General features: G+C 48.9%; 1 protein-coding gene across 1 annotated transcript; it reads right to left on the bottom strand.

Moving 5' to 3' along the window:
- Positions 1–22,438: 22,438 nt before the first annotated feature.
- Positions 22,439–44,998, bottom strand: LOC134911050 (WAP four-disulfide core domain protein 5-like). Its single transcript, XM_063919444.1, has 4 exons — positions 44,891–44,998; positions 33,756–33,902; positions 28,193–28,339; positions 22,439–22,648 (listed from the first exon to the last, which is right to left on the bottom strand). The coding sequence occupies exons 1-4, from the start codon at positions 44,943–44,945 to the stop codon at positions 22,638–22,640; spliced, it is 360 nt and encodes a 119-aa protein (XP_063775514.1). The 5' UTR covers positions 44,946–44,998; the 3' UTR covers positions 22,439–22,637.
- Positions 44,999–72,089: the final 27,091 nt, after the last annotated feature.

Here is a 72,089-nt window from a genome sequence, read left to right as displayed (position 1 = left end):
ATTCTAAATGATACTAGTTGGTAACCCTAAATGATACTACAGTAGTTGGTAATCCTAAATGATACTAGTTGGTAATCCTAAATGATACTACAATAGTTGATAATCCTAAATGATACTAATTGGTAACTGTAAATGATATTAGTTGGTAATCCTAGATGATACTTGTTGGAATGGTAACCCTAAATGAAACTAGTTGGTAATCCTAAATGATACTACAATAGTTGAAAATCCTAAATTATACTAATTGGTAACCCTAAATGATACTAGTTGATAATCCTAAATAATACTTGTTGGAATGGTAACCCTAAATTATACTAATTAGAACCCCTAAATGATAGTACAGTAGTTGGTAATCCTAAATGATACTAGTTGATTACCCTAAATAATACTACAGTAGTTGGTAATTGTTGCCATATAGACCATTACATAACAATATAATTTAGTAGGTACCAAAGTTAGAACAAATTATGTAAATTAAATAATATGATTTATTACCCAATGTGATTTTAACCAGTTAAGAGTGTGTGTATATATATATTATTGTAAGGTATAACTTAAATAGGTTTGAATGTATTAGTCTTATGTTTTGAGAATTTAGTAGCATGTATTTCTGTGTGTTTTACTGCAAGATTATGGGTCATTATGTAAGAGACAGGTTTTCCCTGTGTAAGCCATATAGCCAGAATACACAATACATTGAGCATTACACAAATTCATCCCTTCCATGCCATTATTCATATCTGAATTAATGAAAGGATTAACGTCTGATCTGCGCTATACCAAGTACAATTAAATCAAAGTTTACATGATATGTAGATATATGTATACTGTATACTTGATTCACACACAGCAAATAAATAATCATAACTTGGTGGATAAAGTCAATAGGTCACCTAGCTCAGGTCTCATAATATGCAAACAGTTACTGGTATGAACAGGGTACATTGGAATTCACAATCAAAGATCTTCATACCTTTAGAGAGTACATCAACCAGCTGGCCTATTGTCCAGTTATACTGCTGGCCAGAGGCAATGATAATATAGGATCAAACGCACTATAAACAGGTCACAATCATTTATGCTAACACCCTAGGGCCTAGGCGAAATAGATCGTTTACACATCCATACAAAGGTAGATCTCTGATGGATAAAGGAATACCAAACTTTATGATCCCAAAATTCTCTACATGCTCACCACCGTGGGACGGAGTTAGCAGAGAACGTTTTATTACACTTTGGAATCTGTCAAAACCTATAATTATGTACTCCATTGGAAACTGTGGGCATATACTAGTTTTGAATTGGTAGAATATAGGATATAAGGGGCAGTCTGATAGATAGAGAGTTAGAAGGAGAGGAGGAAGGAACAAAGTCCAGAGGGAGTCAGGATCCTAAGACGGTAGCTATGAATTATGCCCTCACATATTCTTGCAAGTGTATAGTATGTGTATTAATTGTTTAAGTTTGTAAAACTGTTTGTGTTTTATGTATGTACCATGGTTAAGGAAGTTTAGATAAATTATAAGATTTATTATCATTGTGTTATCTTATCTTGTAATTTGTATCACCTATAATAAATGTACTAGACAAAATAGAGCTGGTATTCCAAGTCTTGAACTCATTTTCGGAATCACTAAAGTTATACATGAAATCTGCATATATTATATAAGGCTCTGCAAGTTGGGACAACTGACTTGTAGTCAAAGTATAGTACTTATATGTTCAATGAGCCAGGATTATATATCTCTGTAAAGTATATTTAGGCTTTGCCTGGAAATATTTCCTGGACAGTAGAGATATAGCTCCTTTAATCTGAGCCAATCACAGGTATGAAAATAGGAACGTCCACGCATTACATATTGTGTGATTGGACCAGTACTAAACATCACCCCTTTTGTTATGAGCCCACCTATTTGTAAGCCTATTATAATATATTTGCAGATATAAAATACATAAACCATTATATCAATATATGATATAATAAATATATGTTATATAAGATTCCATAAATCAACAGTAATCCTAAATGAGACTAGTTGGTAACCCTAAATTATATTAGTTTGTAACCCTAAATGATACTACAGTAGTTCGTAACCCCAAATGATACTGGTTGGTAACTCTTAATGGTTCTTGTTAGAATGGGAATCCTAAATTATACTAGTTGGTAACCCTAAATGATACTACAGTAGTTTGTAATCCTAAATTATACTAGTTGGAACCCCTAAATGATACTACAGTAGTTGGTAATCCTAAATGATACTAGTTGGTAACCCTAAATGATACGGCAGTAGTTCGTAACCCTATATGATGCTAGTTGGTAACTCTAAATTATACTTGTTGGAAAGGTAATCCTAAATGATACTAGTTAGTAAACCTAATGATACTACAGTAGTTGGTAACCCTAAATGATACTAGTTGGTAACTCCTAAATGATACTAGTTGGAATTGTAGCCCTAAATGATACTAGTTGGTAATCTTAAATGATACTACAGTAGTTGGTAATCCTAAATGATACTAGTTGGTAATCCTAAATGATACTAGTTGGTAACCCTAAATGATACTAGTTGGTAACCCTAAATGATTCTACAGTAGTTGATAACCCTAAATGATACTAGTTGGTAATTCTAAATGATACTTGTTGGAATGGTAACACTTAATATTACTAGTTGGTAACCCTAAAAGATACTACAGTAGTTGGTAACCCTTAATGATACTAGTTGTTAATCCTAAATGATACTTGTTGGAATGGTAACCCTTAATATTACTAGTTGGTAACCCTAAATGATACTACAGTAGTTGGTAATCCTAAATGATACTAGTTGGCAACCCTAAATGATACTAGTTAGTAATCCTAAATGATACTAGTTGGTAACCCTAAATTATACTACAGTAGTTGCTAACCCTAAATGATACTAGTTGGTAACTCTAAATGATTCTTGTTGCAATGGTAATCCTTAATATTACTAGTTGGTAACCCTAAATGATACTACAGTAGTTAGTAATCCTAAATGATACTAGTTGGTAACCCTAAATGATACTAGAGTAGTTGGTAATCTGTCCTTCTGTTCTCCCTGTACACCTCTTCCCTGGGTGCGCTCATTAACTCATTTGGCCTTCAATACCACCTCTATGCTGATGACACACAACTCTACCTCTCCTCTCCTGATCTGTCCTCTCTCAGGTTTCCAGCTGCCTCTCTGCAATCTCCTCCTGGATGTCTGAACGCTCTCTGAAGCTCAACATGGACAAAACTGAACTCATCATCTTCCCCCCATCCAGAGCAACACCCCCGACCAATATCTCCATCATTGTTGACAACCCCACCATCTCCCCCGTTCCCCAACTCCGCTGCTTGGGCATCACTCTTGACTCCTCCCTCTCCTTTGCACCCCACATCCAAGCTCTGGCACAATCCTGTCATTTCCAGCTATGCAACATTGCTCGTATCAGGCCATACCTCTCCCAGAGTGCAACTAAACTCATCATCCACTCACCGGTCATCTCACGACTTGATTACTGCAATGTTCTCCTCACTGGCCTCGCTTGCTCCCATCTCGCTCCCCTCCAATGGGTCCTGAACGCCGCAGCTATTCTTATCTTCCTCTCCCGCCGCACCACATCTGCCACTCCCCTTCAACAAAATCTAAACTTACTCCCTTTCCCCTACAGAATCCTCTTCACACTCCTCACCCTCACATACAAGGCCATCTCTAATTCCACTGCTCCCTACATCTCCAACCTCCTTTCCCTTAATACTCCCTCCCGCCCCCTACGGTCGACCAATGACCCCGCTCCATTAGACTCTCCCGGACCTTGCAAAGCTTCAAACGGGCACTAAAAACCCACCTATTCATCAAAGCGTACCCTTCCGATGCATAACCCAGAGCTGAAGCAGCGCCTCCACCCCCTGCCTCATGCCGTGAACATCTCCGCTTTGCTTGCATACTGCCATCAGGCTACCTCACACTTGCCTGCACCTCTTGTCATCTGTCTGTCACCCCTCCCCACTAGATTGTTAGCTCTTCAGAGCAGGGCCCTCTTTCCTCTTGTCATCTAAGCCCTCGTCTCGACACATTTCATTTGCAGCTCTCCCCTACTCAACGACCATCTTTATCCTGCTAGTAAAGGCTCATCTTCATCTATGGCCACCAGCCTCTAGTAGTACGATGATCACTCCATCAATACTTACATTTTAGCTGTATTATGTCTTTAGAACGTGTGGTGCTCTGTTACCTGTATTTCTGTTATTTATTTACTGTAATGCAATGTTTTGTCTCCCTGTACTGTCCTTTGTACGGCGCTGCGAAACACATGTGGCGCCTTATAAATAAAATGTAATAATAATAATAATAATAATAATCCTAAATGATATTAATTGGTAACCCGAAATGATACTTGTTGGAGTGGTAATCCTAAATATTACAAGTTGATAACCCTAAATGATATTACAGTAGTTGGTAATCCTAAATGATACTTGTTGGTAATCCTAAATGATACTAGTTAGTAACTCTAAATGATTCTTGTTGGTAATCCTAAATGATACTTGTTGGAATGATAATCCTAAATAATACTAGTTGGTAATCCTAAATGATGCTAGTTGTTAATCCTAAATGATACTAGTTGGAATTGTAGTCCTCAATGATACTAGTTGGTAACCCTAAATTATCAAAATTATTTCAAGAGTAAATCTGAGTATTGTAAAAGAAAAAGTGAGAACTTGGCAGCAAGTTAATGAATGTTAATGAAAGAGAATATAAATGTTTTAAATGTTAAAAAAGGTTTTTTGTAATGGTATAAAATATACAAGTTCATAAAGATAATCAGCCTTCTGACGCTCTACACACTGACACATATTAATGTGCAAATTGTAAGAAGTAAAGAAAATAATGATAAATCACAGAGTAAAAAATACTTTTGGAAAAAAGTTGTTGTAGAATTTTTGTGTCACAGACTGTAGGGAAATACTGCAATGCATGCTTCTTGTCATACGGCCAAAAATGTCATTTGTACATATCGGCATAAGAATATGTGTTCAACATTTGCTAATTAGATTAGTTAATTAAAAAAACAAATTAAAGCGCATCCAGCAATTTGGATTTTATGAATGTCTCAATTGTATTTTTTATGGATCATGGTTACATCTAGAGATGTGCGGCTGGCACTTTTCGTGTTTTATGTTTGGGTTCTAATTCCATTTTCGTGTTTCGGTTTTGGATTGGTTTTGCCAACACCACACTTTTGTGTTTTTGGTTTTGGTTCTGGATAATTTTGGGGGGGAAAACATAAAAACAGCTAAAATCACAAAATGTGGGGGTAATTTTTCTCCTACGGTATTATTAACCTCAATAACATTAATTTCCACTCATTTCCAGTCTATTCTGAACACCTCAAACCTCACAATATTGTTTTTAGGCCTAAAAGTTGCACCAAGGTGGCTGTATGACTAAGCTAAGCGACACAAGTGTGCGGCACAAACACCTGGCCCATCTAGGAGTGGCACTGCAGTGTCAGACAGGATGGCACTAATCAAAACTAGTCCCCAAACAGCACATGATGCAAAGAAGAAAAAGAGGTGCAAGATGGAATTGTCCTTGGGCCCTCCCACCCGCCCTTATGTTCTATAAACAGGACATGCACACTTTAACAAACCAATCATTTCAGCGACAGGGTCTGCCACATGACTGTGACTGAAATGACTGGTTTGTTTGGGCCCCCACCAAAAAAGAAGCAATCAATCTCTCCTTGCACAAACTGGCTCTATAGAGGCAAGATATCCACCTCCTCCTCATCGTCCGATTCCTCACCCATTGCAATGTGTACATCCCCCTCCTCACTGATTATTAATTCGTCCCCACTGGAATCCACCATCTCAGGTCCCTGTGTACTTTCTGGAGGCAATTGCTGGTAAATGTCTCCATGGAGGAATTTATAATTCATTTTGATGAACATCATCTTCTCCACATTTTCTGGAAGTAACCTCGTACGCCGATGGCTGACAAGGTGAGCGGCGGCACTAAACACTCTTTCGGAGTACACACTGGAGGGAGGGCAACTCAGGTAGAATAAAGCCAGTTTCTGCAAGGGCCACCAAATTGCCTCTTTTTCCTGCCAGTATACGTACGGACTGTCTGACGTGCCTACTTGGATGCGGTCACTCATATAATCCTCACCATTCTTTCAATGGTGACAGAATCAAATGCAGTGACAGTAGACGACATGTCAGTAATCGTTAACAGGTCCTTCAGTCCGGACCAGATGTCAGCACTCGCTCCAGACTGCCCTGCATCACCGCCAGCGGGTGGGCTAGGAAATGTTATCCTTTTCCTTGCAGCCCCAGTGGTGGGAGAAATTGAAGGAGGAGCTGTTGACGGGTCACGTTCCACTTGAGTTGACAATTCACACAGCAGAAGGTCTTTGCACGTCTAAACCTAGGATTGAGGACACAGAGGTCACACACACCCCAGCAATATGAAGCTTTTGGGCGTATAAGTAGAGCTACTCAGCTGAGATTCTTTGACCCTAGGCTATGAAGTAATGTTCTGTCAGGAGTTTGTGGTGGGAATTGTCGTGTGGAATTGGATCACAGAAGTGTGCTGAGCTGTTTATAACCCATTCTGTTCAATAAACCACTAATGGTTTTTCATCCACCACCATGACTGAGTGATTTGGAACCCAGTATCTTCACAGTAAGTATTTTTGGTTCTACAGGCCTCTGTTCCTGCTAGTTTTCCTCCCCGCAGGTTCAGCCTCCTCGCACAAGCAGGTTACACGGCTGGATCACAATACGGGTTATCACAAAAAGCAAAAACACTTGGTGCGTGCAATACACGTTTATGGCAGAATGTACTACCTACGAATAACAACCATATCAAACTAATAAGGGCAATTGGAATAATAAGGACATATAAGTTGTATCACTATGGGGGACTACATACCGGTGTATGGGGGTCATTCCAACCCAATCACTGCTGTGAGTTTTTGCCGACTGACTATGTCGCTAACATCCTGTTATGCACACCAGTGCCTGCAGGAAAGTACTGGTGTCAGAACTGTTATGCACTCCAGTGTCTGCAGGAATGTACTGGTGTTTGAACTGTTATGCAAAACAAATGGACTCACAGACAAACTGGGGAATATGACATAACGTACACAGAAGGTGATAGGGTAACAAAATACACACAAAGTGAACAGAGAAGCCCAGAGGCTAAGGAACTGGGTATCTCCCTTGTATTAGAACTGCACAGAAGGAAAAAGCAAGATGTTGTGTTTTAATACGTAGAGAACCCGAAATGCTGTTGCTAAGGGCAACAGCAAAACCCTAAAGGGTTACCAACGGGCGTGGCAGTAAACTCCTTGGTCAGAGATGGAATGATAGACACAAGGAGAGTCTCCACAATCCTGATTCTCACTTGCAGTGCACAGGTTTTAGCTTACTGCCACTAAACTGACCCCTGACACCTAGCACAGTGAGACAGGATTAGACAGGCAAGTCTTAGAATACAGTCGCAAACTTGCTAAGTTCACAGAGTAGTACAGAACCCCAGCAAGCTAAACGACTGACTCCAGTCTTACTGCTAGGTCTGGATTGGCAGAGTGTAATACCAAATCCCCAGGCCTATTTGCAGTAAGCAACAAACAAATACAAAGCTACACAGTACTGGCTAACTTTCATGAACTGACTCACCAACAAAGATTCAGCAGCATCTGCTTACCCTGAAAAGAGGCCTTATAAAGCAGGTGCTGTCCACGCCCCACTCAGACCTCACAGACTGTGAGCACAAAAACCAGCACCGGATCCCCTGCCGTGCACAGAGCCTATAACCACTGCACAGCAAAAGACCCGAACCGGAGTATCAGCTGCGCTCAGGTTACTCCACTAGCACTTGTCCCCCGGTTGCCATGATGACGTGGCAGCACAGGGCAGGAGACCCTAACAGTACCCCTCCTCTGACGAGGGGTCAAAGAACCCCTACCACCGGGTTTATCGGGGAACTGCGAGAAGAAAGAGCGTATCAGTCTGGGGGCATGAAGATCACAACTGCGCACCCACGACCGCTCCTCCAGGCCATACCCCTTCCAGTGCACCAAAAATGACAGCCGACCCCGAACCACCTTGGAGTCAAGAATCCTTTCAACAACAAACTCCCTCTGGCCACGTATCAGAAGAGGGGAAGGTCTTCCACTGGAAGAAGAATTACTAATCGCCCGTTTTAAAAGGGAACAATGAAATGTTTTATTGATACCCAAAGAACGGAGCAGATCTAACTGAAATGCCACCGGATTGATAACCCTGGTGATCTTATAAGGGCCGATGAACCGGGGCCCTAACTTATGAGATGGCTGTCTCAACTTCAAATTCTTGGTAGACAACCAGACGAAGTCTCCTAATTTGAAGCTGCAGGGTCTTTTCCGCTTATCAAAAACCCTTTTGGTCACTAATGACACAGACACAAGGGCTTTCTTCACTTTCCGCCAAATACCTCTAAGGACCGAAACCACAGAGGAACCACCAGGCGTGGAGTCCAGGGGGTCAAAAGAATTGGCCTTAGGATGATGCCCATACACACAAAGGAAGGGAGAGATCCCTGTAGCAGAGTGAGCCGCGTTGTTATAGGCAAACTCCGCCATGGACAGATGAGCAACCCAGTCAGTCTGACACTTGGAGACATAACACCTGAGGAACTGCTCCAAGGACTGGTTCACCCTTTCAGTCTGCCCATTAGACTGCGGATGGTAGCCTGACGACAAGCTGACAGAAATCTGGAGATCGGAACAAAATGCCCTGCAGAATTTGGCCACAAACTGGGATCCGCGGTCAGAGACCACATCAAGTGGCAACCCGTGGAGACGCACAACATGCAGCATAAATAATTCAGACAGGCGTCTGGCTGATGGCAGCCCAACCAGTGGAACGAAGTGCGCCATCTTCGAAAACCTGTCAACGACAACCCAGATGGCTGTCATCCCCGAGGATTTGGGCAAGTCCACCACAAAATCCATTGAAATGTGGGTCCATGGCTTAGATGGGATAGAGAGTGGATGTAATGGGCCAACAGGAACCCCTCTAGGAGTCTTATTTCGGGCACAGATGTCACATGCCCGAACCCACTGATCCACATCCTTAGCCACCGAGGGCCACCACACCGCCCTAGATAGCAACTCCCGAGTTCTGGCAATACCCGGGTGACCTGCCGACTTCTTGGCATGGAATTCCAGGAACACTCGCTGTCTTAACCTAGGAGGCAAAAACAAAAGACCTACCGGAAGGTCTGGAGGAGCCTGCTCCTGTGCTCTAAGGACTAATGATAAGAGGTCCTGGGTAATGCCCACTTTAATACATGATGGGGAAACAATGGGCAACGGCTCCTCGGTGGTCTCCTGGATTGGAGCAAAACTCCGCGAGAGCGCATCAGCCTTGATGTTTTTTGACCCAGGGCGATATGTTATCAAAAAATTAAAGCGAGCAAAAAACAAAGCCCATCGTGCCTGCCTGGCATTGAGACGCTTCGCTGACTCTAAATATGCCAGATTCTTATGGTCAGTGAGAATTGAGACCACAAACTTAGCCCCCTCAAGCCAGTGTCTCCACTCCTCGAGTGTATCCTTAATAGCCAACAATTCCCGGTTACCCACGTCATAATTCATCTCGGCAGGCGAAAATTTACGGGAAAAGTAAGCACAGGGATGAAGGCGATTATCAGACACTCCCATCTGAGAAAGCACTGCCCCAATACCCATCTCAGAGGCATCCACCTCCACCACAAAAGGACGCTCTGGATCTGGGTGTCGCAGCACCTTGGCCGAAACAAATGCCCTTTTGAGACGGGCAAAAGCCGCTTTAGCCTCACAAGACCAGTGAGCAACATCCGCCCCTTTCTTAGTGAGTGCCACCAAGGGCGCCACTATAGACGAAAATCCAGCGATAAATCGTCTATAAAAATTCGCAAAGCCCAGGAAACGCTGAAACGCCTTCAAACTAGTGGGCTGCACCCAATCCAGGACTGCCTGTACCTTGGAACCCTCCATTTGGAAACCTTCTGGGGAGATAATATATCCTAGAAATGCGATTTGCTGAACTTCAAATTCGCACTTCTCCAGCTTCGCCCCAAGCCGGTGGTCTCTGAGTTTCTGGAGGACTAAGCGTACATGCTTCCGATGTTCCTCCAGGGAATGGGAGAAGATTAGGATGTCATCTAAGTATACAACTAAGAATCTATCCAAATATTCCCTGAGCACATCATTCATGAAATCCTGGAAGACTGCCGGGGCATTACAGAGCCCAAAAGGCATCACCAAATATTCATAATGCCCTGAGTGGGTATTAAAGGCAGTCTTCCATTCATCCCCCTCTCTTATTCGGATTAGATTGTACGCACCGCGTAGGTCAATCTTAGAAAAAATGGTGGCAGTACGAAGCTGGTCAAACAAGACCGAAATGAGAGGCAGTGGGTATGAGTTTTTAATCGTGATACGGTTCAATTCCCTGAAGTCGATGCAGGGTCGCAACGAACCGTCCTTTTTACCCACGAAGAAGAACCCCGACCCAACTGGAGACTGTGAAGGTCTGATAAATCCCTTAGCCAAGTTCTCCTGAATGTACTCTGCCATAGCCTGAGTCTCAGGACGTGACAGGGAGTACAACCTGCTCTTGGGAAGCTTAGCATTTGGCAACAAATCAATGGCACAGTCATAGGGGCGATGGGGAGGTAGTACCTCTGCAACTTTTTTGGAGAACACGTCCGCAAAATCTGCATAACACCCTGGCAATCCTGGCAAACTTAGCTGCGAGAGCCTGACTGGAAGGCTCAAGCAACTCCTGAAACAATCAGTACCCCAACTAAGAATCTCCCCAGAGACCCAGTCAAATTGAGGATTGTGGGCCCTTAACCAGGGTAACCCCAACACCAATGGGGCAAAAGTACAGACAGTCACATAAAAGGACAATTTTTCAGAGTGTGTGGCTCCAATAAACAAAGAAATCTGGCTAGTGCAAGAGGTAATTTTACCTTGGGATAATGGTTCCCCGTTTAACCCACAAATCTCAATTTCCGATGCCAAGGGTACTAAGGGAACAGAGTGTTTCAGGGCGAATTGGCGGTCCATAAAAACCCCGTCGGCCCCACTGTCCACAAAGGCCTCAGTCTTGACAGTTTGACCGAGGATCTTCAAGGTCACCGGAATGATAAAAGTCTTCTTGGGAAATTCTGAATTCTGGCCTGACAGGATATTTCCCATCACCCTCAGGCCCTGAAGTTTTCCGGCTTTTCTGGGCATGATACTACCACATGACCTTTATTCCCACAGTACAAACACAACCCCTGCTGTCTCCTCCGCGTCTTCTCACGCGAGGAGAGGCGGGTAGCCCCAATCTGCATAGGCTCCTCAGAAAATTCCTCAGAGTCTGAGGTTCCCTTGGGAAGGAAGGAAATCTCAGTCTCCCTTTCAAGCCTACGCTCTCTCAGCCGTCTATCCACCCGGATGGATTACTGCATGAGCTGATCCAAGCTATCAGGCAAGGGATATTGTACCAGTTGGTCCTTTATCTGGTTAGAATGACCTCTTCGGTACTGGTGTCTCAGGGCTGGGTCATTCCACTGGGTATCATGGGCCAACCTCCGAAACTCCGTACAGTAAACCTCAACTGGCCTTCGCCCTTGCTTAAGGATCGAAATCTGAGTCTCGGCTGAGGCCGTCTTGTCAGGGTCATCATACAACATGCCCAGTGCCGTAAAAAAAGCATCAACACTTTTAAGCGACGGACAGTCAGGCTGCAACCCATATGCCCAGACCTGTGGGTCTCCTTGTAGCAAGGAAATCACTATGCCCACCCGCTGAATCTCCGACCCAGAAGACTGAGGCCTAAGCCGGAAGTATAGCTTGCAGCTCTCCTTGAAACAAAAGAACTGCGAGCGATCTCCAGAAAAACGATCCGGGAGATTTACTTTCGGCTCCTTAACCCCTGCAGGTGCTGCTGCTGCGGGAGCTCCGCCAGCAGCCTGGGAGGTGTGCATTTTAATGGACAAATCATTAAATTGTCGAGTCAGGACCTGCACCTGATCGACCACCTGTTGCAACGTATTTTGAGGGGTATGCTCCATATTCCCACAAAATTTCAACAGGAGTATTAGGCTGCTGAATATGTTATGCACACCAGTGCCTGCAGGAAAGTACTGGTGTCAGAACTGTTATGCACTCCAGTGTCTGCAGGAATGTACTGGTGTTTGAACTGTTATGCAAAACAAATGGACTCACAGACAAACTGGGGAATATGACATAACGTACACAGAAGGTGATAGGGTAACAAAATACACACAAAGTGAACAGAGAAGCCCAGAGGCTAAGGAACTGGGTATCTCCCTTGTATTAGAACTGCTCAGATGGAAAAAGCAAGATGTTGTGTTTTAATACGTAGAGAACCCGAAATGCTGTTGCTAAGGGCAACAGCAAAACCCTAAAGGGTTACCAACGGGTGTGGCAGTAAACTCCTTGGTCAGAGATGGAATGATAGACACAAGGAGAGTCTCCACAATCCTAATTCTCACTTGCAGTGCACAGGTTTTAGCTTACTGCCACTAAACTGACCCCTGACACCTAGCACAGTGAGACAGGATTAGACAGGCAAGTCTTAGAATACAGCCGCAAACTTGCTAAGTTCACAGAGTAGTAACAGAACCCCAGCAAGCTAAACGACTGACTCCAGTCTTACTGCTAGGTCTGGATTGGCAGAGTGTAATACCAAATCCCCAGGCCTATTTGCAGTAAGCAACAAACAAATACAAAGCTACACAGTACTGGCTAACTTTCATGAACACACTAACCAACAAAGATTCAGCAGCATCTGCTTACCCTGAAAAGAGGCCTTATAAAGCAGGTGCTGTCCACGCCCCACTCAGACCTCACAGACTGTGAGCACAAAAACCAGCACCGGATCCCCTGCCGTGCACAGAGCCTATAACCACTGCACAGCAAAAGACCCGAACCGGAGTATCAGCTGCGCTCAGGTTACTCCACTAGCACTTGTCTCCCGGTTGCCATGACGACATGGCAGCACAGGGCAGGAGACCCTAACAGTACTTTATTTAATGGACTCAGTACCAGCTGGCTCATGAGGAGTACTTTATGTAACAGACTCAGTCCCAGCTGGCTCATGAGGAGCACTTTATGTAACGGACTAAGTCCCAGCTGGCTCATGAGGAGTACTTTATGTAACGGACTCAGTACCAGCTGGCTCATGAGGAGCACTTTATGTAATGGACTCAGTCCCAGCTGGCTCATGAGGAGTACTTTATGTAACGGACTCAGTCCCAGCTGGCTCATGAGGAGTACTTCATGTAATGGACTCATTCCCAGCTGGCTCATGAGGAGTACTTTATGTAACGGACTAAGTCCCAGCTGGCTCAAGAGGAGTACTTTATGTAACGGACTCAGTACCAGCTGGCTCATGAGGAGAACTTTATGTAACGGACTCAGTCCCAGCTGGCTCATGAGGAGCACTTTATGTAATGGACTTAGTCCCAGCTGGCTCATGAGGAGTACTTTATGTAACGGACTCAGTCCCAGCTGGCTCATGAGGAGTACTTTATGTAATGGACTCAGTCCCAGCTGGCTCATGAGGAGTACTTTATGTAATGGACTCAGTCCCAGCTGGCTCATGAGGAGTACTTTATGTAACGGACTCAGTCCCTGCTTGCTCGTGAGGAGTACTTTATGTAATGGACTCAGTCCCAGCTGGCTCATGATGAGTACTTTATGTAATGGACTCAGTCCCAGCTGGCTCATGAGGAGTACTTTATGTAACGGACTCAGTCCCAGCTGGCTCATGAGGAGCACTTTATGTAATGGACTCAGTCCCAGCTGGCTCATGAGAAGTACTTTATGTAACGGACTCAGTCCCAGCTGGCTCATGAGGAGTACTTTATGTAATGGACTCAGTCCCTGCTGGCTCATGAGGAGTACTTTATGTAATGGACTCAGTCCCAGCTGGCTCACGAGGAGTACTTTATGTAACGGACTCAGTCCCAGCTGGCTCATGAGGGGTACTTTATGTAACGGACTCAGTCCCAGCTGGCTCATGAGGAGTACTTTATGCAATGGACTCAGTCCCAGCGGGCTCATGAGGAGTACTTTATGTAATGGACTCAGTCCCAGCTGGCTCATGAGGAGTACTTTATGTAATGGACTCAGTCCCTGCTGGCTCATGAGGAGTACTTTATGTAATGGACTCAGTCCCAGCTGGCTCATGAGGAGTACTTTATGTAATGGACTCAGTGCCAGCTGGCTCATGAGGAGTACTTTATGTAATGGACTCAGTCCCAGCTGGCTCATGAGGAGTACTTTATGTAATGGACTCAGTCCCAGCTGGCTCATGAGGAGTACTTTATGTAATGGACACAGTCCCAGCTGGCTCATGAGGAGTACTTTATGTAATGGACACAGTCCCAGATGGCTCATGAGGAGTACTTTATGTAATGGACTCAGTCCCAGCTGGCTCATGAGGAGTACTTTATGTAACGGACTCAGTCCCAGCTGGCTTATGAGGAGTACTGTATGTAACGGACTCAGTCCCTGCTGGCTCATGAGGAGTACTTTATGTAACGGGCTCAGTCCCAGCTGGCTCATGAAGAGTACTTTATGTAACGGGCTCAGTCCCAGCGGGCTCATGAGGAGTACTTTATGTAACGGACTCAGTCCCAGCTGGCTCATGAAGAGTACTTTATGTAACGGACTCAGTCCCAGCTGGCTCATGAGGAGTACTTTATGTAACAGACTCAGTCCCTGCTGGCTCATGAGGAGTACTTTATGTAACAGACTCAGTCACAGTTGGCTCATGAGGAGTACTTTATGTAACGGACTCAGTCCCAGCGCCCTCATGAGGAGTACGTTATGTAACAGACTCAGTCCCAGCAGGCTCATGAGGAGTACTTTATGTAACGGACTCAGTCCCAGCGGGCTCATGAAGAGTATGTTATGTAACGGACTCAGTCCCAGCTGGATCATGAGGAGTACTTTATGTAACAGATTCAGGCCCTGCTGGCTCATAAGGAGTTCTTTAGGTAACGGACTCAGTTCCAGCTGGCTCATGAGGAGTACTTTATGTAATGGGCTCAGTCCCAGTTGGCTCATTAGGAGTAATTTATGTAACGGACTCAGTCCCAGCTGGCTCATGAGGAGTACTTTATGTAATGGGCTCAGTCCCAGTTGGCTCATTAGGAGTAATTTATGTAATGGACTCAGTCCCAGCTGGCTCATGAGAACCTAATGTAACTGACTCAGAATCCTGCTGGCTCATGAGGAGTACTTTATGTAACGGACTTAGTCCCAGCTGGCTCATGAGGAGTACTTTATGTAACATACTTTGTCCCAGCTGGCTCATGAGTAGGGATGTGCACCTGAAATTTTTCGGGTTTTGTGTTTTGGTTTTGGGTTCGGTTCCGTGGCCGTGTTTTGGGTTCGAACGCGTTTTGGCAAAACCTCACCAAATTTTTTTTGTCCGATTCGGGTGTGTTTTGGATTCGGGTGTTTTTTTAAAAAAAACCTAAAAAACAGCTTAAATCATAGATTTTGGGGGTCATTTTGATCCCATAGTATTATTAACCTCAATAACCATAATTTACACTCATTTTCAGTCTATTCTGAATACCTCACACCTCACAATATTATTTTTAGTCCTAAAATTTGCACCGAGGTCGCTGGATGGCTAAGCTAAGCGACACAAGTGGCCGACACAAACACCTGGCCCATCTAGGAGTGGCACTGCAGTGTCAGGCAGGATGGCCCTTCCAAAAAATACTCCCCAAACAGCACATGACACAAAGAAAAAAAGAGGCGCAATGAGGTAGCTGTGTGAGTAAGCTAAGCGACCCTAGTGGCCGACACAAACACCTGGCCCATCTAGGAGCGGCACTGCAGTGTCAGGCAGGATGGCCCTTCCAAAAACTACTCCCCAAACAGCACATGACGCAAAGAAGAAAAAAAAGAGGCGCAATGAGGTAGCTGTGTGAGTAAGATAAGCGACCCAAGTGGCCGACACAAACATCTGGCCCAGCTAGGAGTGGCACTGCAGTGTCAGGCAGGATGGCCCTTCCAAAAACTACTCCCCAAACAGCACATGACGCAAAAAAGAAAAAAAAGAGGCGCAATGAGGTAGCTGTGTGAATAAGATAAGCGACCCAAGTGGCCGACACAAACACCTGGCCCATCTAGGAGTGGCACTGCAGTGTCAGGCAGAATGGCCCTTCCAAAAAATACTCCCCAAACAGCACATGACGCAAAGAAGAAAAAAAAGAGGCGCAATGAGGTAGCTGTGTGAGTAAGATAAGCGGCCCAAGTGGCCGACACAAACACCTGGCCCATCTAGGAGTGGCACTGCAGTGTCAGGCAGGATGGCCCTTCTAAAAAATACTCCCCAAACAGCACATGACGCAAAGAAACATGAAAGAAAAAAGAGGTGCAAGATGGAATTGTCCTTGGGCCCTCCCACCCACCCTTATGTTGTATAAACAGGACATGCACACTTTAACCAACCCATCATTTCAGCGACAGGGTCTGCCACACGACTGTGACTGAAATGACTGGTTGGTTTGGGCCCCCACCAAAGAAGAAGCAATCAATCTCTCCTTGCACAAACTGGCTCTACAGAGGCAAGATGTCCACCTCATCATCATCCTCCGATTCATCACCCCTTACACTGTGTACATCCCCCTCCTCACAGATTATTAATTCGTCCCCATTGGAATCCACCATCTCAGATCCCCATGTACTTTCTGGAGGCAATTGCTGGTGAATGTCTCCATGGAGTAATTGATTATAATTCATTTTAATGAACATCATCTTCTCCACATTTTCTGGAAGTAACCTCGTACGCCGATTGCTGACAAGGTGAGCGGCGGCACTAAACACTCTTTCGGAGTACACACTGGAGGGAGGGCAACTTAGTTAGAATAAAGCCAGTTTGTGCAAGGGCCTCCAAATTGCCTCTTTTCCCTGCCAGTATACGTACGGACTGTCTGACGTGCCTACTTGGATGCGGTCACTCATATAATCCTCCACCATTCTTTCAATGGTGAGAGAATCATATGCAGTGACAGTAGACGACATGTCAGTAATCGTTGGCAGGTCCTTCAGTCCGGACCAGATGTCAGCATCAGCAGTCGCTCCAGACTGCCCTGCATCACCGCCAGCGGGTGGGCTCGGAATTCTTAGCCTTTTCCTCACACCCCCAGTTGCGGGAGAATGTGAAGGAGGAGATGTTGACGGGTCGCGTTCCGCTTGACTTGACAATTTTCTCACCAGCAGTTCTTTGAACCCCTGCAAACTTGTGTCTGCCGGAAAGAGAGATCCAATGTAGGTTTTAAATCTAGGATTGAGCACGGTGGCCAAAATGTAGTGCTCTGATTTCAACAGATTGACCACACGTGAATCCTGGTTAAGCGAACTAAGGGCTCCATCCACAAGTCCCACATGCCTAGCGGAATCGCTCTGTTTTAGCTCCTCCTTCAATGCCTCTAGCTTCTTCTGCAAAAGCCTGATGAGGGGAATGACCTGACTCAGACTGGCAGTGTCTGAACTGACTTCACGTGTGGCAAGTTCAAAGGGCAGCAGAACCTTGCACAACGTTGAAATCATTCTCCACTGCGCTTGAGACAGGTGCATTCCACCTCCTTTGCCTATATCGTGGGCAGATGTATAGGCTTGAATGGCCTTTTGCTGCTCCTCCATCCTCTGAAGCATATAGAGGGTTGAATTCCACCTCGTTACCACCTCTTGCTTCAGATGATGGCAGGGCAGGTTCAGTTTTTTTCGGTGGTGCTCCAGTCTTCTGTACGCGGTGCCTGCACGCCAAAAGTGGCCCGCAATTCTTCTGGCCACCGACAGCATCTCCTGCACGCCCCTGTCGTTTTTTAAATAATTCTGCACCACCAAATTCAAGGTATGTGCAAAACATGGGACGTGCTGGAATTTGCCCAGATGTAATGCGCGCACAATATTGCTGGCGTTGTCCGATATCACAAATCCCCAGGAGAGTCCAATTGGGGTAAGCCATTCTGCGATGATCTTCCTCAGTTGCCGTAAGAGGTTTTCAGCTGTGTGCGTATTCTGGAAAGCGGTGATACAAAGCGTAGCCTGCCTAGGAACGAGTTGGCGTTTGCGAGATCCTGCTACTGGTGCCGCCGCTGCTGTTCTTGCAGCGGGAGGCAATACATCTACCCAGTGGGCTGTCACAGTCATGTAGTCCTGAGTCTGCCCTGCTCCACTTGTGCACATGTCCGAGGTTAAGTGGACATTGGGTACAACTGCATTTTTTAGGACACTGGTGAGTCTTTTTCTGACGTCCGTGTACATTCTCGGTATCGCCTGCCTAGAGAAGTGGAACCTAGATGGTATTTGGTAACGGGGGCACACTGCCTCAATAAATTGTCTAGTTCCCTGTGAACTAACGGCGGATACCGGACGCACGTCTAACACCAACATAGTTGTCAAGACCTCAGTTATCCGCTTTGCAGCATGATGACTGCTGTGATATTTAATCTTCCTCGCAAAGGACTGTTGGACAGTCAGTTGCTTACTGGAAGTAGTACAAGTGGTCTTCCGACTTCCCCTCTGGGATGACGATCGACTCCCAGCAGCAACAACAGCAGCGCCAGCAGCAGTAGGCATTACACTCAAGTATGCATCGGAGGAATCCCAGTTAGGAGAGGACTCGTCAGACTTTCCAGTGACATGGCCTGCAGGACTATTGGCTTTCCTGGGTAAGGAGGAAATTGACACTGAGGGAGTTGGTGGGGTGGTTTGCGTGAGCTTGGTTACAAGAGGAAGGGATTTACTGGTCAGTGGACTGCTTCCGCTGTCGCCCAAAGTTTTTGAACTTGTCACTGACTTATTATGAATGCGCTGCAGGTGACGTATAAGGGAGGATGTTCTGAGGTGGTTAACGTCCTTACCCCTACTTATTACAGCTTGACAAAGGCAACACACGGCTTGACACCTGTTGTCCGCATTTCTGTTGAAATACTTCCACACTGAAGAGCTGATTTTTTTGGTATTTTCACCAGGCATTTCAATGGCCATATTCCTCCCACGGACAACAGGTGTCTCCCCGGGTGCCTGACTTAAACAAACCACCTCACCATCAGAATCCTCCTTGTCAATTTCCTCCCCAGCCCAAACAACACCCATATCCTCATCCTGGTGTACTTCAACACTGACATCTTCAATTTCACTATCAGAAACTGGACTGCGGGTGCTCCTTTCAACACTTGCAGGGGGCGTGCAAAATGCTGGGAGGCGCAAGCTCTTCCCGTCCAGTGTTGGGAAGGTCAGGCATCGCAACCGACACAATTGGACTCTCCTTTGGGATTTGTGATTTCGAAGAACGCACAGTTCTTTGCTGTGCTTTTGCCGCAAGTCTTTTCTTTTTTCTAGCGAGAGGATGAGTGCTTCCATCCTCATGTGAAGCTGAACCACTAGCCATGAACATAGGCCAGGGCCTCAGCCGTTCCTTGCCACTCCGTGTCGTAAATGGCATATTGGCAAGTTTACGCTTCTCCTCAGACGCTTTTAATTTTGATTTTTGGGTCATTTTTTTACTGATCTTTTGTGTTTTGGATTTTACATGCTCTGTACTATGACATTGAGCATCGGCCTTGGCAGACGACGTTGATGGCATTCCATCGTCTTGGCCATGACTAGTGGCAGCAGCTTCAGCACGAGGTGGAAGTGGATCTTGATCTTTCCCTATTTTTTTAACCTCCACATTTTTGTTCTCCATATTTTGTGCACAACTAAAAGCCACCACAGGTATACAATGTAGATGGATGGATAGTATAGTATTACTTATAATTATGGACGACGACTGATGACACAGAGGTAGGTACAGCCGCGGCCTACCGTACTGCTGCTTAGTGCTTATATATATGATATACTGTATAACGGACCTGGTGGACACTGTCAGCAGACTGCTAAACTAGTATGAAGAAAGAAAAAAAAAACACCACAGGTATACAATGTAGATGGATGGATAGTATAGTATTACTTATACTTATGGACGACGAGTGATGACACAGAGGTAGGTAAAGCTGTGGCCTACCGTACTGCTGCTTAGTGCTTATATATATGATATTATACTGTATAACGGACCTGGTAGACAGTGTCAGCAGACTGCTAAACTAGTATAAAGAAAGAAAAAAAACACACCACAGGTATACAATGTAGATGGATGGATAGTACAGTATTACTTATACTTATGGACGACGAGTGATGACATAGAGGTAGGTACAGCCGTGGCCTACTGTTCTGCTGTTTAGTGCTTATATATATATATATGATATACTGTATAACGGACCTGGTGGACACTGTCAGCAGACTGCTAAACTAGTATGAAGAAAGAAAAAAAAACACCACAGGTATAATGTAGATGGATGGATAGTATTACTTATACGTATGGACGACGAGTGACGAGTCGACACAGAGGTAGGTACAGCCATGGCCTACCGTACTGCTGCTTAGTGCTTAATTATATATATAATATACTGTATAACGGACCTGGTGGACACTGTCAGCAGACTGCTAAACAAACTAGTATGAAGAAAGAAAAAAAAAACAACACAGGTATACAATGTAGATGGATGGATAGTATTACTTATACTTATGGACGACGAGTGACGACACAGAGGTAGGTAGTAGGTACAGCCGTGGCCTACCGTACTGGTGCTTAGTGCTTAATTATATATATAATATACTGTATAACGGACCTGGTGGACACTGTCAGCAGACTGCTAAACAAACTAGCATGAAGAAAGAAAAAAAAAAACACCACAGTGTTTTTCAGGCAGACAAACGTACACTGGACTGGTGGTCACTGTCAGCAAAACTGTGCACTGTACTCCTGCTATAACTGCTCCCCAGTCCCCACAATTAGGCAGTGTGAGCAGTGCACTCAGCACAGATATATCATGCAGCAGTGCAGCACACCGAGTGAGCACAGATATGGTGGAGCGTTTTTTTTTAGGCAGAGAAACAACGGATTAATTAAACTCAAAACCCTGCACTGTACTCCCTAACAGCTGCTCCCCATCCCCAATCCTCCCCACAATTTATAACTAACTAAGTTCTACTATAGTTCTACTATAACGGAGAGGACGCCAGCCACGTCCTCTCCCTATCAATGGATAGGTAATTTTTTAGCAGCTGGTCAAAATACATGGTTTTGCCCAACTGCAGGTGGGGCAGATATAACGTGCAGAGAGAGTTAGATTTGGGAGTGGTGTGTTCAATCTGCAATCTAAATTGCAGTGTAAAAATAAAGCAGACAGTATTTACACTATACAGAAACAATATAACCCACCCAAATCTAACTCTCTCTGCACATGTTATATCTGCCCCCCCCCCCCCCCCCCCCTGCAGTGCACATGGTTTTGCCCAACTGCTAAAAAATTTCCTGCTGCAATCAGCTTGGAATTACCCCCATTGTGTAACAGCAGGAGATTGCAGGGATCTGTAATTCTAAACTACTGTGGGGACTTAGTAAGTAAGATATCATCCTGGCTTGTCATTGGTAATGTTATTGTGTACTATGTGTGTATATTTACAATAAACGGCATTGGCCACTTTACTAAACTGTTTACCTGAGTGATCAGAGAATCCGTATCCTCTCAGTGTCGACCTAATTACTGTCGACCTAGAGGCCGGAACACAGTCTAAGGGCCTTACACCAAACTACTCTTCCTCCATTCCGCGGTGTCATCATCCAGCTAATCCCAGAAAATGCTATTATTCATATTGGGGGTCATTCCGAGTTGATCGTAGCTGTGCTAAATTTAACACAGCTCCGATCAATCACAATGACATTCGAGGGAACGCCCAGAACAGGGCTATCTCGCCCTTTTGCACTTCAAGAGTAGCTCCCGGCCAGCGCAGCTTTAGCGTGCTGTCCAGGAGCTACTCATCGCTTCCCGGCCTGCAGCGGCTGTGTGTGACGTCACGCAGCCGCTGCAGCCCGCCCACCGTTCTATCCGCCAGGTCTGCGTTGCCCGCACTGCTCCCACGAAATGGTGGCCAAACGCAGCCGTTCCGCCCCTCCCACCCAGCGACCGCCTCTGCCTGTCAATCAGAAAGAGGTGATCGCATCCCTGCTACGGCCTTCGGACGTCTGGCATGCGCCGGCGCTGTAGTGCTCAGTAGGGACCCGTTCGCTCGGTTGCAACAAAAAGCAGCGAGCGAACAGGTCAGAATGACCCCCTTTGTGTGTTGTATAAAGGTGTATTCCTTATAGAAAGTGTTGTGGCTTCACCCGTGTGCATGCAGCCAGACCCGGAGACAGCGGAACAAAATAAGGGCCATTGGATAGATAAGTGTCTGCCAACCCCAGGAGGGTATGAGGACGGGCACTGCCAGCGCTGAGCGATAGGGGAATAAGTGCCAACCAACAAATACAGAGGTGTGCGATCTCATAGTTTATTATATGTGTATGACAGTGATACAATGTATCTCCATTCATAGGAGACAGGACAAAGAAACGTTCTTCTGCATGAAGTGAATGATCCTGTAATTGCTGTGAGAAAGGTAGGTAGGAGGTTCTGCAGCAGCTCTGCCGTCACAGTGGGGTCATGCTGCGGCCTCTTCTGTCCCTTGCTGAGAGATCAGGACTTAGCTGTATATGAGAGACATTGTACATGCAGCGTTACTCTCTGTATAGCACCATCAGCATATATGTATTGTGTATATGTGTATATGTATAGTGTATATGTATATGTATTGTGTATATGTATAGTGTATATGGGAGACATTGTACATGCAGCGTTACTCTCTGTATAGCACCATCAGCATATATGTATTGTGTATATGTATAGTGTATATGGGAGACATTGTACATGCAGCGTTACTCTCTGTATAGCACCATCAGCATATATGTATTGTGTATATGTATGTGTATATGTATAGTGTATATGTATAGTGTATATGTATTGTGTATATGTATTGTGTATATGTATGTGTATATGTATAGTGTATATGTATGTGTATATGTATGTGTATATGTATGTGTATATGTATAGTGTATATGTATTGTGTATATGTATGTGTATATGTATAGTGTATATGTATTGTGTATATGTATTGTGTATATGAGAGACATTGTACATGCAGCGTTACTCTCTGTATAGCACCATCAGCATATATGTATTGTGTATATGTATAGTGTATATGAGAGACATTGTACATGCAGCATTACTCTCTGTATAGCACCATCAGCATATATATATTGTGTATATGTATTGTGTATATGTATAGTGTATATTTATATATTGTGTATATGAGAGACATTGTACATGCAGCGTTACTCTCTCTATAGCACCATCAGCATATATATATTGTGTATATGTATTGTGTATATGTATAGTGTATATGTATATATTGTGTATATGAGAGACATTGTACATGCAGCGTTACTCTCTGTATAGCACCATCAGCATATATGTATTGTGTATATGTATTGTGTATATGTATAGTGTATGTGTATATGTATTGTGTATATGAGAGACATTGTACATGCAGCGTTACTCTCTGTATAGCACCATCACCATATATGTATTGCGTATATGTATTGTGTATGTGTATATGTATTGTGTATATGTATTGTGTATAGTATTGTGTATATATATTGTGTATATGTATAGTGTATAGTATTGTGTATATGTATAGTGTATATGAGAGACATTGTACATGCAGCGTTACTCTCTGTATAGCACCATCAGCATATATGTATTGTGTATATGTATTGTGTATGTGTATATGTATTGTGTATATGTATAATGTATATATATTGTGTATATGTATAGTGTATATGTATTATGTATATGTATTGTGTATATATATATTGTGTATATGTATTGTGTATGTGTATATGTATTATGTATATGTATTGTGTATATGTATTGTGTATATGAAAGACATTGTACATGCAACGTTACTCACTGTATAGCACCATCAGCATATATGTATTGTGTATATGTATTGTGTATGTGTATATGTATTGTGTATATGTATATATGTATTGTGTATATGTATTGTGTATAGTATTGTGTATATGTATATATATATATATATATATAGTGTATATGAGAGACAATGTACATGCAGCGTTACTCTCTGTATAGCACCATCAGCATATATGTATTGTGTATATGTATTGTGTATATGTATAGTGTATATGTATTGTTTATATGTATAGTGTATATGTATAGTGTATATGTATAGTGTATATGTATAGTGTATATGAGAGACATTGTACATGCAGCGTTACTCTGTATAGCACCATCAGCATATATGTATTGTGTAAATGTATTTTGTATGTGTATATGTATTGTGTATATGTATTGTGTATGTATATATGTATTGTGTATAGTATTGTGTATATGTATAGTGTGTATATATATATATATATATATATATATATATATATATATATATTGTGTATATGAGAGACATTGTACATGCAGCGTTACTCTCCGTATAGCACCTTCAGCATATATGTATTGTGTATATGTATTGTGTATGTGTATAGTGTATATGTATTATGTATATGTATTGTGTATATGTATAGTGTATATGTATAGTGTATATGTATAGTGTATATGTATTGTGTATATGTATAGTGTATATGTATTGTGTATATCAGAGACATTGTACATGCAGCGTTACTCTCTGTATAGCACCATCAACATATATGTATTGTGTATATGTATTGTGTATATGTATAGTGTATATGTATTGTGTATATGAGAGACATTGTACACGCAGCATTACTCTCTGTATAGCACCATCAGCATATATATATTGTGTATATGTATTGTGTATGTGTATATGTATTGTGTATATGTATAGTGTATATGAGAGACATTGTACATGCAGCATTACTCTCTGCATAGCACCATCAGCATATATGCATTGTGTATATGTATTGTGTATGTGTATATGTATTGTGTATATGTATAGTGTACATGAGAGACATTGTACATGCATCGTTACTCTCTGTATAGCACCATCAGCATATATGTATTGTGTATATGTATAATGTATATGTATAGTGTATATGTATTATGTATATGTATTGTGTATATATATATATTGTGTATATGTATTGTGTATATGTATAGTGTATATGTATTGTGTATATGAAAGACATTGTACATGCAGCGTTACTCTCTGTATAGCACCATCAGCATATATGTATTGTGTATATGTATTGTGTATAGTATTGTGTATATGTATAGTGTGTGTATATATATATATATATATATATTGTGTATATGAGAGACATTGTACATGCAGTGTTACCCCTCTGTATAGCACCATCAGCATATACCTGTATGTATTGTGTACATGTATTGTGTATGTGTATGTGTATTGTGTATAGTGTATTAGTGTATATGAGAGATATTGTACATGCAGCGTTACTCTCTGTATAGTACCATCAGCATATATGTATTGTGTATATTTATATATATTGTGTATATGTATTGTGTATATGAGAGACATTGTACATGCAGCGTTACTCTCTGTATAGAACCATCAGCATATATGTATTGTGTATATGTATTGTGTACAGTATTGTGTATATGTATAGTGTATATATATTGTGTATATGAGAGACATTGTACATGCAGCGTTACTCTCTGTATAGCACCATCAGCATATATGTATTGTGTATATGTATTGTGTATATGAGAGACATTGTACATGCAGCATTACTCTCTGTATAGCACCATCAGCATATATGTATTCTGTATATGTATATATATTGTGTATATGTATTGTGTATATGAGAGACTTTGTACATGCAGCGTTACTCTCTGTATTGCACCATCAGCATATATGTATTGTGTATATGTATTGTGTATAGTATAGTGTATATATACCATCAGCATATACGTATTGTGTATATGAGATACATTGTACAAGCAGTGTTAGTCTCTATATAGCACCATCAGCATATATGTATTGTGTATATGTATATGTATTGTGTATATGTATATGTACTGTGTATATGTATAGTGTATATGTATTGTGTATATGAATAGTGTGTGTATATATAATAGTGTATATGTATAGTGTATATGAAAGACCTTGTACATGCAGCGTTAGTCTATGTATAGCACCATCAGCATATATGTATTGTGTATATGTATATGTACTGTGTATATGAATAGTGTATATGTATATGTATAGTGTATACACACACATATATATATTGTATATGTATTGTGTATATGTACAGTGTGTGTGTGTGTGTGTGTGTGTGTGTATATATTATGTATATGTATAGTGTATATTTATATGTATAGTGTATATGTATTGTGTTTTGTGTATATGTATAGTGTATATATATTGGCCCTCATTCCGAGTTGTTCGCTCGGAGTTTTTCATCGCATCGCAGTGAGAATTCTCTTAGTGCGCATGCGCAATGTTCGCACTGCGACTGCGCCAAGTAACTTTACTATGAAGAAAGTAAGTTTACTCACTGCTTTTTCATCGCTCCGACGTTCGCATTGTGATTGACAGGAAATGGGTGTTACTGGGCGGAAACACGGCGTTTTAGGGGCGTGTGGCTGAAAACGCTACCGTTTCCGGGAAAAACGCAGGAGTGGCCGGGGAAACGGTGGGAGTGCCTGGGCGAACGCTGGGTGTGTTTATGACGTCAACCAGGACCGAAAAGCACTGAACTGATCGCACAGGCAGAGTAAGTCTGAAGCTACTCAGAAACTGCTAACTCGTTTGTGATCGCAATAATGCGCATACATCGGTCGCACATTTAAGAAGCTAAGATTCACTCCCAGTAGGCGGCGGCTTAGCGTGTGTAACTCTGCTACATTCGCCTTGCGAGCGAACAACTCGGAATGAGGGCCATTATGTATATATTTTGTGTATATGAGAGACATTGAACATGCAGCGTTAGTCTCTGTATAGCACCATCATCATATATGTATTGTGTATATGTACAGTGTGTGTGTGTGTGTGTGTGTGTGTGTGTATATATATATATATATATATATATATGTATAGTGTATATTTATATGTATAGTGTATATATAGTGTATATGTATTGTGTATACAGTATGTATTGTGTATATGTATATATATTGTGTATATGTGTTGTATATTTTGTATGTATAGTGTATATGTATTGTGTATATGTAGTATATATTGTGTATACAGTATATATTGTGTATATGTATTGTGTATATGTGTATATATATACATTGTGTATATGTATTGTGTATTTTGTATGTATAGTGTATATGTATTGTGTATATGTAGTATATATATTGTGTATACAGTATGTATTGTGTATATGTATTGTATATATGTATTGTATATATGTATATATATTGTGTATGTGTATGTGTTTATAAACCGCACATGTTACTCTGCACTGTACGCCGGGGCTCCGGATTGCTGCTGGTGTGCACAGTTGCTTTATCACTGTCTCTGGGAGTGCCCAGTGATCCAGGGCTCTGGAGGTGGGTAAGACGGGACGCTGAGACCCACCGGGTCACCTTTGTGCCTTTTACCCCCGAGTGGGCCGTTCTGAGCATCTTTACGCTGGGGGCAGAGACTTAATCCGGGCAGTAGGAAATGATTGCTTGGTGTAAGTGCTGCAGCAAAAGACCCTCCTACAGGAATGTATACACCCAACCCCGATTCATTTCCAATGACAGTATATAGGGGGGGAATTCAGCAGCAGTCACATTTCCTCACATTCCCATGCAGTGGCTGAGGAGATGCCATCGCATCTCAGTTATGTGAACGCCTCTGTCTGATGGACAGGCAGAGGCGTTCGTGGGGGCGGCAACGCGGCGTTGCGGGGATGGTGACACGGTATTGGGTGGGCGTGGCATGGGAAACGGAGGTTGGGTTCGGGGGTCGGCCATGTGTCGTCACAAAAGAGTGTTTTTTTGCCAATCTGTGCATGTGCAAACTATCAAAGTGCGATCGCATTCCTGACGGCGGCTGTTGAGGGGTGCGTCCATGCGGTGTTGCGGAGGCGTGTCTGGATGGTTGACTGGGTCAGCTGCGTGACGTCACACCCCGGCAGTAGTGTGTAACGCTTGTGTGTGTTATTTATTGTGTAGTTTAATACAATGATTCCCCGGCTCACCCTCCTGTCTGTGTCACCCGGACGCTGAGCTCCACTTACCGACAGGATCCGCGCATTGTATGTGGCAGCCGGTGTCACAGCACTTCTGGCTGCCGCCACACGCCCAGTCGCTGGTACAGTCCGTTATAGTGCTATCTCCACACGGTGCAAACGTATTGACCACCAGACACTCGCCTGGTTTCTTCCCTGTAGAGAGAGACACGTCACTGGCTGGTATATACAGAGGAAGCAGGGACTGTCACATCTATATACTCATTATATATAATATACAGTACTGAGCGTCAGCCTTTCTGCCAACATGAATGGGGCAGTAATAATAATAATCTGGTTACAGGTGTGTAATCACTGCTGGCCCGTGCTTGTAGCACCCTGCAGCCACTATCGCCATGGCAGTGCCCCCGGATGCTCCGGTAGTTAGGGGGTGGGGCCGCTACAGGGCGCTGCGGAGCATCTTATGCCGCTCAGTGGTTATATTGAACAGGGACATTGGGGAAAGGACAGAGGTGACAGGGACATGACATTGGGGACAGGACAGAGGTGACAGGACATTGGGGACAGGTTAGAGGTGACAGGACATTGGGGACAGGTTAGAGGTGACAGGACATTGGGGACAGGTTAGAGGTGACAGGACATTGGGGACAGGTTAGAGGTGACAGAACATTGGGGACAGGTTAGAGGTGACAGGACATTGGGGACAGGACAGAGGTGACAGGGACAGGACAGAGGTGACAGGGACAGGACAGAGGTGACAGGGACAGGTTAGAGGTGACAGGGACAGGACAGAGGTGACAGGGACAGGACAGAGGTGACAGGGACAGGTTAGAGGTGACAGGGACAGGACAGAGGTGACAGGGACAGGACAGAGGTGAAGGGATAATGGTGGCAGGGACAGGACAGAACAGAGAACCGTTAATTTACAGGGAACTAGAGACTTGATTAAGGTACTGTGTCCCCGGTACCAAATACCATCTAGGTTCCATTTCTCTAGGCAGGCGATACCGAGAATGTACACAGACCTCAGAAAAAGACTCACCAGTGTCCTAAAAAATGCAGTTGTACCCAATGTCCACTTAACCACGGACATGTGGACAAGTGGAGCAGGGCAGACTCAGGACTATATGACTGTGACAGCCCACTGGGTAGATGTATTGCCTCCCGCAGCAAGAACAGCAGCGGCGGCACCAGTAGCAGCATCTCGCAAATGCCAACTCGTTCCTAGGCAGGCTACGCTTTGTATCACCACTTTCCATAAGAGGCACACAGCTGACAACCTCTTACGGAAACTGAGGAACATCATCGCAGAATGGCTTACCCCAATTAGATTTTCCTGGGGATTTGTGATATTGGACAACGCCACCAATATTGTGCGTGCATTACATGTGGGCAAATTCCAGCACGTCCCATGTTTTGCACATACCTTGAATTTGGTGGTGCAGAATTTTTTTTAAAACGACAGGGGCGTGCAAGAGATGCTGTCAGTGGCCTGAAGAATTGCGGGCCACTTTCGGCGTACAGGCACCACGTACAGAAGACTGAAGCACCACCAAACATTCCTGAACCTGCCCTGCCATCATCTGAAGCAAGAGGTGGTAACGAGGTGAAATTCATAGAAACATAGAAACATAGAATTTGTCGGCAGATAAGAACCACTTGGCCCATCTATTCTGCCCCTTATTTTTTATTTTTTTTATCACTAACCTTATTTGATCCTTATTTCTTTGTAAGGATATCCTTATGTCTATCCCATGCATGTTTAAATTGCTCTACTGTCTTAGCCTACCACCTCTGATGGGAGGCTATTCCACTTGTCCACTACCCTTTCTGTGAAATAATTTTTCCGCAAATTTCCCCTGAACCTCCCCCCCTCCAGTCTCACTGCATGTCCTCGTGTCCTATTGCTTCTCTTCATTTGGAGAATGTTTCCCTCCTGGACTTTGTTAAAACCCTTCATATATTTGAAAGTTTCTATCATGTTCCCCCTTTCCCTTCTCTGCTCCAAACTATACATATTGAGATTTCTTAGTCTTTCTGGGTATGTTTTGTGATGTAGGCCATGCACCATTTTAGTTGCCCTCCTTTGTACAGTTTCTAATGTATTAATATCCTTTTGAAGATATGGCCTCCAGAACTGAATACAGTATTCTAGATGAGGCCGTACCAATGACCTATACAGTGGCATTATTACTTCTTTCTTTCTGCTGCTGATTCCTCTCCCAATGCAGCCAAGCATCTGACTAGCCTTCCTCATTGCCTTGTTACATTGCTTACCTTCCTTTATGTCACCTGAGATAGTGACTCCTAGATCCCTTTCCTCCTCAGTAGTTTATAGTATAGTGCCATTAATACTATATTTATCCTTTATGTCACCTGAAATAGTGACTCCTAGATCCCTTTCCTCCTCAGTAGTTTCCAGTATAGTGCCATTAATACTGTATTTATCCTTTATGTCACCTGAAATAGTGACTCCTAGATCCCTTTCCTCCTCAGTAGTTTCCAGTATAGCGCCATTAATACTGTATTTATCCTTTATGTCACCTGAGATAGTGACTCCTAGATCCCTTTCCTCCTCAGTAGTTTCCAGTATAGCGCCATTAATACTATATTTATTCTTTATGTCACCTGAAATAGTGACTCCTAGATCCCTCTCCTCCTCAGTAGTCTCCAGTATAGTGCCATTATACTATATTTATCCTTTATGTCACCTGAGATAGTGACTCCTAGATCCCTTTCCTCCTCATTAGTTCCCAGTATAGTGCCATTAATACTATATTTATCCTTTATGTCACCTGAGATAGTGACTCCTAGATCCCTTTCCTCCTCAGTAGTCCCCAGTATAGCACCATTAATACTATATTTATCCTTTATGTCACCTGAAATAGTGACTCCTAGATCCCTTTACTCCTCAGTAGTTTCCAGTATAGTGCCATTAATACTATATTTATCCTTTATGTCACCTGAAATAGTGACTCCTATATCCCTTTCCTCCTCAGTAGTTTCCAGTATAGTGCCATTAATACTGTATTTAGCTTTAGGATTTTTGAGACCCAAGTGCATGATTTTGCATTTTTTGGCATTAAACTGTAATTGCCAGACTCTTGACCATTAAACTGTAATTCAACCCTCTATATGCTTCAGAGGATGGAGGAGCAGCAAAAGGCCATTCAAGGCTATACATCTGCCTACGATATAGGCAAAGGAGGGGGAATGCACCTGTCTCAAGCGCAGTGGAGAATGATTTCAACGTTGTGCAAGGTTCTGCAACCCTTTGAACTTGCCACACGTGAAGTCAGTTCAGACACTGCAAGCCTGAGTCAGGTCATTCCCCTCATCAGGCTTTTGCAGAAGAAGCTGGAGACATTAAAGGAGGAGCTAAAACAGAGCGATTCCGCTAGGCATGTGGGACTTGTGGATGCTGCCCTTAATTCGCTTAACAAGGATTCACGGGTGGTCAATCTGTTGAAATCAGAGCACTACATTTTGGCCACCGTGCTCGATCCTAGATTTAAAACCTACATTGTATCTCTCTTTCCGGCAGACACAAGTCTGCAGAGGTTCAAAGAACTGCTGGTGAGAAAATTGTCAAGTCAAGCGGAACGTGACCCGTCAACAGCTCCTCCTTCACTTTCTCCCGCAACTGGGGGTGCGAGGAAAAGGCTAAGAATACCGAGCCCACCCGCTGGCGGTGATGCAGAGAAGTCTAAACGAGTGCTGACATCTGGTCCGGACTGAAGGACCTGTCAACGATTACTGACATGTCGTCTACTGTCACTTCATATGATTCTCTCACCATTGAAAGAATGGTGGAGGATTATATGAGTGACCGCATCCAAGTAGGCACGTCACACAGTCCATACGTATACTGGCAGGAAAAAGAGGCAATTTGGAGGCCCTTGCACAAACTGGCTTTATTTTACATAAGTTGACCCCCCTCCAGTGTGTACTCCGAAATAGTGTTTAGTGCAGCCGGTAACCTTGTCAGCGATCGGCGTACGAGGTTACTTCCACAAAATGTGGAGAAGATGGTGTTCATCTAAATTAATTATAATCAATTCCTCCATGGAGACATTCACCAGCAATTGCCTCCAGAAAGTACACAGGGACCTGAGATGGTGGATTCCAGTGGGGACGAATTAATAATCTGTGAGGAGGGGGATGTAATCAGTGAAAGGGGTGAGGAATCGGAGGATGATGATGAGGTGGACATCTTGCCTCTGTAGAGCCAGTTTGTGCAAGGAGAGATTAATTGCTTCTTTTATGGTGGGGCCCAAACCAACCAGTCATTTCAGTCACAGTCGTGTGGCAGACCCTGTCGCTGAAATGATGGGTTTCTTAAAGTGTGCATGTCCTGTTTATACAACATAAGGGTGGGAGGGCCCAAGGACAATTCCATCTTGCACCTCATTTTTTTTTTTTTTTTTACTGTATCTTTGCGTCATGTGCTGTTTGGGGGCAATTTTTTGAAGGGCCATCCTGCGTGACACTGCAGTGCCACTCCTAGAGGTGCCAGGTGTTTGTGTCGGCCACTTGTGTCGCTTAGCTTAGTCATCCAGCGACCTCGGTGCAAATTTTAGTACTAAAAATAATATTGTGAGGTGTGAGGTGTTCAGAATAGACTTATCACTACTGGAAATGAGTGGAAATGATGGTTATTGAGGTTAATAATACTATGGGATCAAAATGACCCCCAAATTCTATGATTTAAGCTGTTTTTGAGGGGTTTTTTGAAGAAAAAAAAAACACCCGAATCCAAAACACAGCTGAATCCAACAAAAAATTTTAAGGGAGGTTTTGCCAAAATGCGTCCAGATCCAAAACACGACCACGGAACCGAATCGAAAACCAAAACACAAAACTCTAGTATTGTGTATATGTATTGTGTATATGTATATATGTTATGTATATGTAGTATATATATATTGTGTATATGTGTTTATAAACCGCACATGTTACTCTGCACTGTACACCGGGGCTCCGGATTGCTGATGGTGTGCACAGTTGGTTTATCACTGTCTCTGGGAGTGCCCAGGGGTCCAGGGCTCTGGAGGTGGGTAAGACGGGACGCTGAGACCCACCGGGTCACCTTTGTGCCCTTTACCCCCGAGCGGGCCGTTCTGAGCATCTTTCCGCTGGGGGCAGAGACTTAATCCGGGCAGTAGGAAATGATTGCTTGGTGTAAGTGCTGCAGCAAAAGACCCTCCTACAGGAATGTATACACCCAACCCCGATTCATTTCCAATGACAGTATATAGGGGGGGAATTCAGCAGCAGTCGCATCTCCTCACATTCCCATGCAGTGCATGCGCGCAGGACCTGTACGCGGGCGGGGAGATGCGATCTCATCTCTGTTATGCGGACCCCTGGGCCTGAGTGACAGGCAGTGGCGTTCATGAGACGGTGACGCAGCGTTGAGGGGAATTTGCATGCTGGGCGGTCGATGACATCGCTGCCGGGAATTTGCGCGGTGGGCGGCCCCCAGCATGCGATCTCAGCCAGTTGCAGTTAACTGAACGAGCGCCATCACAAATGAGCGATTTTTGCCAATCTGCGCATGTGCATGGACTGCAACTATCAGAATGCGACTGCATCCGTCAGCTCCACTTACCGGCAGGTTCCACGCATTGTATGTGGCAGGCGTAGTTACAGCACTTCAGGTAGCTGCCACAGTCCGAGTCACTCCCACACCCGGGATTCGGGTCCTTTTCACATTTTATTAACGTAGGGGTCACCGGACAGTCGCCTGGTTTCTCCGCTGTAGAGAGAGAAAGACACATCACTCGCTGGTGGCCCTGGTATATACAGAGGACATAGCCTAGGAAGCAGGGACAGCCGCTGTCACATCTACAGTTGTGCTCATAAGTTTACATACCCTAGCAGAATTTGTGATTTTATATGAGAATATGAATGATATGAATGATAACTCACAAACTTTTCTGTCACTCATGGTTAGTGGTTGGGTGAAGCCATTTATTGTCAAACAACTGTGTTTACTCTTTCTAAATCATAATGACAACAGAAACTACCCAAATGACCCTGATCAAAAGTTTACATACCCCAGTTCTTAATACCGTATATTGCCCCCATTAACATCAATGACAGCTTGAAGTCTTTTGTGGTAGTTGTGGATGAGGCTCTTTATCTTCTCAGATGGTAAAGCCGCCCATTCTTCTTGGAAAAAAGCCTCCGGTTCCTGTAAATTCTTGGGCTGTCTTGCATGAACTGCACGTTTGAGGTCTCCCCCGAGTGGTTCAATGATATTGAGGTCAGGAGACTGAGATGGCCACTCCAGAACCTTCACTTTATTCTGCTGTAGCCAATGACAGGTCGACTTGGCCTTGTGTTTTGGATCATTGTCATGTTGGAACGTCCAAGTACGCCATACTTGCCTACCCTCCCGGAATGGCCAGGAGGCTCCCGAAAATCGGGTGACCCTCCCAACCCCCCGGAAAGGTGGGCAAGCCTCCCGCTCTCCCCCTCTGCCGCCCGCAGCAGAGAATGTGCGGGCGGCCCGAGGGGGTCCGATGACGCGATTCGCGCTGAACGCGTCATCGTAGCTCCACCCCCCGCTATGCAGCGCCTCGTTTCTCGGCACAGCACAGCAGGGGGGGGAGTCACGATGACGCGACCGTGAAGCCACGCCCCCGGACCGCCCATTCTACTGCCGGCCACGCCTCCGAACCGGCTCTCCTGCTGCCGGCCACGCCCCCGATACACCTACAACGCTGCCACCTCCCGGAGGAGGAGGCAGCAAAGTAGGTAAGTATGAAGTACGCCCCATGCGCAGCTTCCGGGCTGATGAGTGCAAATATTCCTCCAGTATTTTCTGATAACATGCTGCATTCATCTTGCCATCAATTTTGACCAAGTTTCCAGTGCCTTTGTAGCTCACCCATCCCCAAAACATCAGCGATCCACCTCCGTGTTTCACAGTAGGAATGGTGTACCTTTCATCATAGGCCTTGTTGACTCCTCTCCAAATGTAACGTTTATGGTTGTGGCCAAAAAGTTCAATTTTGGTCTCATCACTCCAAATGACTTTGTTCCAGAAGTTTTGAGGCTTGTCTCTGTGCTGTTTGGAGTATTGTAAGTGGAATGCTTTGTGGCATTTGCGTAGTAATGGCTTTCTTCTGGCGACTCGACCATGCAGCCAATTTTCTTCAAAGGCCTCCTTATTGTGCATCTTGAAACAACCACACCACTTTTTTTCAGAGAGTCCTGTATTTCAGCTGAAGTTATTTGTGGATTTTTCTTTGCATCCTGAACAATTTTCCTGGCAGTTGTGGCTGAAATTTTTGTTAGTCTACCTGACCATTATTTGGTTTCCACAGATTCCCTCATTTTCTACTTCTTAATTAGAGTTTGAAGACTGCTGATTGGCATTCTCAATTGCTTGGATTTCTTTTTATATCCCTTTCCTGTTTCATTCAGTTCACTTACCTTTTCCCACAGATCCTTTGACAATTCTTTTGCTTTCCCCATGACTCAGAATCCAGACACGTCAGTGCAGCACTGGATGAAAGATGCAAGGGTCTTTCAGGAGTCCAGAAACTCACTGACCTTTTATACACACACACACACACTGATTACAAGCAAACAGATCACAGCTGAGGGTGGTTACCTTTAGTAGCCATTCAAACCCGTTTGTGTCAACTTGTGTGCATGTTATCAGGACAAAATCTCCAGGGTATGTAAACTTTTGATCAGGTTCATTTGGGTAGTTTCTGTTGTCATTATGATTTAGAAAGAGTAAACATAGTTGTTTGACAATAAATGGCTTCACCCAACCACTGACCATGAGTGAAAGAAACGTTTGTGAGTTATCATTCATATTCTCTGAGAAATGGCCAGAAAATCACAAATTCTGCAAGGGTATGTAAACTTACGAGCACAACTGTATATGCTCATTATATATAATATACAGTACTGAGCGTCAGCCTTTCTGCCAACATGAATGAGGCAGATTGCCGTAGTGGTAATAATAATAATAATCTGGTTCCAGGTGTGTAATCACTGCTGGCCCGTGCTTGTAGCACCCTGCAGCCACTATCGCCATGGCAGTGCCCCCGGATGCTCCGGTAGTTAGGGGGTGGGGCCGCTATAGGGTGTTGCGGAGCCGCTGAGCGGTTATATTGAAGAGGGATTTGCAGGGGCGCTGTATGAGAGGAGGAGGCCGGTGTTCCCCACCTCAGCCGGATCCCCCCCCCCCCCCCGGGCCCCCTCCTCTCTGCGGCAGCGCTGTATATATACTATCTCCTATATAATAGCCCAGATCTGTGACTCTGTGCCTGGGCCTCTAACGCTGGGCGTGGCTAGGAGCTCTCATTGGGTTAGCTGCAGATCTATCACACCCAGTCCACAGCTGATTGGGCGAGAAACGCCCTCCCACACAGGTTACATCCAATGGGAGGCTCTGCCCTTTGGCTGCTGTGTGTTCCCAGAGCAGGATTAGCAATGGGGCTGATGGAGCTGCAGCTCCAGGCCCACACCCCAAAATAGTCCCCCTGCATCTGCAGCTCCACACCCTCCAACAATGTACACATAAACATTGCTACAAATACGAAAAGGGGGCGTGGCCACTGTTAAAGTGGCGTTGCCCCGCCTCTTTTCCTATACTTTCAGTGGGAGTTTGGAGAGCCAAAAATCAGTATAGACCATAAAAAAAGGTCCTGTACCTGCCAGTAAGGTGCAGCTGGAGGGTATGCCACTGCATCTGCAGCAAGTCTCTGCGCTGTAGATAGGGGGGAAAAAACAATCCTTTTACTGCAGCGTCCTGTGTCCTGCTGCCAGTCCGCCTGCTGCCTCCGGCATCAACAATCCCCACTCACTAACCGTGGCACAGGTGGAACAAAAGCTGCTGCGGCCACCGGCATAGATGTGTATGAAAGCGGCGCAGCGGAAGGCTTTCATATCCCTCCCTGCGCCGCATACTCTCTGAGCCCCGGAGCCTCCTCTGCGTGTGATGTCACAGAAGTGCCTCCCCGCCACAGCCGCGCCCAGATCCCCAGAGGCCCTGACTCCGCAACACAGCACCTGGGCTGCTGGCCTGGAAGCCCCGATATGGCAAATGTAGCGGATAGAGAGGGTGATATCGCAGAGGGCAATGTCTGGACGCTGAATCAATGTAACAGGTGACAGTGCTGTGCAGTGCAGTGGGTGTGCAGTGTCACTGACACTGCACAGCACTCTCACCTCTTACACTGATTCAGCCAGTCACTCACTTCTGCCAGCCAGTCAATATTGTTACCGCCGGTGTCCCAACGCGCCGCATTACAGGGAAGTAGACGCACTACATAAACTACAGCTCCCAGCAGCCCTTAGCGCCGGAGCATTCCAGTACTAAGGCCTGCTGGGAGCTGTAGTTTATTGAGTGCATCTTCTTCCCTGTAATGCGGCGCGTTGGGACACCGGCGCTAACAATAGTGACTGGCTGCTGTGCGAGTCTCCGGGAGAGCCACTGCCAAAGGGAGGACAGCAGCTTAGCTGCTGACAGGAGGAGAAGTATTACCCCCTCCCCCACTCACAGTAACTCCGGACCCCTTCAGCGACCCCCCCCTCCAGCACCCACGGTGGCTCCGGACTCCCTCCCCCACCCGCAGCAACCCCTGCACTCTCCCCCACCCACGGCACCACCCAGAGCCGTAACTACGTGTGTTCCAGGTGTGCCTGGCACACAGCGTAGTAGCCCTGAGGGCACAACGGCCAGCATTTCATGTCAGCTGCCTGTGCTGTGTGCGCCGGAGGAGAAGAGGAGAGGAGCAGCGTCAGGAAAAGACTCGGAGGAGGAGGAGGGAGGGGGACTGGAGCCGCAGCAGCGCTATGTAATTGGTAGCGGTGCCGCTACAGCTGTCCCTCCCCTTCCGCATTGGCTGGCGCTGTTGTGAATGCTGGGATGCGCTTCCCTCATCCCAGCATTAACAGCGGTGGCGGCCAGCCAATGCGGAAGGAGAGGGACAGCTGCAGCAGCGCCACCACCAATTACACTGCGCTCCTCCTTCTTCTCCCATGCCAGGGATCTGCCAGCACCGAGGAGTCTGACTGCCTGAGCCAGGGGGGAGAGATGGTAAGTGTCTGTCTGTCTATCTATCTCTCTATCTATTTATTCTGTCTGCAGACCCTGTCTACCGTAATGTGTAAAAAGGAGGATGCTGTCTGCCGTAATGTGTAAAAAGGAGGACGCTGTCTGCCGTAATGTGTAAAAAGGGGGACGCTGTCTGCCGTAATGTGGAAAAAGGAGGACGCTGTCTGCCGCAATGTGTAAAAAGGAGGACGCTGTCTGCCGTAATGTGTAAAAAGGGGAACGCTGTCTGCCATAATGTGTAAAAAGGGGACGCTGTCTGCCGTAATGTGTAAAAAGGGGACGCTGTCTGCCGTAATGTGTAAAAAGGGGGACGATGTCTGCCGCAATGTGTAAAAAGGAGGACCCTGTCTACCGTAATGTGTATAAGGGGCTCCAACTGGTGTAGTGGTGCTACTGTGCATCGTAATTTGAATAATGGTTACTACTGTGCACCGTAGTATGAACTGGTATTATTTTGTGGCCACACCCCTTACCCATGTAGCCATGCCCCTATATTTTTTGCATGCGCCTACGGCGCACACTGTCCCAATTTTATGTAAGTGTGTGTGTGTGTGTGTGTGTGGGGGATGCCAATGCCATTTCTTGCACACAGCGCTAAAATGCCTAGTTACGGCACTGGCACCACCACACCCACCACATCGGCTCCACCCCTGCAACTACTTCTCCCCCACCTGTGGTGGCTTCGGACCGGCACTCACACACCCTCCCCTCCCCCGCCCGCAGCACCACTGCACCAGCCCCTTCCCCGCCCGCAGCACCACTGCCCCATCTCATTCCCCACCTGGGGCACCCCCACACCCTCCCCTCCCCCACCCTCAGGCACCCCCGGACCCCCTCCCCCATCCGTGTCTCCCTCGCACCCGCTACTCCCCCAACCACTGTACCTACTAGGTGATTCATCAGGCTACGACCCCTTAATCATCGCACGCCATTTGTCCGTGCAATATTTAACCACTCACACAATTATGATTGGAGGGAATACTCCATATAATACAAATATTGCACGCCACAAGGGCATGCAAGGGTTAAGGAGGCGTAGCCCCTTACGACGGTATGAATAGCGCCTGTAGGGCGAGATGAATCACCTAGTATATATATATACTGTATATAAGAAGTATCTCTATAACAGGTATGTGGGCATTATAAATCTGTATTGCTCCAATAATAATACACTGTACCCATTCTGATCTCAGTAATTGGAGAAATGCGCCTGTGGATACAGAACACATAGAGGTACAACCCCCGGGACTATTACGCAGCTGGTATTTATATTGGAACACATTAACATGCTGTATTTACTAACAGGGGCCTGATTCAGGGTTGTTAGCAAATCAGAAAAGTACATTAATGGGTAACACCATGTGCAGTGCAGGTGGGGCAGATGTAACATGTGCAGTGCAGGTAGGGCAGATGTAACATGTGCAGTGCAGGTGGGGCAGATGTAACATGTGCAGTACAGGTAGGGCAGATGTAACATGTGCAGTACAGGTAGGGCAGATGTAACATGTGCAGTGCAGGTGGGGCAAATGTAACATGTGCAGTGCAGGTAGGGCAGATGTAACATGTGCAGTGCAGGTAGGGCAGATGTAACATGTGCAGTGCAGGTGGGGCAGATGTAACATGTGCAGTGCAGGTAGGGCAGATGTAACATGTGCAGTGCAGGTGGGGCAGATGTAACATGTGCAGTGCAGGTGGAGAAGATGTAACACGTGCAATGTAGGGGGGGCAGATGTAACGTGCACAGTGCAGGTGGGGCAGATGTAACATGTGCACTACAGGTGGGGGAGATGTAATATGCACAGTGCAGATGGGGCAGATGTAACATGCGCAATGTAGGTGGGGCAGATGTAATGTGCACAGTGCAGGTGGGGCAGATGTAACATGTGCAGAGAGAGTTAGATTTGGGTGGGGTGTGTTTAGACTGAAATCTAAATTGCAGTGTAATAATAAAGCAGCCAGTATTTACCCTGTACAGAAACAATATAACACTCCCAAATCCTGTCAGTAAGTTGGGAAGAGTCTTATCTGCTGCTGGCTGTTAGTATCACTGCAGCAGTTACTGCCCTCGGCCATTAGATGGCGATGTTGGCTCATAAATGAATTGTCCATAACTCATCAGTGTCAGACATATTTATCATACATATCTCCTTGTACTCCACAGCTGACATCTACTCTCCTTATTACAGCAGCCTCCACGTAACCTGCGCCGGGCTATAAAGCTGAATGAGACGTGTACACAGGTGGCAGCTAGGGCCTAGCGCAGGGGTGGGGAACCTCCGGCCCGCGAAGCCGTTTGGTCCGGCCCACCAGCTTGTCAGTGAGACACGCTGCCGCTCAGTCCGGCGGCAGCTTGTCTCTGCTGTCAGAGCAGGGAGACGGAGGAGAGCGCGGCTGTGTCGAGTGGGACCAGCGGCGAGTAAAACTTCAAACCAGCCGCCGGTCCGTGAGCCAATCAGAGCTCGCGGACCGGCAGCCAATCAGGAGCCGCGGCTGCTGGTCCGCGAGCTCTGATTGGCTCTCGAACCGGCGGCTGATTTGAAGAACTACACGCCGCCGCTCCCACCCGACAGCCGCGCTCTCCTCCATCGCGTCCACGGTAAGCAGCACGGAGGGGAGAGGGGAGGGCATTTGTATACCTGGCACTGTGGGGGCAACTGCATACCTGGCACTGTGGGGGCTATCTGTATACCTGGCACTGTGGGGGCAACTGCATACCTGGCACGGTGGGGGGGCTATCTGTATACCTGGCACCGTGGGGGGCAACTGCATACCTGGCACCGTGGGGGGCAACTGCATACCTGGCACCGTGGGGGGCAACTGCATACCTGGCACCGTGGGGGGCAACTGCATACCTGGCACCGTGGGGGCCAACTGCATACCTGACACCGTGGGGGGCAACTGCATACCTGACACTGTGGGGGGCAACTGCATACCTGGCACCGTGGGGGGCAACTGCATACCTGACACTGTGGGGGGCAACTGCATACCTGGCACCGTGGGGGGCAACTGCATACCTGGCACCGTGGGGGGGCTATCTGTATACCTGGCACCGTGGGGGGCAACTGCATACCTGGCACCGTGGGGGCCAACTGCATACCTGGCACCGTGGGGGGCAACTGCATACCTGGCACCGTGGGGGGCAACTGCATACCTGGCACCGTGGGGGGCAACTGCATACCTGGCACCGTGGGGGGCAACTGCATACCTGGCACCGTGGGGGGGGCTATCTGTATACCTGGCACCGTGGGGGGGCTATCTGTATACCTGGCACCGTGGGGGGGCTATCTGTATACCTGGCACCGTGGGGGACAACTGCATACCTGGCACCGTGGGGGGCAACTGCATACCTGACACTGTGGGGGGCAACTGCATACCTGGCACCGTGGGGGGCAACTGCATACCTGGCACCGTGGGGGGCAACTGCATACGTGGCACCGTGGGGGCAACTGCATACGTGGCACCGTTGGGGCAACTGCATACCTGGCACTGTGGGGGGCTATCTGCATACCTGGCACCGTGGGGGGGCTATCTGTATACCTGGCACCGTGGGGGGCAACTGCATACCTGGCACTGTGGGGGGCAACTGCATACCTGGCACCGTGGGGGGCAACTGCATACCTGGCACCGTGGGGGGCAACTGCATACCTGGCACCGTGGGGGGCAACTGCATACCTGGCACTGTGGGGGGGCTATCTGTATACCTGGCACCGTGGGGGGCAACTGCATACCTGGCACCGTGGGGGGCAACTGCATACCTGGCACCGTGGGGGGCAACTGCATACCTGGCACTGTGGGGGGGCTATCTGTATACCTGGCACCGTGGGGGGCAACTGCATACCTGGCACCGTGGGGGGCAACTGCATACCTGGCACTGTGGGGGGGCTATCTGTATACCTGGCACCGTGGGGGGCAACTGCATACCTGGCACCGTGGGGGGCAACTGCATACCTGGCACTGTGGGGGCAACTGCATACCTGGCACTGTGGGGGCTATCTGTATACCTGGCACTGTGGGGGCAACTGCATACCTGGCACGGTGGGGGGGCTATCTGTATACCTGGCACCGTGGGGGGCAACTGCATACCTGGCACCGTGGGGGGCAACTGCATACCTGGCACCGTGGGGGGCAACTGCATACCTGGCACCGTGGGGGGCAACTGCATACCTGGCACCGTGGGGGGGGGCTATCTGTATACCTGGCACCGTGGGGGGCAACTGCATACCTGGCACCGTGGGGGGGCTATCTGTATACCTGGCACCGTGGGGGGCAACTGCATACCTGGCACTGTGGGGGGGCTATCAGTATACCTGGCACCGTGGGGGGCAACTGCATACCTGGCACCGTGGAGGGCAACTGCATACCTGGCACCGTGGGGGGCAACTGCATACCTGGCACTGTGGGGGGGCTATCTGTATACCTGGCACTGTGGGGGGCAACTGCATACCTGGCACCGTGGGGGGCAACTGCATACCTGGCACCGTGTGGAAGCTATCTGTATACCTGGCACCGTGGGGGGCAACTGCATACCTGGCACAGTGGGGGGCAACTGCATACCTGGCACTGTGGGGGGGCTATCTGTATACCTGGCACCGTGGGGGGCAACTGCATACCTGGCACCGTGGGGGGCAACTGCATACCTGGCACTGTGGGGGGGCTATCTGTATACCTGGCACCGTGGGGGGCAACTGCATACCTGGCACCGTGGGGGGCAACTGCATACCTGGCACTGTGGGGGGGCTATCTGTATACCTGGCACCGTGGGGGGCAACTGCATACCTGGCACCGTGGGGGGCAACTGCATACCTGGCACCGTGGGGGGCAACTGCATACCTGGCACTGTGGGGGGTCTATCTGTATACCTGGCACCGTGTGGGGCATCTGCATACCTGGCACTGTGGGGACATCTGCATACCTGGCACTGTGGGGACATCTGCATACCTGGCACTGTTAGGGCATTTGTATACCTGGCACTGTGAGGGCATCTGTATAACTGGCATTGGGGGGCATTTGTATACCTGGCACTGTGGGGGCATCTGCATACCTGGCACTGTGGGGGCATCTGCATACCTGGCACTGTGGGGGCATCTGCATACCTGGCACTGTGGGGGGCATTTGTATACCTGGCACTGTGGGGGCATCTGCATACCTGGCACTGTGGTGGCATCTGCATACCTGGCACTGTGGGGGCATCTGTATACCTGGCACTGTGGGGGGCATCTGTATACCTGGCACTTTGAGGGCATTTGTATACCTGGCACTGTGGGGGCATTTGTATACCTGGCACTGTGGGGGGCATTTGTACACCTGGCACTGTGGGGGCATCTGTATACCTGGCACTGTGGGGGGCATTTGTATACCTGGCACTGTGGGGGCATTTGTATACCTGGCACTGTGGGGGCAATTGTGGATCTGACACCGCACTATTGGGGGCATATGTGTATCACGTCCCATTTTAACTGGCCACACCCACAGTACCTCTAAGGGGCAGACCTACTGGGGGGCAGGGTAATTTTTTAAGTTGAGAATTTTTGTATGGCCCCCGAAGGATTTTATAAATATCCATATGGCCCTCGGTAGAAAAAAGGTTCCCCACCCCTGGCCTAGCGGTATGGCCAGTGATATAGAGGTACCGCTACGCCTCAGTCTCTCCCTAGCGGAGCCCCGTGTCTCTGTACATAGGCTGCTGGCTCATAGATGTGTGTAAGTGGTGCTGTCAGTGTGTATAGTTCTCACCAACCAGCCGCTATCACTGCGCCCCAGTCTCCTTATCCCGGCTTCCCCGGAGCCGCTTCCCGTCATTTATTCAGGTAATAATAACCTGTGTATTACAGCTGCCACATTAACCCCTTCTACAGAGAGATGAGAATATTACCATCCCAATGATAGTCCAGCACTAGTCCAGCACCAGGTGACAGGTCACCGGGATCTGTACTGGCCACAAGCAGCGGGTGCAGGAAGGAGAATATGAGGATCAGAGATCCATATTCCCAATGGGCAAATTCTTTCCGCGTGTCACTGTGGTGCTGCCCACCGCTACGGCCTATGCAGGCGTCTTCCCTGGCTACTGTGGAAGCTGCAGGTCATTCAATGTCCAGAGAGTGGGCTCATACATATAAATCTATGGAGGCGGCATACGTAATTCTGCACTGGGAGAGGGGGGTAAGGGAGGGAGAGGACGCTACAGTGCTGATCACACAGACACACATGACACATACATGACACATACATGACTATTCTGCCTGCTTAGATGCTGGTCACTGCAGATCTGCCCCTAACCCCCCCACACGTCCCGCGCCCTTTCTCTAAGGTACTTTATGCCCATTCTGCCAATATCTCTGCATAACCCCATTGTACCGATACCTATATAACGCAGCCCTGTGGTCACCTGACTAGCATGGCCACACCCATCACCTATACACACACAGTCACCTCATTATAAGATGTAGATAATACAACTGGGTAAAGACAGGGAATATGGTTTGTAGCTGCCAGTCACCCTGCACCAGCAGTGCCCTGTACATCCCCTGTCACAGTGTGTCACACACACAACAACTGTGTAATGACACAATCAGCCTCAGCAGGACAATGTAACGCTGCAATAATATAATACATGCCACCTGAGATATACAGAAGCAGTACTTACAGTAATCTATGTGACTTACCTGCAGCCACCGCTGCCAGCAGGACCAGCCCCAGGGAGACAGCAACGAGCTTCATGTCTGGTGTCACTAGTATAATAGCACCTGGTCCTGCACCAGCATTTATACCGGAGCCTGGGAGGTGCAGCACGGGGCGGAGACGGCTCCGGGTGTTATTGCCTAATAGCTTCTACATTACATAATAGGCTGTCACATCGCAGCAGCGTCGCCCTGGTCACTAATGACACATGTGACACTCACACACACCGGGGCTCATTCACTATGGCTCACCATGAGACAGGAATAGTGATATTCTCAGTCCTGCTGCTGCTAAACATCACATGTGAGGAGCCGCGGTGCCAGGAGAAAAAAACCTCTTACCTAATTCAGACCTGATCGCAGCAGCAAATTTGTAAGCAAATGGACAAAACCATGTGCACTGCAGAGGGAAGGGGGGGGGGGGGGCAGATGTAACATGTGCAGAGAGTGTTAGATTTGGGTGGGGTGTGTTCAAACTGAAATCTAAATTGCAGTGTAAAAATAATGCAGCCAGTATTTACCCTGCACAGAAACACTATAACCCACCCAAATCTAACTCTTTCTGCACATGTTAGATCTGCCCCCCCCCCCCTGCAGTGCACATGGTTTTACCCATTTGCTAACAAATTTGCTGCTGTGAAGTAGGCCCACATATGACAATAAAAAAGTGCAATGTCAGATACACATATGCCCCCAATACTGCCAGATACATATATGCCCCCAGTAGTGTAGTGCCAGATAAACATATGCCCCAATAGTGATAGATACACATATGCCCACAGTAGTGCAGTGCCAGATACACATATGCCCCAATAGTGCCAGATACACATATGCCTCCAGTAGTGTCAGATACACATATGCCTCTAGTAGTGCAGTGCCAGATACACGTATGCCCCAATAGTGCCAGATACACATATGCCTCCAGTAGTGTCAGATACAAATTTGCCCAAAATAGTGCCAGATACACATATGCCCCAATAGTGCCAGAAACACATATGCCTCCAATAGTGTCAGATACACATATGCCCCCAGTAGTGCATTGCCAGATACACACATGCCCCCAGTAGTGGCAGATATATATATGCCCCCAGTAGTGCAGTGCCAGATACACATATGCCCCCAATACTGCCAGATACATATATGCCCCCAGTAATGCAGTGCCAGATACACATATGCCCCCAATACTGCCAGATGCATATATGCCCCCAGTAGTGCAGTGCCAGATACACATATGCCCCCAATAGTGATAGCTACACATATGCCCACAGTAGTGCAGTGCCAGATACAAATATGCCCCAATATTGCCAGATACACATATGCCTCCAGTAGTGCCAGATGCACATATGCCCCAGTAGTGCCAGATACACATTTGCCCAAAATAGTGCCAGATACACAAATGCCCCCAATAATGCAGTATACACATATGCCTCCATTAGTGCCAGATACACATATGCCCCCAATAGTGCAGTGCCAGATACACATATGCCCCCAATACTGCCAGATACATATATGCCCCCAGTAGTGAAGTGCCAGATACACATATGACCCCAATAGTGATAGATACACATATACCCACAGTAGCGCAGTGTCAGATACACATATGCCCCCAATAGTGCCAGATACACATATGCCACCAATGCCACCAATACTGCAATGCCAGATACACACATGCCCCTAATAGTGCCAGACGCACATATGCCCCCAGTAGTGCCAGATACACATTTGCCCAAAATAGTGCTAGATACACATATACCCCCAATAGTGCCAGATACACATATGCCTCCAGTAGTGCAGTGCCAGATACACATATGCCTCCAATAGTGGTAGATACACATACGCCCACAGTAGTGCAGTGCCAGATACACATAGGCCCCAATAGTGGCAGATACACATATCCCCCCAATAGTGCCAGATACACATATGCCCCCTGTGGTGCAGTGCCAGATACAAATATGCCCCCAATAGTGCCAGATACACATATGCCTCCAGTAGTGCCAGATACACATATGCCCCAGTAGTGCCAGATACACATTTTCCCCAAATAGTGCCAGATACACATATGCCTCCAGTAGTGCCAGATACACATGTGCCCCCAGTAGTGCAGTGCCAGATACACATATGCCTCCAGTAGTGCCAGATACACATTTGCCCCAAATAGTGCCAGATACACATATGCCTCCAGTAGTGTCATATACACATATGGCCCCAGTAGTGCTGCCAGATACACATGTGCCCGTAAAAGTGCCAGTTATACATATGCTCCCAGTAGTGCCAGATACACATATGCCCCTAGTAGTGCCAGATACACATATGCCCCCAATAGTGCCAGATACACATATGCTCCCAGTAGTGTAGTGCCAGATACACATATGCCTCCAGTAGTGCCAGATACACATGTGCCCCCAGTAGTGCAGTGCCAGATACACATATGCCCCCAGTAGTGCCAGATACACATTTGCCCCAAATAGTGCCAGATACACATATGCCTCCAGTAGTGTCATATACACATATGGCCCCAGTAGTGCTGCCAGATACACATGTGCCCGTAAAAGTGCCATTTTTACATATGCTCCCAGTAGTGCCAGATACACATATGCCCCTAGTAGTGCCAGATACACATATGCCCCCAATAGTGCCAGATACACATATGCTCCCAGTAGTGTAGTGCCAGATACACATATGCCCCCAGTAGTGCCAGATACACACATGCCCCCAATAGTGCCAGATACACATATGCCTCCAGTAGTGCCAGTTACACATATGCCCCCAGTAGTGCTGCCACATACAAATATGCCCACAATAAAGCCAGTTACACATATGTCCCCAGTAGTGCTAGATACACATATGCCCGCAATAGTGCCAGATACACACATGTCCTCAATAGTGGCTAATACATATATGCCTCCAGTAGTGCCAGATACACATATGCCCGCAGTAGTGCCAGATTTACATATGCCTCCAATAGTGCCAGATACACATATGCCCCCAATAGTGCCAGATACACATATGCCCCCAATGCCCCCAATACTGCAATGCCATATACACATATGCCCCTAATAGTGCCAGACACACACATATGCCCCAGTAGTGCCAGATACACATGTGCCCCCACAGCACCAGCTACACATATGTCACCAGCAGTGCTGTGCCAAATACACAATTGTCCCCAATTGTGCCAGATACACATATGCCCCCAATTGTGCCAGATACACATGTGCCCCAATAGTGTCAGATACACATATGCCTCCAGTAGTGCAGTGCCAGATACACATATGCCCCCAATACTGTAGTGCCAGAAACACATATACCCACAATAGTGCCAGATACACATATGCCCCCAGTAGTGCCAGATACACATATGCCACTAGCAGTGCAGTGCCAGATACACATATGCCCCCAATAATGCCAAATACACATATGCACCCAATAGTGGCAGATATACATATGCCCCCAATAGTGTCAGATACACATATGCCTCCAGTAGTGCAGTGCCAGAAAAACATATGCCCTCAATACTGCAGTACCAGAAACACATATGCAAACAATAGTGCCAGATACACATATGTCCCCAGTAGTGCAGTGCCAGATACACATATGGCCTTACAGTGCAGATACACATATACCCCAAATAGTGCTAGATACACAGAGAGGCATACCGATGCCGCGATCCCGACAGTCAACATACCGACAACTAGGGGACAGCCCTGGAGGGAGAACAAATAGCATGGCCCGCAGCATGGTGAGTACAGCGAGCCTGAAGAGGCTCTTTTGCGCTCACCCGCTGCTGGCATGCCAGTGGTCGGGATCCTGGCACCGGTATGCTGGGCGCCAGGATACCGACAGCAGGCATAATGTAGTACACCCGATACACATATGCCCCCAATAGTGCCAGATATACATATGCCCCCAGTAGTGCCAGATACACATATGCCCCCAATAGTGCCAGATACACATATGCTCCCAGTAGTGTAGTGCCAGATACACATATGCCCCCAGTAGTGCCAGATACACACATGCCCCCAATAGTGCCAGATACACATATTCCTCCAGTAGTGCCAGTTACACATATGCCCCCAGTAGTGCTGCCACATACACACATGCCCACAATAAAGCCAGTTACACATATGTCCCCAGTAGTGCTAGACACACATATGCCCGCAATAGTGCCAGATACACACATGCCCTCAATAGTGGCTAATACATATATGCCTCCAGTAGTGCCAGATACACGTATGCCCGCAGTAGTGCCAGATTTACATATGCCTCCAATAGTGCCAGATACACATATGCCCCCAATAGTGCCAGATACACATATGCCCCCAATACTGCAATGCCAGATACACATATGCCCCTAATAGTGCCAGACACACACATACCCCCAGTAGTGCCAGATACACATGTGCCCCCACAGCACCAGCAACACATATGTCACCAGCAGTGCTGTGCCAAATACACAAATGTCCCCAATTGTGCCAGATACACATATGCCCCAATTGTGCCAGATACACATATGCCCCAATAGTGTCCGATACACATATGCCTCCAGTAGTGCAGTGCCAGATACACATATGCCCCAATACTGTAGTGCCAGAAACACATATGCCCACAATAGTGCCAGATACACATATGCCCCCAGTAGTGCCAGATACACATATGCCACTAGCAGTGCAGTGCCAGATACACATATGCCCCTAATAGTGCCAGACACACATATGCCACCAGTAGTGCCAGATACACATGTGCCCCCACAGCACCAACAACACATATGTCACCAGCAGTGCTGTGCCAAATACACAAATGTCCCCAATTGTGCCAGATACACATATGCCCCAATTGTGCCAGATACACATATGCCCCAATAGTGTCCGATACACATATGCCTCCAGTAGTGCAGTGCCAGATACACATATGCCCCAATACTGTAGTGCCAGAAACACATATGCCCACAATAGTGCCAGATACACATATGCCCCCAGTAGTGCCAGATACACATATGCCACTAGCAGTGCAATGCCAGATACACATATGCCCCTAATAGTGCCAGACACACATATGCACCCAGTAGTGCCAGATACACATGTGCCCCCACAGCACCAGCAACACATATGTCACCAGCAGTGCTGTGCCAAATACACAAATGTCCCCAATTGTGCCAGATACACATATGCCCCAATTGTGCCAGATACATATATGCCCCAATAGTGTCCGATACACATATGCCTCCAGTAGTGCAGTGCCAGAAACACATATGCCCCAATACTGTAGTGCCAGAAACACATATGCCCACAATAGTGCCAGATACACATATGCCCCCAGTAGTGCCAGATACACATATGCCACTAGCAGTGCAGTGCCAGATACACATATGCCCCTAATAGTGCCAGATACACATATGCCCGCAGTAGTGCCAGATACACATGTGCCCCCACAGCACCAGCAACACTTATGTCACCCGCAGTTCTGTGCCAAATACAGATATGTCCCCAATTGTGCCAGATACACATATGCCCCAATTGTGCCAGATACACATATGCCCCAATAGTGTCCGATACACATATGCCTCCAGTAGTGCAGTGCCAGATACACATATGCCCCCAATACTGTAGTGCCAGAAACACATATGCCCACAATAGTGCCAGATACACATATGCCCCCAGTAGTGCCAGATACACATATGCCACTAGCAGTGCAGTGCCAGATACACATATGCCCCCAATAATGCAAGATACACATATGCACCCAATAGTGCCAAATACACATATGCCCCCAATAGTGTCAGATACACACATGCCTCCAGTAGTGCAGTGCCAGATACACATATGCCCCCAATACTGCAGTACCAGAAACACATATGCCCACAATAGTGCCAGATACACATATTCCCCCAGTAGTGCCAGATACACATATGCCACTAGCAGTGCAGTGTCAGATACACATATGACCCCAATAATGCCAGATACACATATGCCCTCAATAGTGCCAGATACACATATGCCCCCAATAGTGCCAGATACACATATGCCTCCTGTAGTGCGGTGCCAGAAAAACATATGCCCCCATTACTGCAGTGCCAGATACACATATTCCCCCAGTAGTGCCAGATACACATATGTCCCCAGTAGTGCAGTGCCAGATACACATATGGCCTACAGTGCAGATACACATATACCCCAAATAGTGCTAGATACACAGGAAGGCATACCGATGCCGCGATCCCGACAGCCGACATACCGACAACTAGGGGACAGCCCTGGAGGGAGAACAAATAGCATGGTCCGCAACATGGTGAGTACAGCGAGCCTGAAGAGGCTCTTTTGCACTCACCCGCTGCTGGCATGCCAGCGGTCGGGATCCTGGCACCGGTATGCTGGGCGCCGGGATACCGACAGCCGGCATAATGTAGTACACCCGATACACATATGCCCCCAATAGTGCCAGATACACATATGCCCCCAATATTAGTGCCAGATACACATATGCCCCCAATAGTGCCAGATACACATATGCTCCCAATAGTGCCAGATACACATATGCCTCCAGTAGTGCAGTGCCAGATACACATATGCTCCCAATAGTGCCAGATACACATATGCCTCCAGTAGTGCAGTGCCAGATACACATATGCCCCCAATATTAGTGCCAGATACACATATGCCCCCAATAGTGCCAGATACACATATGCTCCCAATAGTGCCAGATACACATATGCCTCCAGTAGTGCAGTGCCAGATACACATATGCTCCCAATAGTGCCAGATACACATATGCCTCCAGTAGTGCAGTGCCAGATACACATATGCCCCCACAGCTCCAGATACACATATGCTTCCACAGTACCAAATACACATATGCCCCCACAGTGCCAGATATGCCCCCATGGTGCCAGTTATGCCCCCCATGGTGCCAGTTATGCCCCACCAGTGCCAGATACACATATGCTCCCAATAGTGCCAGATACACATATGCCTCCTGTAGTGCAATGCCAAATACATATATGCCCCACAGTGCTAGATACAAATATGTCTCAACAGTGTCAGACACACATATGCCCCCACAGTGCCAGATATACCCCACCAGTGCCAAATACACATATGCCCCCATGGTGCCAGATATGCCCCCACAGTGCCAGATACACATTTGCTCCCCCAATTGTGCCTTATACACATATGCCCCCACAGTACCAGATACACATATGCCCCCACAGTGCCAGATACACATATGCCCCCACAGTGCCAGATATGACCCACCAGTGCCAGATACACATATGCCCCCACAGTGCCAGATATGCCCCCAATAGTACTAGATACACATATGCCCCCACAGTGCCAGATATGACCCACCAGTGCCAGATACACATATGCCCCCACAGTGCCAGATATGCCCCCAATAGTACTAGATACACATATGCCCCTAGCAGTGCAACTCACTGCTGCTGCTTTCTGGGGCTGGCTCTGCAGTGTCACTGTGTCGGGGAGAGGGGGTACAGCATGCTCCTCTCTATCCATCTCCTGCCCTCAGTCCAGTGTCCTGCAGCTGCATGTATGTTAAATCAGGCGCCGGTTTGTGAGCCAATCAGAGCTCGCAATCCGGCAGCAATGGCTCCTGATTTGCTGTCGGTCCACAAGCTCTGATTGGCTCACAAACCAATGTCTGATTGTGATACACGCCGCTGCCGCTGGAGGGAGACCGGACTGATTGGGCAGGAGAGGCGCATGCTGTGCTCTCCTCCCCTCGGACAAAGTGGATGCAAGGTGGTCTGCCCGGCGGTACTGCATACCGTCTGCCAATTTCTTACCGATATGCAGTACCGCCCCGTACCGCCATACTTGCAGCACTGATGAGGAGTAACCCAGAGAGGAAAAAGACGCAGTCGCATAACTGTGCTGTATACGCAGAAACCGCGCACCGTCAGCAGTTGCGGCTGACACAGGGCCACTCAGAAAGCCGTTGTGTGTGAATGTCACACAACTCTTGTCCAGCTTTGTGCTGTCCGGTCAAACCCAACGCGTGTGACATAGGTCTTAGGGTTACAGTCATTGTAAGCAGCGTAGCCCCCCATCCTGAGCGCGGTACATAGTGTCCCAGGCAGAGAGGACTGTGGGACAGTACACGACATACCCTGACCTACTCCTCAGTGAGAAATGTAATTACTGCTATTACCGTCACCTCGCTGAAGGAAGTGTAATGAGTGCGGGATATTACAGGGTTTCATCATCTGCCTGCATGTACAAGAAAATAAGGGATCCCTTCTGCGCTCATCCAACAACAATAAACAGTAATGCAATAAATGATAGGTTCCCAATGGATAAGTCTATGACTAAATTATAGTCTCTTTTAGTTCTTATACAAAGCGGAAGTGCTGGATGTAGGGAGACTCAATGCATACCGTACTCACAAGGAGTCGTGGTATGTCCCGCATGTAGAGGTGTCTTAAGTCGCTTGGTTCTTCTTTACCTTCTCCGAGGTGGAAAGTTCTTATCCTCGTAGTTGGATGACCTTAAATGCAGAGATCTGACCCATCTGGCTCCGCTACCGGTTCGCCCTCCCTGTCGTCCCCGGCTGCTGCTGCTGCGGGCGGGGGCACTGACTGGACGGGTCGCTGTATCTCCGAACTTGTTCTTTTTTAGATCTGCCTGCATGTGTCACATCACAGGAACAGGCTGCAGGATATTTACCTACAAACTGGTTTCTGGATGCAGCTACCGAGCAGGAGTCCCGGCATTTATCTGCCCATAGCGGTGTCTGTCAGCGGTGCTCATACCGTACAGCGTACAGCGAGACTACAACCAAAGTGACGCAGAGACAAAGCAAACGTACAGTGACAGCGAGACTACAACCAAAGTGACGCAGAGACAAAACAAACGTACAGTGACAGCGAGACTACAACCAAAGTGACGCAGAGACAAAGCAAACGTACAGTGACAGCGAGACTACATCCAAAGTGACGCAGAGACAAAGCAAACGTACAGTGACAGCGAGACTACATCCAAAGTGACGCAGAGAGACAAAGCAAATGTACAGTGACCGCGAGACTACATCCAAAGTGACGCAGACCGACAAAGCAAACGTCTAGTGACAGCGAGACTACATCCAAAGTGACGCAGAGAGACAAAGCAAATGTACAGTGACAGCGAGACTACAACCAAAGTGACGCAGAGACAAAGCAAACGTACAGTGACAGCGAGACTACATCCAAAGTGACGCAGAGACAAAGCAAACGTACAGTGACAGCGAAACTACAACCAAAGTGACGCAGACCGACAAAGCAAACGTACAGTGACAGCGAGACTACATCCAAAGTGACGCAGACCGACAAAGCAAACGTCTAGTGACAGCGAGACTACATCCAAAGTGACGCAGAGAGACAAAGCAAATGTACAGTGACAGCGAGACTACAACCAAAGTGACGCAGAGACAAAGCAAACTTACAGTGACAGCGAGACTACATCCAAAGTGACGCAGAGAGACAAAGCAAATGTACAGTGACAGCGAGACTACATCCAAAGTGACACAGAGAGACAAAGCAAACGTACAGTGACAGCGAGACTACATCCAAAGTGACACAGAGAGACAAAGCAAACGTACTTTGACAGCGAGACTACATCCAAAGTGACGCAGAGAGACAAAGCAAACGTACAGTGACAGCGAGACTACATCCAAAGTGACACAGAGAGACAAAGCATACGTACTTTGACAGCGAGACTACATCCAAAGTGACGCAGAGAGACAAAGCAAACGTACAGTGACAGCAATACTACATCCAAAGTGACACAGAGAGACAAAGCAAACGTACTTTGACAGCGAGACTACATCCAAAGTGACGCAGAGAGACAAAGCAAACGTACAGTGACAGCGAGACTACATCCAAAGTGACACAGAGACAAAGCAAACGTACAGTGACAGCGAGACTACATCCAAAGTGACGCAGAGAGACAAAGCAAACGTACAGTGACAGCGAGACTACATCCAAAGTGACGCAGAGAGACAAAGCAAACGTACAGTGACAGCGAGACTACATCCAAAGTGACGCAGAGAGACAAAGCAAACGTACAGTGACAGCGAGACTACATCCAAAGTGACACAGAGACAAAGCAAACGTACAGTGACAGCGAGACTACATCCAAAGTGACACAGAGACAAAGCAAACGTACAGTGACAGCGAGACTACATCCAAAGTGACGCAGAGAGACAAAGCAAACGTACAGTGACAGCGAGACTACATCCACGTCTACATTGCAGTAACTTACACTCACACTTCTGTCATCCTGTGCTGGCTGAGGCGTGCTACTGTGTGTGCCTCTCAGTGCCCCTCAGTGCCTCCTGCTTAGTGGCTGGCAGCTCTCACACATTGCAGTATACTGTACATATCCCAGTAATCAGCTCTGTGTAAGCGCAGAGATCTGTAATCGGATTACACTGCAGGACACAATAGCGCAGGAGTCTGTTACCTCCATCATCAGAGGTATAGAGAATGATATCCAGCAATGTGCAGTATGACACACACACACACAACCGCTGTCACACTCACACATACACTAAGTCCTGTTATACTGTAGCAGCCAGATCCCGGGCTGCGGAGCTGACAACCGATGTCATTCAGCTGCAGCATCACAGTTACCCACATGCATAGCCAGATTAAGGGGGGGGGGGGGGGGGGTCAGGGTGCACACTGTACCCCGAGACCCCTTTTTTAGGGCCACCCAGCCAGAGCACACTGACATCACTAGATCTCCCTGTTGTGCAGCAGCAGAACCAGGCAGCCAGAATGCCGTGCAGGCAGAGACACAGGAATATCAGGTTTCATGAGATATTGATGGAGCTTCCTGACCATCGGAGAGATAGGAGCGGGGAGAGAGCTGGAAGTGACACAGGGATCCCAGCTTCTCCTCCTCCCCTCCCTCGTGTCTAGGACCAGTGTTATGTAATAGATGGAGCTATAAGCAGCACTCCAGTATTATTACACTATTAGTATAAATCTCATATACACCAGTGGTTTCCATGTAATATACACAATCCACATCTCCCACTGGTCACACATCAGATACACCATCGGTCACACATGGGATGCACCATTGCTCACACATGGGATACACCATCGGTCACACATCGGATGCACCATCGGTCACACATCAGATGCACCATCGGACCCCTGAGCAGCTGTACAGTGGCTCAGAATGTTTGCCACAACTAAGCCTCCATACCCTATACCACTGCGTACTGTGATGCCAGGGCGTAAGGTGGGCTGTGCCGCCGATGACATCACAGAGGACCTGGGGCGGCACCCTTGCTGTCTCTCCATCTGGCTAGCAGGGTGCCATGCTGCAGTGCCGGCCACACACCCTGCAGGCGGTACACCCGCTGCCCGTGTCCTTAGGATGCTGGGAAAGGTGCAGTGCCACAGTAGTGCCCCGGTATTGGCGGCATCGGTCGTATCGTATGATTGTAGGTGCGCAGAGGGATGGTAGGTGGATGCACAGGGCGTGCTGCGACCTCGTTACCAGACGTGCCCCAAATGACAGCGACAGAAATTACAGGAGGTGGTTAATATATACTCAAAAGGTCAACATATTCTTGACACATGTTTTTTAGGGTTTTTTCACTTTTTTTAGACATTTTGCTTCATTTACTATCCATGGCACAAACTATTACCCCTAGTAACCTGGTGGTGAGTGAAGTGGAGTGAGCCACCAAGCCAAGAGCGTGGCCAGTGGAGCGAGCCACCAAGCCAAGAGCGTGGCCAGCGGAGCGAGCCACCAAGCCAAGAGCGTGGCCAGCGGAGCGAGCCACCAAGCCAAGAGCGTGGCCAGCGGAGCGAGCCACCAAGCCAAGAGCGTGGCCAGCGGAGCGAGCCACCAAGCCAAGAGCGTGGCCAGTGGAGCGAGCCACCAAGCCAAGAGCGTGGCCAGCGGAGCGAGCCACCAAGCCAAGAGCGTGGCCAGCGGATCGAGCCCCCGAGCCAAGAGCGTGGCCAGTGGAGCGAGCCACCAAGCCAAGAGCGTGGCCAGTGGAGCGAGCCACCAAGCCAAGAGCGTGGCCAGCGGAGCGAGCCACCAAGCCAAGAGCATGGCCAGCAGAGCGAGCCACCAAGCCAAGAGCATGGCCAGCGGAGCGAGCCACCAAGCCAAGAGCATGGCCAGTGGAGCGAGCCACCAAGCCAAGAGCGTGGCCAGCGGAGCGAGCCACCAAGCCAAGAGCATGGCCAGTGGAGCGAGCCACCAAGCCAAGAGCGTGGCCAGCGGAGCGATCCACCAAGCAAAGAGCGTAGACAGCGGAGCGCGCCATCAAGCCAAGAGCATGGCCAGCGGAGTGAGCCGTCAAGAGCGTGGCCAGCAGAGTGAGCCACCAAGAGCGTGGTCAGCGGAGAGAGCCACCAAGCCAAGAGCGTGGCCAGCGGAGTGAGCCACCAAGCCAAGAGCGTGGCCAGCGGAGCAAGCCACCAAGCCAAGAGCGTTGCCAGCGGAGTGAGCTGCCAAGAGTGTGGCAAGCGGAGCGAGCCACCAAGCTAAGAGCGTGGCCAGCGGAGTGAGCCACCAAGCCAAGAGCGTGGCCAGCGGAGTGAGCCATCAAGCCAAGAGCATGGACAGCGGAGCGAGCCACCAAGCCAAGAGCGTGGCCAGCGGAGCGAGCCACCAAGCCTAGAGCGCGGCCAGCGGAGCGATCCACCAAGCCAAGAGCGAAGCCAGCGGAGCACGACATCAAGCCAAGAGCGTGGCCAGCGGAGTGTGCCACCAAGCCAAGAGCGTGGCCAGCGGAGCGAGCCACCAAGCCAAGAGCGTGGCCAGCGGAGCGAGCCACCAAGCCAAGAGCGTGGCCAGCGGAGCGAGCCACCAAGCCAAGAGCGTGGCCAGCGGAGCGAGCCACCAAGCCAAGAGCGTGGCCAGCGGAGCGAGCCACCAAGCCAAGAGCGTGGCCAGTGGAGCGAGCCACCAAGCCAAGAGCGTGGCCAGCGGAGTGAGCCACCAAGAGCGTTGCCAGCAGATAGAGCCACCAAGCCAAGAGCGTGGCCAGCAGAGCAAGCCACCAAGCCAAGAGCGTGGCCAGCGGAGCAAGCCGCCAAGCCAAGAGCGTGACCAGCGGAGTGAGCTGCCAAGAGTGTGGCAAGTGGAGTGAGCCACCAAGCTAAGAGCGTGGCCAGCGGAGTGAGCCACCAAGCCAAGAGCGTGGCCAGCGGAGTGAGCCATCAAGCCAAGAGCGTGGCCAGAGGAGCAAGCCACCAAGCCAAGAGCGTGGCCAGCGGAGCAAGCCGCCAAGCCAAGAGCATGGCCAGCGGAATGAGCAGCCAAGAGTGTGGCAAGCGGAGCGAGCCACCAAGCTAAGAGCGTGGCCAGCGGAGTGAGCCACCAAGCCAAGAGCGTGGTCAGCGGAGTGAGCCATCAAGCCAAGAGCATGGACAGCGGAGTGAGCCACCAAGCAAAGAGCGTGGCCAGTGGAGTGAGCCGTCAAGAGTGTGGCTAGCGGAGTGATCCACCAAGAGCGTGGTCAGTGGAGAGAGCCACCAAGCCATGAGCGTGGCTAAGAGCGTGGCCAGCGGAGTGAGCCACCAAGCCAAGAGCGTGGCCAGCGGAGTGAGCCATCAAGCCAAGAGCATGGACAGCGGAGTGTGCCACCAAGCCAAGAGCGTGGCCAGCGGAGTGAGTTGCCAAGAGTGTGGCAAGCGGAGCAAGCCACCAAGCCAAGAGCATGGACAGCGGAGCAAGCCATCAAACCAAGAGCGTGGCCAGCGGAGCGAGCCACCAAGCCTAGAGCGTGGCCAGTGGAGCGATCCACCAAGCCAAGAGCGAAGCCAGCGGAGCACGACATCAAGCCAAGAGCGTGGCCAGCGGAGTGTGCCCCCAAGCCAAGAGCGTGGCCAGCGGAGCAAGCCGCCAAGCCAAGAGCATGGCCAGTGGAGTGAGCAGCCAAGAGTGTGGCAAGCGGAGCGAGCCACCAAGCTAAGAGCGTGGCCAGCGGAGTGAGCCACCAAGAGCATGGCCAGCAGAGAGAGCCACCAAGCCAAGAGCGTGGCCAGAGGAGCAAGCCACCAAGCCAAGAGCGTGGCCAGCGGAGCAAGCCGCCAAGCCAAGAGCATGGCCAGCGGAATGAGCAGCCAAGAGTGTGGCAAGCGGAGCGAGCCACCAAGCTAAGAGCGTGGCCAGCGGAGTGAGCCACCAAGCCAAGAGCGTGGTCAGCGGAGTGAGCCATCAAGCCAAGAGCATGGACAGCGGAGTGAGCCACCAAGCAAAGAGCGTGGCCAGTGGAGTGAGCCGTCAAGTGTGTGGCCAGCGGAGTGATCCACCAAGAGCGTGGTCAGTGGAGAGAGCCACCAAGCCATGAGCGTGGCCAGCAGAGTGAGCCACCAAGAGCGTGGCCAGCAGATAGAGCCACCAAGCCAAGAGCGTGGCCAGCGGAGCAAGCCACCAAGCCAAGAGCGTGGACAGCGGAGCAAGCCGCCAAGCCAAGAGTGTGGCCAGCGGAGTGAGCTCCCAAGAGTGTGGCAAGTGCAGCGAGCCACCAAGCTAAGAGCGTGGCCAGCAGAGTGAGCCACCAAGAGCGTGGCCAGCAGATAGAGCCACCAAGCCAAGAGCGTGGCCAGCGGAGCGAGCCACCAAGCCAAGAGCGTGGCCAGCGGAGTGAGCCACCAAGCCAAGAGCGTGGCCAGCGGAGTGAGCCACCAAGCCAAGAGCGTGGCCAGCGGAGTGAGCCATCAAGCCAAGAGCATGGACAGCGGAGTGTGCCACCAAGCCAAGAGCGTGGCCAGCGGAGTGAGCCACCAAGCCAAGAGCATGGCCAGCGGAGTGAGCCTCCAAGCCAAGAGCATGGCCAGCGGAGTGAGCCGACAAGAGCGTGGCCAGCGGAGCAAGCCACCAAGAGCATGGCCAGCGGAGTGAGCCACCAAGAGCATGGCTAGCGGAGTGAGCCGCCAAGAGCATGGCCAGCAGATCGAGCCACCAAGCCAAGAGCGTGGCCAGCGGAGCAAGCCGCCAAGCCAAAAGCGTGGCCAGCGGAGTGAGCTGCCAAGAGTGTGGCAAGCGGAGCGAGCCACCAAGCTAAGAGTGTAGCCAGCGGAGTGAGCCACCAAGCCAAGAGCGTGGCCAGCGGAGTGAGCCATCAAGCCAAGAGCATGGACAGCGGAGTGAGCCACCAAGCCAAGAGCGTGGCCAGCGGTGTGAGCCGTCAAGAGCGTGGCCAGCGGAGTGAGCCACCAAGAGCGTGGTCAGCGGAGAGAGCCACCAAGCCACACATATGCCTCCAGTAGTGCAGTGCCAGAAACACATATGCCCCAATACTGTAGTGCCAGAAACACATATGCCCACAATAGTGCCAGATAAACATATGCCCCCAGTAGTGCCAGATACACATATGCCACTAGCAGTGCAGTGCCAGATACACATATGCCCCTAATAGTGCCAGATACACATATGCCCGCAGTAGTGCCAGATACACATGTGCCCCCACAGCACCAGCAACACTTATGTCACCCGCAGTTCTGTGCCAAATACAGATATGTCCCCAATTGTGCCAGATACACATATGCCCCAATTGTGCCAGATACACATATGCCCCAATAGTGTCCGATACACATATGCCTCCAGTAGTGCAGTGCCAGATACACATATGCCCCCAATACTGTAGTGCCAGAAACACATATGCCCACAATAGTGCCAGATACACATATGCCCCCAGTAGTGCCAGATACACATATGCCACTAGCAGTGCAGTGCCAGATACACATATGCCCCCAATAATGCAAGATACACATATGCACCCAATAGTGCCAAATACACATATGCCCCCAATAGTGTCAGATACACACATGCCTCCAGTAGTGCAGTGCCAGATACACATATGCCCCCAATACTGCAGTACCAGAAACACATATGCCCACAATAGTGCCAGATACACATATTCCCCCAGTAGTGCCAGATACACATATGCCACTAGCAGTGCAGTGTCAGATACACATATGACCCCAATAATGCCAGATACACATATGCCCTCAATAGTGCCAGATACACATATGCCCCCAATAGTGCCAGATACACATATGCCTCCTGTAGTGCGGTGCCAGAAAAACATATGCCCCCATTACTGCAGTGCCAGATACACATATTCCCCCAGTAGTGCCAGATACACATATGTCCCCAGTAGTGCAGTGCCAGATACACATATGGCCTACAGTGCAGATACACATATACCCCAAATAGTGCTAGATACACAGGAAGGCATACCGATGCCGCGATCCCGACAGCCGACATACCGACAACTAGGGGACAGCCCTGGAGGGAGAACAAATAGCATGGTCCGCAACATGGTGAGTACAGCGAGCCTGAAGAGGCTCTTTTGCACTCACCCGCTGCTGGCATGCCAGCGGTCGGGATCCTGGCACCGGTATGCTGGGCGCCGGGATACCGACAGCCGGCATAATGTAGTACACCCGATACACATATGCCCCCAATAGTGCCAGATACACATATGCCCCCAATATTAGTGCCAGATACACATATGCCCCCAATAGTGCCAGATACACATATGCTCCCAATAGTGCCAGATACACATATGCCTCCAGTAGTGCAGTGCCAGATACACATATGCTCCCAATAGTGCCAGATACACATATGCCTCCAGTAGTGCAGTGCCAGATACACATATGCCCCCAATATTAGTGCCAGATACACATATGCCCCCAATAGTGCCAGATACACATATGCTCCCAATAGTGCCAGATACACATATGCCTCCAGTAGTGCAGTGCCAGATACACATATGCTCCCAATAGTGCCAGATACACATATGCCTCCAGTAGTGCAGTGCCAGATACACATATGCCCCCACAGCTCCAGATACACATATGCTTCCACAGTACCAAATACACATATGCCCCCACAGTGCCAGATATGCCCCCATGGTGCCAGTTATGCCCCCCATGGTGCCAGTTATGCCCCACCAGTGCCAGATACACATATGCTCCCAATAGTGCCAGATACACATATGCCTCCTGTAGTGCAATGCCAAATACATATATGCCCCACAGTGCTAGATACAAATATGTCTCAACAGTGTCAGACACACATATGCCCCCACAGTGCCAGATATACCCCACCAGTGCCAAATACACATATGCCCCCATGGTGCCAGATATGCCCCCACAGTGCCAGATACACATTTGCTCCCCCAATTGTGCCTTATACACATATGCCCCCACAGTACCAGATACACATATGCCCCCACAGTGCCAGATACACATATGCCCCCACAGTGCCAGATATGACCCACCAGTGCCAGATACACATATGCCCCCACAGTGCCAGATATGCCCCCAATAGTACTAGATACACATATGCCCCCACAGTGCCAGATATGACCCACCAGTGCCAGATACACATATGCCCCCACAGTGCCAGATATGCCCCCAATAGTACTAGATACACATATGCCCCTAGCAGTGCAACTCACTGCTGCTGCTTTCTGGGGCTGGCTCTGCAGTGTCACTGTGTCGGGGAGAGGGGGTACAGCATGCTCCTCTCTATCCATCTCCTGCCCTCAGTCCAGTGTCCTGCAGCTGCATGTATGTTAAATCAGGCGCCGGTTTGTGAGCCAATCAGAGCTCGCAATCCGGCAGCAATGGCTCCTGATTTGCTGTCGGTCCACAAGCTCTGATTGGCTCACAAACCAATGTCTGATTGTGATACACGCCGCTGCCGCTGGAGGGAGACCGGACTGATTGGGCAGGAGAGGCGCATGCTGTGCTCTCCTCCCCTCGGACAAAGTGGATGCAAGGTGGTCTACTTGGCGGTACTGCATACCGTCTGCCAATTTCTTACCGATATGCAGTACCGCCCCGTACCGCCATACTTGCAGCACTGATGAGGAGTAACCCAGAGAGGAAAAAGACGCAGTCGCATAACTGTGCTGTATACGCAGAAACCGCGCACCGTCAGCAGTTGCGGCTGACACAGGGCCACTCAGAAAGCCGTTGTGTGTGAATGTCACACAACTCTTGTCCAGCTTTGTGCTGTCCGGTCAAACCCAACGCGTGTGACATAGGTCTTAGGGTTACAGTCATTGTAAGCAGCGTAGCCCCCCATCCTGAGCGCGGTACATAGTGTCCCAGGCAGAGAGGACTGTGGGACAGTACACGACATACCCTGACCTACTCCTCAGTGAGTAATGTAATTACTGGTATTACTGTCACCTCGCTGAAGGAAGTGTAATGAGTGCGGGATATTACAGGGTTTCATCATCTGCCTGCATGTACAAGAAAATAAGGGATCCCTTCTGCGCTCATCCAACAACAATAAACAGTAATGCAATAAATGATAGGTTCCCAATGGATAAGTCTATGACTAAATTATAGTCTCTTTTAGTTCTTATACAAAGCGGAAGTGCTGGATGTAGGGAGACTCAATGCATACCGTACTCACAAGGAGTCGTGGTATGTCCCGCATGTAGAGGTGTCTTAAGTCGCTTGGTTCTTCTTTACCTTCTCCGAGGTGGAAAGTTCTTATCCTCGTAGTTGGATGACCTTAAATGCAGAGATCTGACCCATCTGGCTCCGCTACCGGTTCGCCCTCCCTGTCGTCCCCGGCTGCTGCTGCTGCGGGCGGGGGCACTGACTGGACGGGTCGCTGTATCTCCGAACTTGTTCTTTTTTAGATCTGCCTGCATGTGTCACATCACAGGAACAGGCTGCAGGATATTTACCTACAAACTGGTTTCTGGATGCAGCTACCGAGCAGGAGTCCCGGCATTTATCTGCCCATAGCGGTGTCTGTCAGCGGTGCTCATACCGTACAGCGTACAGCGAGACTACAACCAAAGTGACGCAGAGACAAAGCAAACGTACAGTGACAGCGAGACTACAACCAAAGTGACGCAGAGACAAAACAAACGTACAGTGACAGCGAGACTACAACCAAAGTGACGCAGAGACAAAGCAAACGTACAGTGACAGCGAGACTACATCCAAAGTGACGCAGAGACAAAGCAAACGTACAGTGACAGCGAGACTACATCCAAAGTGACGCAGAGAGACAAAGCAAATGTACAGTGACCGCGAGACTACATCCAAAGTGACGCAGACCGACAAAGCAAACGTCTAGTGACAGCGAGACTACATCCAAAGTGACGCAGAGAGACAAAGCAAATGTACAGTGACAGCGAGACTACAACCAAAGTGACGCAGAGACAAAGCAAACGTACAGTGACAGCGAGACTACATCCAAAGTGACGCAGAGACAAAGCAAACGTACAGTGACAGCGAAACTACAACCAAAGTGACGCAGACCGACAAAGCAAACGTACAGTGACAGCGAGACTACATCCAAAGTGACGCAGACCGACAAAGCAAACGTCTAGTGACAGCGAGACTACATCCAAAGTGACGCAGAGAGACAAAGCAAATGTACAGTGACAGCGAGACTACAACCAAAGTGACGCAGAGACAAAGCAAACTTACAGTGACAGCGAGACTACATCCAAAGTGACGCAGAGAGACAAAGCAAATGTACAGTGACAGCGAGACTACATCCAAAGTGACACAGAGAGACAAAGCAAACGTACAGTGACAGCGAGACTACATCCAAAGTGACACAGAGAGACAAAGCAAACGTACTTTGACAGCGAGACTACATCCAAAGTGACGCAGAGAGACAAAGCAAACGTACAGTGACAGCGAGACTACATCCAAAGTGACACAGAGAGACAAAGCATACGTACTTTGACAGCGAGACTACATCCAAAGTGACGCAGAGAGACAAAGCAAACGTACAGTGACAGCAATACTACATCCAAAGTGACACAGAGAGACAAAGCAAACGTACTTTGACAGCGAGACTACATCCAAAGTGACGCAGAGAGACAAAGCAAACGTACAGTGACAGCGAGACTACATCCAAAGTGACACAGAGACAAAGCAAACGTACAGTGACAGCGAGACTACATCCAAAGTGACGCAGAGAGACAAAGCAAACATACAGTGACAGCGAGACTACATCCAAAGTGACGCAGAGAGACAAAGCAAACGTACAGTGACAGCGAGACTACATCCAAAGTGACGCAGAGAGACAAAGCAAACGTACAGTGACAGCGAGACTACATCCAAAGTGACACAGAGACAAAGCAAACGTACAGTGACAGCGAGACTACATCCAAAGTGACACAGAGACAAAGCAAACGTACAGTGACAGCGAGACTACATCCAAAGTGACGCAGAGAGACAAAGCAAACGTACAGTGACAGCGAGACTACATCCACGTCTACATTGCAGTAACTTACACTCACACTTCTGTCATCCTGTGCTGGCTGAGGCGTGCTACTGTGTGTGCCTCTCAGTGCCTCCCCAGTGCCTCTCAGTGCCTCCCTGTGCCCCCTGCTTAGTGGCTGGCAGCTCTCACACATTGCAGTATACTGTACATATCCCAGTAATCAGCTCTGTGTAAGCGCAGAGATCTGTAATCAGATTACACTGCAGGACACAATAGCGCAGGAGTCTGTTACCTCCATCATCAGAGGTATAGAGAATGATATCCAGCAATGTGCAGTATGACACACACACACACAACCGCTGTCACACTCACACATACACTAAGTCCTGTTATACTGTAGCAGCCAGATCCCGGGCTGCGGAGCTGACAACCGATGTCATTCAGCTGCAGCATCACAGTTACCCACATGCATAGCCAGATTAAGGGGGGGGGGGGGGGGGGGGGTCAGGGTGCACACTGTACCCCGAGACCCCTTTTTTAGGGCCACCCAGCCAGAGCACACTGACATCACTAGATCTCCCTGTTGTGCAGCAGCAGAACCAGGCAGCCAGAATGCCGTGCAGGCAGAGACACAGGAATATCAGGTTTCATGAGATATTGATGGAGCTTCCTGACCATCGGAGAGATAGGAGCGGGGAGAGAGCTGGAAGTGACACAGGGATCCCAGCTTCTCCTCCTCCCCTCCCTCGTGTCTAGGACCAGTGTTATGTAATAGATGGAGCTATAAGCAGCACTCCAGTATTATTACACTATTAGTATAAATCTCATATACACCAGTGGTTTCCATGTAATATACACAATCCACATCTCCCACTGGTCACACATCAGATACACCATCGGTCACACATGGGATGCACCATTGCTCACACATGGGATACACCATCGGTCACACATCGGATGCACCATCGGTCACACATCAGATGCACCATCGGACCCCTGAGCAGCTGTACAGTGGCTCAGAATGTTTGCCACAACTAAGCCTCCATACCCTATACCACTGCGTACTGTGATGCCAGGGCGTAAGGTGGGCTGTGCCGCCGATGACATCACAGAGGACCTGGGGCGGCACCCTTGCTGTCTCTCCATCTGGCTAGCAGGGTGCCATGCTGCAGTGCCGGCCACACACCCTGCAGGCGGTACACCCGCTGCCCGTGTCCTTAGGATGCTGGGAAAGGTGCAGTGCCACAGTAGTGCCCCGGTATTGGCGGCATCGGTCGTATCGTATGATTGTAGGTGCGCAGAGGGATGGAAGGTGGATGCACAGGGCGTGCTGCGACCTCGTTACCAGACGTGCCCCAAATGACAGCGACAGAAATTACAGGAGGTGGTTAATATATACTCAAAAGGTCAACATATTCTTGACACATGTTTTTTAGGGTTTTTTCACTTTTTTTAGACATTTTGCTTCATTTACTATCCATGGCACAAACTATTACCCCTAGTAACCTGGTGGTGAGTGAAGTGGAGTGAGCCACCAAGCCAAGAGCGTGGCCAGTGGAGCGAGCCACCAAGCCAAGAGCGTGGCCAGCGGAGCGAGCCACCAAGCCAAGAGCGTGGCCAGCGGAGCGAGCCACCAAGCCAAGAGCGTGGCCAGCGGAGCGAGCCACCAAGCCAAGAGCGTGGCCAGCGGAGCGAGCCACCAAGCCAAGAGCGTGGCCAGTGGAGCGAGCCACCAAGCCAAGAGCGTGGCCAGCGGAGCGAGCCACCAAGCCAAGAGCGTGGCCAGCGGATCGAGCCCCCGAGCCAAGAGCGTGGCCAGTGGAGCGAGCCACCAAGCCAAGAGCGTGGCCAGTGGAGCGAGCCACCAAGCCAAGAGCGTGGCCAGCGGAGCGAGCCACCAAGCCAAGAGCATGGCCAGCAGAGCGAGCCACCAAGCCAAGAGCATGGCCAGCGGAGCGAGCCACCAAGCCAAGAGCATGGCCAGTGGAGCGAGCCACCAAGCCAAGAGCGTGGCCAGCGGAGCGAGCCACCAAGCCAAGAGCATGGCCAGTGGAGCGAGCCACCAAGCCAAGAGCGTGGCCAGCGGAGCGATCCACCAAGCAAAGAGCGTAGACAGCGGAGCGCGCCATCAAGCCAAGAGCATGGCCAGCGGAGTGAGCCGTCAAGAGCGTGGCCAGCAGAGTGAGCCACCAAGAGCGTGGTCAGCGGAGAGAGCCACCAAGCCAAGAGCGTGGCCAGCGGAGTGAGCCACCAAGCCAAGAGCGTGGCCAGCGGAGCAAGCCACCAAGCCAAGAGCGTTGCCAGCGGAGTGAGCTGCCAAGAGTGTGGCAAGCGGAGCGAGCCACCAAGCTAAGAGCGTGGCCAGCGGAGTGAGCCACCAAGCCAAGAGCGTGGCCAGCGGAGTGAGCCATCAAGCCAAGAGCATGGACAGCGGAGCGAGCCACCAAGCCAAGAGCGTGGCCAGCGGAGCGAGCCACCAAGCCTAGAGCGCGGCCAGCGGAGCGATCCACCAAGCCAAGAGCGAAGCCAGCGGAGCACGACATCAAGCCAAGAGCGTGGCCAGCGGAGTGTGCCACCAAGCCAAGAGCGTGGCCAGCGGAGCGAGCCACCAAGCCAAGAGCGTGGCCAGCGGAGCGAGCCACCAAGCCAAGAGCGTGGCCAGCGGAGCGAGCCACCAAGCCAAGAGCGTGGCCAGCGGAGCGAGCCACCAAGCCAAGAGCGTGGCCAGCGGAGCGAGCCACCAAGCCAAGAGCGTGGCCAGTGGAGCGAGCCACCAAGCCAAGAGCGTGGCCAGCGGAGTGAGCCACCAAGAGCGTTGCCAGCAGATAGAGCCACCAAGCCAAGAGCGTGGCCAGCAGAGCAAGCCACCAAGCCAAGAGCGTGGCCAGCGGAGCAAGCCGCCAAGCCAAGAGCGTGACCAGCGGAGTGAGCTGCCAAGAGTGTGGCAAGTGGAGTGAGCCACCAAGCTAAGAGCGTGGCCAGCGGAGTGAGCCACCAAGCCAAGAGCGTGGCCAGCGGAGTGAGCCATCAAGCCAAGAGCGTGGCCAGAGGAGCAAGCCACCAAGCCAAGAGCGTGGCCAGCGGAGCAAGCCGCCAAGCCAAGAGCATGGCCAGCGGAATGAGCAGCCAAGAGTGTGGCAAGCGGAGCGAGCCACCAAGCTAAGAGCGTGGCCAGCGGAGTGAGCCACCAAGCCAAGAGCGTGGTCAGCGGAGTGAGCCATCAAGCCAAGAGCATGGACAGCGGAGTGAGCCACCAAGCAAAGAGCGTGGCCAGTGGAGTGAGCCGTCAAGAGTGTGGCTAGCGGAGTGATCCACCAAGAGCGTGGTCAGTGGAGAGAGCCACCAAGCCATGAGCGTGGCTAAGAGCGTGGCCAGCGGAGTGAGCCACCAAGCCAAGAGCGTGGCCAGCGGAGTGAGCCATCAAGCCAAGAGCATGGACAGCGGAGTGTGCCACCAAGCCAAGAGCGTGGCCAGCGGAGTGAGTTGCCAAGAGTGTGGCAAGCGGAGCAAGCCACCAAGCCAAGAGCATGGACAGCGGAGCAAGCCATCAAACCAAGAGCGTGGCCAGCGGAGCGAGCCACCAAGCCTAGAGCGTGGCCAGTGGAGCGATCCACCAAGCCAAGAGCGAAGCCAGCGGAGCACGACATCAAGCCAAGAGCGTGGCCAGCGGAGTGTGCCCCCAAGCCAAGAGCGTGGCCAGCGGAGCAAGCCGCCAAGCCAAGAGCATGGCCAGTGGAGTGAGCAGCCAAGAGTGTGGCAAGCGGAGCGAGCCACCAAGCTAAGAGCGTGGCCAGCGGAGTGAGCCACCAAGAGCATGGCCAGCAGAGAGAGCCACCAAGCCAAGAGCGTGGCCAGAGGAGCAAGCCACCAAGCCAAGAGCGTGGCCAGCGGAGCAAGCCGCCAAGCCAAGAGCATGGCCAGCGGAATGAGCAGCCAAGAGTGTGGCAAGCGGAGCGAGCCACCAAGCTAAGAGCGTGGCCAGCGGAGTGAGCCACCAAGCCAAGAGCGTGGTCAGCGGAGTGAGCCATCAAGCCAAGAGCATGGACAGCGGAGTGAGCCACCAAGCAAAGAGCGTGGCCAGTGGAGTGAGCCGTCAAGTGTGTGGCCAGCGGAGTGATCCACCAAGAGCGTGGTCAGTGGAGAGAGCCACCAAGCCATGAGCGTGGCCAGCAGAGTGAGCCACCAAGAGCGTGGCCAGCAGATAGAGCCACCAAGCCAAGAGCGTGGCCAGCGGAGCAAGCCACCAAGCCAAGAGCGTGGACAGCGGAGCAAGCCGCCAAGCCAAGAGTGTGGCCAGCGGAGTGAGCTCCCAAGAGTGTGGCAAGTGCAGCGAGCCACCAAGCTAAGAGCGTGGCCAGCAGAGTGAGCCACCAAGAGCGTGGCCAGCAGATAGAGCCACCAAGCCAAGAGCGTGGCCAGCGGAGCGAGCCACCAAGCCAAGAGCGTGGCCAGCGGAGTGAGCCACCAAGCCAAGAGCGTGGCCAGCGGAGTGAGCCACCAAGCCAAGAGCGTGGCCAGCGGAGTGAGCCATCAAGCCAAGAGCATGGACAGCGGAGTGTGCCACCAAGCCAAGAGCGTGGCCAGCGGAGTGAGCCACCAAGCCAAGAGCATGGCCAGCGGAGTGAGCCTCCAAGCCAAGAGCATGGCCAGCGGAGTGAGCCGACAAGAGCGTGGCCAGCGGAGCAAGCCACCAAGAGCATGGCCAGCGGAGTGAGCCACCAAGAGCATGGCTAGCGGAGTGAGCCGCCAAGAGCATGGCCAGCAGATCGAGCCACCAAGCCAAGAGCGTGGCCAGCGGAGCAAGCCGCCAAGCCAAAAGCGTGGCCAGCGGAGTGAGCTGCCAAGAGTGTGGCAAGCGGAGCGAGCCACCAAGCTAAGAGTGTAGCCAGCGGAGTGAGCCACCAAGCCAAGAGCGTGGCCAGCGGAGTGAGCCATCAAGCCAAGAGCATGGACAGCGGAGTGAGCCACCAAGCCAAGAGCGTGGCCAGCGGTGTGAGCCGTCAAGAGCGTGGCCAGCGGAGTGAGCCACCAAGAGCGTGGTCAGCGGAGAGAGCCACCAAGCCAAGAGTGTGGCCAGCGGAGAGAGCCACCAAGAGCGTTGCCAGCAGAGAGAGCCACCAATCCAAGAGCGTTGCAAGCGGAGCAAGCCACCAAGCCAAGAGTGTGGCCAGCGGAGCAAGCCGCCAAGCCAAGAGCGTGGCCAGCGGAGTGAGCTGCCAAGAGTGTGGCAAGCGGAGCGAGCCACCAAGCTAAGAGCGTGGCCAGCGGAGTGAGCCACCAAGCCAAGAGCATGGCCAGCGGAGTGAGCCACCAAGCCAAGAGCATGGACAGAGGAGTGAGCCACCAAGCCAAGAGCATGGCCAGCGGAGTGAGCCTCCAAGCCAAGAGCATGGCCAGAGGAGCGAGCCGACAAGAGCGTGGCCAGCGGAGCAAGCCACCAAGAGCATGGCCAGCGGAGTGAGCCACCAAGAGCGTGGCTAGCGGAGTGAGCCGCCAAGAGCATGGCCAGCAGAGCGAGCCACCAAGCCAAGAGCGTGGCCAGCGGAGCGAGCCACCAAACCAAGAGCGTGGCCAGTGGAGCGAGCCACCAAGCCAAGAGTGTGGCCAGCGGAGCGAGCCAGCGAGGGGACGTATTTCAAAAAATTTGGGGAAAAAATGTTTCAAAACAAAAAATACCACCCAATTTTTTGGTGTCAACCTTTTGACGATGTCGCTCATTTGACTGCCGACCCTACGGTGTAGACCTAATGACTTCCTCTCTTCTGCACCTGAACCAGATGCAGGTGACTCGCTCCCCCGTTACCAGCCACTAACGCTCACCGAATGACTCCTCAGTAATACGCCCAACCGCTCGCAGCGCAAATAACAGGGTCGTTCCTCCACCTCAAGTTCAGACCTGTATTCTGTTACCCACATGCCTGGGATATCCTATTACACCCATGCCAGGGATATCCTATTACCTACCTTTCTGATGCTGATTCCTTTCCCAATGCACCAAGCATCTGACTAGCCTTCCTCATTACTGTGTTACATTCCTTACCTGCCTTTATGTCATCTGATATAGTGACTCCTAGATCCCTTTCCTCCTCAGTAGTCTCCAGTATAGTGCCATTAATACTATATTTATCCTTTATGTCACCTGAGATAGTGACTCCTAGATCCCTTTCCTCCTCAGTAGTCCCCAGTATAGTGCTATTATACTATATTTATCCTTTGTCACCTGAAATAGTGACTCCTAGATCCCTTTCCTCCTTAGTAGTTTCCAGTATAGCGCCATTAATACTATATTTATCCTTTATTTCACCTGAAATAGTGACTCCTAGATCCCTTTCCTCCTCAGTAGTTCCAGTATAGTGCAATTATTACTATATTTATCCTTTATGGCACCTGATATAGTGACTCATAGATCCCTTTCCTCCTCAGTAGTTCCCAGTATAGTGCCATTATACTATATTTATCCTTTATGTCACCTGAGATAGTGACTCCTAGATCCCTTTCCTCCTCAGTAGTTCCCAGTATAGTGCCATTAATACTATATTTATCCTTTATGTCACCTGAGATAGTGACTCCTAGATCCCTTTCCTCCTCAGTAGTTCCCAGTATAGTGCCATTAATACTATATTTATCCTTTATGTCACCTGAAATAGTGACTCCTAGATCCCTTTCCTCCTCCAGTAGTTTCCAGTATAGTGCCATTAATACTATATTTATCCTTTATGTCACCTGAGATAGTGACTCCTAGATCCCTTTCCTCCTCAGTAGTCTCCAGTATAGCGCCATTAATACTATATTTATCCTTTATGTCACCTGAAATAGTGGCTCCTAGATCCCTTTCCTCCTCAGTAGTTCCCAATATAGCGCCATTATACTATATTTATCCTTTATGTCACCTGAAATAGTGACTCCTAGATCCCTTTCCTCCTCAGTAATACCCAGTATAGTGCCATTATACTATATTTATCCTTTATGTCACCTGAGATAGTGACTCCTAGATCCCTCTC

Source organism: Pseudophryne corroboree, chromosome 4, assembly GCF_028390025.1.
Source record: "Pseudophryne corroboree isolate aPseCor3 chromosome 4, aPseCor3.hap2, whole genome shotgun sequence".
NCBI classification, from domain to species: Eukaryota; Metazoa; Chordata; class Amphibia; order Anura; family Myobatrachidae; genus Pseudophryne; species Pseudophryne corroboree.
Note: the sequence above shows the minus strand (reverse complement) of the source record. Positions and strands in the feature narration are given on the sequence as shown.

Bases quoted from the DNA above. Each gene is read 5' to 3' on its own strand.
- LOC134911050 (XM_063919444.1), bottom strand. From the start codon at position 44,945: ATGAAGCTCGTTGCTGTCTCCCTGGGGCTGGTCCTGCTGGCAGCGGTG. The intron at 33,903-44,890 runs GTAAGTCACATA...CTCTCTCTACAG, and splicing joins GCTGGCAGCGGTGGCTGCAG to CGGAGAAACCAGGCGACTGT. The intron at 28,340-33,755 runs GTAAGTGGAGCT...CTCTCTCTACAG, and splicing joins ACAATGCGTGGAACCTGCCG to GGAAGAAACCAGGCGAGTGT.